Below are 72,089 nucleotides of genomic sequence, written 5' to 3' on the forward strand. Positions count from 1 at the left end.
TATCAGGGGTGTTTAAAGACCTTTCATAATGAACCGGTATGCGTTTATTACCTTAGAACGAGACCTTTTTATCTACATACACCAAGGTCCACTTACATGGAAGTCAACATTTTCTGGCGCCATTTTTCTACAGAAGCCCCTAACGGACAAATTTTTTATTAAGTTGTCTCCGACGATGACATGTTTGTCTGGTTGCGGCTACCGTAGCTTCTCTATGTGTTTCAAAAGCGAGGGGTGAGTAGTGGACTAAGCCATTGGTTGCAATTTGTGACCTCACCACTAGATGCCACTAAAATGTACACACTGCACCTTTAACTTCATGATTTTACTGTTATAATATTAAAATCAAATTTAGTGAAAGACTACCACTTCAATTGTTCTGAGTTGTCAGTTTTATCACTCATGTCACTTTATGATAGCTGTGAAACGTGAACATAATTTTGGAGGCACTTACACGACATTTGCAGTAAGAATTATATTTTTATGTTTTTTATTAAAAAAAACTACATACAAAATGAGTGTGTAACCATGTCAATATTAAGTCTTGTTCTTTAACAGTCTTGTTTCTCCTTTCTCAGGTAAACGTGTATGTGTATAATATACAATGCAGAATATCTATTTGGCCATGTCCTTAAACGTCTTGTGATCCCAAATAGCTTGAAACCCGCTAATCGCTGCTTGCAGCTATATTTAGGGGTTCAAGCCCGAAGGGCTGAAACCCTATTGTATTTGTATGGATTTTTATTAGGGGTTCAAGCACGAAGTGCTGAAACCCTATTGTAATTGCCAAGGTTTTTATTATTATTATTATTAGTTATTTTTATTCTGCCGTAAAACGGAACGTGCAGACCAAACCGTAAGGCCTAGAGACTTGAAACTTGGCCAAATGGTAGGACCCAATTTGGGGAGAGGTTGATAGAGTATCAACCCGATTGGCCCATAGGTGGCGCTATAGCGATAACAAACGCGTTGATGGTCATAACTTCCACAAATCTTATCCAAATGTCAAGTGTCTTATATCCCTGGATTCCTTGCGTCAAGGCGAACAAAACGTATATCTCCGATTTCATTTCCGTCATGAAAATTTTTTCGCTATTTTCGATTTTGTCAAAAAAAATAAAAACGAACTCGTCCTAGGTTTTTCGTCCGATCGGAACCGTTCCAGTGCCGTAATATTCCTTGGAGTGTGAATATCAAAAGTTATCAAAAAAAAGTTGAACTTTCGACTCGCCGTCGTCAAGCCACGCCCAAACGCCCCCAATGAGCGGAGCCTCTTGATCTTAAACGGCTATAACTTAGGAAGGGAAGGAGGTATCGACACCAAATTTGGTACACATATACAGGGGACTATTCTGAGGTCAGGTGCAAAAAATTGCGCCGCTTGACCACTAGTTGTCACTATAACACCACCTCAACTTTGAAGGGCTGTAACTACGGAAATATGGGACCGATCAACTTGACATTTGACAGGTGTGCTCCTGGTCTGGGGTACTATCTATGTTTAAAAGGAATTTTGCGTAACTCAAAAAACATGGCCGCCATCGGCCAATCAAGAAAAAGCAGCTATTAGACAGGGTTAACGGAGCCCGATCGAAATGAAACGCGGTGGGCCTGTTTGTCTCTTGGCCATGAAGGTCTGTGCAGAGTAAGAAAAAATTCGGACTCCGGAGGGCGCTATCACGTTTTTTCAGTGTTTAAGTGATTGTGTATTATGCAGTGTTTCAGATATCAACAAGATCCTCATATCATTTAATAGAGGTACTTAAAATGAACAACTTTTCCTCAAGCAGCACTTGTCTCAGTCGAATCGTTTGTTAGATATTCATCATTTTCTTTGAAACCTACTTTTGCGAACTAGTCCTAGGTTTTTTGACCGATCTGAACCGATCCAGTGCTGGAATAGTCCTTAGACACTGATTATCAATAACTATCAAAAAAAGTTGAACTTTGCACTCATTGTCGCAACACCACGGTCAAAAGTATGAAGAGGCGGTGCCACAAATACTACAATGGCTATCATTTATGATAGGAATGAGATATCAACACGAAACTTGGTACACATATGTATAGACCCAGGCCAAGGTCACATGCAAAAAATTGCAGAGATTGTCCACTAGGTGGCGCTATAACCTAAGAAAAAATAACGATAACTATAGCATATGTATACAACACATAAATATTTGTCTGACCTACTTTTTATTTTGCACATAACATCTGCTTTCAGAGTCTTATAAGGGTCTTTTAGGATAATTACATATCTTAGAAAACATGACGACCAACAGCCAGCCAGCATTAACCATGTACGAGTCCAGCGTAATGGTGTGCCATTACAACTAAACTGATGGGCCTGTTTGTCTTATGTTCTCAAGTGTCTTTGATGATTTTTGGCTCATCATTCCGGAAATATTTGCATCTAGAACAACGGGAGTTACGTTAACTGTGCCCTAGATCAATGGTTCTCAAAATTATTCCTGGAGGCCCACTGCTCTGCACATATACGAAAGTCTTCTATTTTAAACAAATCTACTTTAATCATCAGTAGAGATTTGTATGAACTGAACTGATTGTGTCAGATGAGAGAAACATACAAAATGTTCCGAGCATTGGGTCTTGAGAAACCAATGCGGTTCACTGAGTTGAAAGTACTGCTCTAGATGTTTATGTTTATATGAAAAACAATTTTATGAATTTGCTGTACTATCTGGGCAAATATCAATATGAAACATAAAATAAAATTTTGTCGTTGTATTACTGGATTTGATGTGATGTCACATAGTGAGGTGGGCACCATTTGTAACCTGTATTCTTTATTTCATTTGTAGCTGCTGTTATGTTCCTTTTGTCCATGGGTTTGCATCTGCATGAAAATTATTATAAGATTTAATGATTTGCAGTCATTTACCTCATTAAAACTAAAAGACTTGAGGTAATCAATTCAAGCATTTTGAAATGTGACATTTTCAAAATGGGCCAGACTAAGTATATCTAACTAATTAACTAGTAATGTGAAGCTTATGACAAAATATTAACAGTTTTATTAAGATCAGACAATATATGTCTTTCCAAGACTAGGGCTGGTTGAATAAACATACAGTAGCCATTAAGTAAAGACTGTGTTTTAAGGACTAGTCTGAAGAACTAGTAGTTAGTTAGGGCTAATCAGTCTTACTATTTGGATTTAAATATAATTTAAATAATTTAAATATTTTTTTCATATGATACTTAAAGCAGTTATGTTTAATCATGAAGACAAAAATGTATGACTAACTTTGAATACTAGTCTTAGAGATTCATGTTACTGACCATTGGTTTATGTGTAGTTACAGACTAAAATTAAGGCTTAAGTTTTAGTTATCTTACTTGAAAATAGCTTACACTGGCCTACCTTTAAATATATCTGGGCCATAGTTTTGTCTTAAGATGTACACCAGTAATGTTTTTTATAAGGTTTGTTTGTAAAAAGTACCTAAATGTTTTTACATAACTAATGGCTAGTCATGCATCAATTTAAACCTGTGGGAAACAACCCTATGAAGTTATAAAGCTTCAAATGTTGTCTTAGAATTCTTCAAATCCTAAAGATCACTTCACACTGGTCAGACAGACTCCAACAGACGCGTCTGTTGGAGTCTGTCTGACCAGTGTGAAACCCCTGTTGGAAGTTGTTGGATCAAAGTAAATGAGACTTTAGAATGTGGTTGTCTGTTGGTGTCTGTTGGAGTTGGTAGTTGTCTGACCAGTGTGAACTGGCCTTAAAGGTATGAAAAAGATTGCTGTAAATATGTGGATCCTTAAAGAACAATAATAGGCCAACATTAGAAATAATAACTAATAATCACACATAAAGAGAATAAATATTTGGTTATCAGTAGCTTTAGTATTCTAATCTATTTTCCATAACATAAACACGTCATGCTGTGTCTTATAAAGTTTTCAATAATTGTTTATAGAATTATTGCAATGAAATTGTAATGTTATGATACACTTGGTTATTTTAAATATAAATGTTTACTGAAAACTTACTCTAGCACAGCACGTGTGTGAACACAAGGCAAGGCAAGGCAAGGCAAGGCAAGTTTATTTGTATAGCACATTTCATACACAGAGGTCATTCAAAGTGCTTTACATAGAAATGAGAAAACAATATATAAAAGAGAAAAAAGAAAATTTAAAAATAATAGATACACAATAAAATCACAATAAAAAAAGATACATGAGAATTTTGAATAACAATTAAAGAAAATGAATGTGATTTTAATAAAAACAGTTTAAAATGTTAAACAGAATAAAACAGGAGTAATAGTGGCTTGAGTTAAAGGTGCAGTCAGTGTAAAGCAGCACAGTGCTCATTCAGTAAATGCAGAGTTAAACAGATGTGTTTTTAATCTAGATTTAAAAGTTAGTATTCTAATCTATTTTCTATTTTCTATTTACAAATAAGTGCTTAATAGCAAATCTGACTGACATTTGCTTAATGACATCATATTTGTTATTAACTCCATTTGATATAAACAACACATCTGGATCAGTTATGTATGGACATAGCCAGTTGTTAAATATAAAAAATGTACAGCTTTAGTACTATTTTTAGGCCTACTATAATATGACAGAGGCTGTCATCTGAAAAACTTGTATGTTTGCACATCATATCTATGTCAAAGAATATATATGTTCTATAAGAACAATTACTTTTGTTTAAAAAAATAGTCTAAAAGATTTAAACAAGCAACCATTTAGTAAGACCTAGATCTCTATGAATTAAAATGACTGTTTCAGATGAGAGAAACATACAAAATGTGCAGAGCATGTTTGTGTATATGTTCCTTTTGTCCATAAAGATATATTCGGTTTAATAACTTGCATACCTCACTTTATTTACCTAATGAAAACAGAAAGCCTTCATGGTACTCGATTAAAGGACATGAACATGAATCTGCTAAATGAAATGATATTTGTTATTGACACGATTTAATAACACCATCCACCATTCAGATAACGTATCTGGTTTTGTTTTATTAAATTGTTTCAGTTCTTACACTCAACAACAGTAAAGCCAGTGCAGTACAATTTTCTCTACACTGTATAATACAAATACAAAAACAACTTTGCAGAAGTATAGCTATCACACAGTCATTTTGAAAACGGCCCTGACGAACGGCCCCTAAAGCTTATGACAAAGCATACAAGTATTATTGAGATCTGGCAATATACTCAAATTCCTTATTGTGGTTTTTAGGTGCAATTTTCCGTTATGTCCACTAGATGGCTGTAGAGGATCAATCACTGGCTGACATTTGCACTCACAGAAAACCCAGAAGATGATTACTCTTTAACTAAGTCTACTATTAATAGAACTCTGTACACATTTAAAGGTGCAGTGTGTCATTTTTAGAAGGATCTCTTGACGAAAATGCAAAATTATATACAAAACTATATTATCAGGGGTGTATAAAGACCTTTCATAATGAACCGGTATGTGTTTATTACCTTAGAACGAGACCTTTTTATCTACATACACTGAGGGTCCCCTTACATAGAAGTCACCATTTTGTGCCGCCATTTTTCTAAAGAAGCCCTTAACGGACAAATTTTTTTACTAAGTTGTTTCCGACGATGACATGTTTGTCTGGTGGCGGCTACTGTAGCTTGTGTTTCAAAAGCGAGGGGTGAGCAGTGGACTAAGCCATTGGTTGCAATTCGTGACCTCACCACTAGGTGCCGCTAAAATGTACACACTGCACCTTTAACTTCATGATTTTACTGTTATAATATTAAAATCACATTAAGTGAAAGACTACCACTTCAATTGTTCTGAGTTATCAGTTTTAACACTCATGTCATTTTATGATAGCTGTGAAACGTGAACATAATTTTGGAGGCACTTACACAACATTTGCAGTAAGAATTATATATTTTTTTGTTTTTTATAAAAAAAAACTACATACCAAATGAGTGTATAACCATGTCAATATTAAGTCTTGTTCTTTAACAGTCTTGTTTCTCCTTTCTCAGGTAAACGTGTGTGTGTACAATATACAATGCAGAATATCTATATGGCCATGTCCTTAAACGTCTTGTGATCTAAATGGCTTGAACCCCGATAATCGCTGCTAGCAGCTATATTTCTTTTTATTATTTTTCTTCTGCCGTAAAACGGATCGTGCAGACCAAACCGTAAGGCCTAGAGACTTGAGACTTGGCCAAATGGTAGGACCCAATTTGGGGAGAGGTTGATAGAGTTTCAACCCGATTGGCCTATAGGTGGCGCTATAGCGATAACAAACGCGTTGATGCTCATAACTCCCAGAATTCTTGTCCAAATGTCAAGTGTCTTATATCCCTGGATTCCTTGCGTCAAGACGAACAAAACGTATATCTCCGATTTCATTTCCGTCATGAAAATTTTTTCGCTATTTTCGATTTTGTCGAAAAAAATTAAAACGAACTAGTCCTAGGTTTTTTGTCCGATCGGAACCGTTCCAGTGCTGTAATATTCCTTGGAGTGTGAATATGAAAAGTTATCAAAAAAAAGTTGAACTTTATACTCGTCGTCGTCAAGCCACGCCCAAACGCCCCCAATGGGCGGAGCCTCTTGGACTTCAATGGCTGTAACTTGGGATTGGAAAGAGGTATCGAAACCAAATTTGGTACACATATACAGCGGACTATTCTGGGGTCACGTGCAAAAAATTGCATCGCTTGACCACTAGTTGGCGCTATAACACTACTTCAACTTTGAAGAGCTGTAACTAGAGAAATATGGGACCGATCAACTTGAGATTTGGCACGGGTGCTCTTGGTCTAGGGTACTATCTGTGTGGGAAAGGAATTTCGCGTAGCTCAAAAAACATGGCCGCCATCGGCCAATCAAGAAAAAGCAGCTATTGGGCAGGGTTAACGGAGGCCGATCGAAACGAAACGTGGTGGACCTGTTTGTCTCTTGGCCATGAAGGTCTGTGCAGAGTAAGAAAAAATTCGGCCTCCGGGAGGCGCTATCACGTTTTTTCAATGTTTAAGTGATTGTGTATTATGCAGTGTTTCAGATATCAACAAGATCTTTATATCATTTAATAGAGCTACATTTAATGAACAACTTTTCCTCAAGAAGCACTTGTCTCAGTCGAATCGTTTGTTAGATATTCATAATTTTCTCTTAAACCTACTTTTGCGAACTAGTCCTAGGTTTTTTGACCGATCTGAACCAATCCAGTGCTGGAATATTCCTTAGACACTGAATATCAATAATTATCAAAAAAAAGTTGAACTTTGCACTCGTCGTCGCAACACTACGGTCAAAAGTACGAAGAGGCGGGGCCACAAATACTTAAATTGCTATCATTTATGATAGGAATGAGATATCAACATGAAACTTGGTACACATATGTATAGACCCAAGCTGAGGTCACATGCAAAAAATTGCAGAGATTGTCCATTAGGTGGCGCTATAACTTAAGAACAAATAACCATAACTATAGCATATGTATATGACACATAAATATTTGTCTGACCTACTTGTTATTTTGCACATTACATCTACTTTCAGGTTCTTATAATGGTCTATGAGGATAATTATTTATCTTTGAAAACATGCCACTCAACAGCCAACCAGTATTAACCATGTACGAGTCAAGCCTAATGGTGTGTGATTACAACTAAACTCATGGGACTGTTGGTCTTATGTTTCCAAGTGTCTGTGAGGATTTTTAGTTCATCTTTCTGAAAATCTTTGCATCTAACACAATGTGTGCAAAGTAAACAGTTCTCTAGATCAGTGGTTCTCAACACACCTGCTTCACATAATCAGCACAATAGTAGAGATCTCTATTAACTAAACTGATTGTGTCAGATGAGAGAAACATACAAAATGTGCAGAGCAGTGGTTCTCCAGAAACGGAGTAGAGAACCACTGCTCTATATGTTTATGTTTATATGAAAAAACTATTTTGTGAACTAATACTTGGTTTTTCACTCAACACCACTAAAGCCAATGCAATACAATTTCCTGTAGTCTGTGAGCAAATATGAATGCCAAATTGTTATCACCAATTGTACGTCTTATTCCTTTAGTTGTTTAGCTTTGAATTACAAAAACAACTTTTCAAAACTACTAGAATTTTTTCAGTCAACAACAATAAAATCAGCGCAGTACATTTTTCTGTCCTCTGTGTGTAAAGGTATATCAAATACAAAATGTAATGAATTTGAATACCTGCTTTTGTAAGCATAGATTTCATGTGATGTCACACATTGGTGTAGGTGCCATTTGTACGACTGAATTGCAGCATGTGTGTTTAAAGGAACTCATAAAGATATGGATTAAAGTTTTTCATTATCTCCATTTATTTACATCAGTAGCATTAGGATTCTATTCTACCTTCCATGACATAAACGTGTCCTGACATGATGTATAATACAAAGTTGTTACATTTTTATATGTTATTTTTCAAATATTGCACCAAAAACTTCATGTGATAATGCAATTGGTTATTATTCACATAAATGACCTGCTAGAACCCAACTAAAAAGCAGCACTTTATGAAAGTAACACAGACAAATGCTCACCAGCAAATCTGCTGCAAATCTACTAAATAACATGACATTTGTTATTGACATAATTTGATATTGAAAACATATCTGGATCAGTTATTTATTGGCCCAGCCTAAAATCACATGAAAATAATTGCAGAGCTATACCACTATTTGACAATTTAACATGACAGAGCCTAAAAATGTTTCTATTAAAATATGTAACTTTGCTTTATTGTTTCCAAATCCATAAATTAGTATTCTCTTACAATAACACAATAAAAGGATTATATGAAAAATATATACTCTCTGTGTGAAACACAGACCCTCATTAATATACTTAAGAGCATGCTTATCAGGATTTGAGTTAAAAATGTGTCTACCTTTATTTACTTTTAAATATTCAATACTAATTTTATGTTAAATTAATTGTAAAAGGAAAACAATAATTTTAGCCAACAGATGGCAGAAGGTCATCTTCTGCCATCTGCTGGCTAAAATTATTATTTAGTATTTAAAATGTATACTCAATGAAATTGTGTTCACAGGTTTCATCAATGGATGCATGATTTAACTTTATGAAGTCAGTATTATTATGTTAAAATAACATTTCGTCAATCATTCTGACGGTATCCGTTTTAACAGTCATGTGACATTCGAACATAGGATAAACATTTAAATAGGTTGATGAACTCTTAAAGGACACCAAGCATATGGAGATTGGTCATTTATTTCAAAGTCTTATTTCCTAACCCTGCCATTTCTGCTTCTGTGTGTAAATGCATGTATGTGTTTTAGCTTATTCTTCATCATTGCTGTGTTATAGATTAGCCATATGAGACCTATATCTCTATATCAGAACATCGTAGAGAAATTGTGGTGGGCTGTTTTGTCTCATGTTAACAATTTTTGAAACATTTTGTGTGACAAATCTTGCAACAGCATGCACCACATAATTTTCTCTTCAGAAAATTTACCTAATTGGTAACATGTTAGTATTTCATATTCTAAGTATATTTGATAACAATGCAGCAAATCTAAACAGGCATGCCCTTAAAGGTCTTAAAGGTTCATATAATGAGATTTTTTAAAGATGTAAAATAAATTGTTTGTGTACCCAGAGTGTGTATGTGAAGTGTTATCTCAAAATACTCCACAGATCATTTATTATAGCATGTTAAAATTGACACTTTGTAGGCCTGAGCAAAATTGTGCAGTTTTTGGGTGTTTCCTTTAAAATGCAAATGAGTGGATGAAATGCAAACACTGATCACAATGATGGTGGTTTGTTGTAATTGAAATTCAATTGTGCTCTCGATTATTTTATTTTTTATCTTTTTCATGTTTTCTAGGTTGATATAAGCACTGGGGACCCAATTATAGCACTTACACTTGGAAAAAGTCAGATTTTCACGCTATGACCCCTTTAAGGTCCCAGATCGCTTGAACCCCGCTAATCGCTGCTTGCAGCTATATTTATTATTATTATTAGTTATTATTATTCTGCCGTAAAACGGAACGTGCAGACCAAACCGTAAGGCCTAGAGACTTGAAACTTGGCCAAATGGTAGGACCCAATTTGGGGAGAAGTTGATAGAGTATCAACCCGATTGGCCCATAGGTGGCGCTATAGCGATAACAAACGCGTTGATGGTCATAACTTCCACAAATCTTATCCAAATGTCAAGTGTCTTATATCCCTGGATTCCTTGCGTCACGGCGAACAAAACGTATATCTCCGATTTCATTTCCGTCATGAAAATTTTTTCGCTATTTTCGATTTTGTCAAAAAAAAATAAAAACGAACTCGTCCTAGGTTTTTCGTCCGATCGGAACCGTTCCAGTGCCGTAATATTCCTTGGAGTGTGAATATCAAAAGTTATCAAAAAAAAGTTGAACTTTCGACTCGCCGTCGTCAAGCCACGCCCAAACGCCCCCAATGAGCGGAGCCTCTTGATCTTAAACGGCTATAACTTAGGAAGGGAAGGAGGTATCGACACCAAATTTGGTACACATATACAGGGGACTATTCTGAGGTCAGGTGCAAAAAATTGCGCCGCTTGACCACTAGTTGTCACTATAACACCACCTCAACTTTGAAGGGCTGTAACTACGGAAATATGGGACCGATCAACTTGACATTTGACAGGTGTGCTCCTGGTCTGGGGTACTATCTATGTTTAAAAGGAATTTTGCGTAACTCAAAAAACATGGCCGCCATCGGCCAATCAAGAAAAAGCAGCTATTAGACAGGGTTAACGGAGCCCGATCGAAATGAAACGCGGTGGGCCTGTTTGTCTCTTGGCCATGAAGGTCTGTGCAGAGTAAGAAAAAATTCGGACTCCGGAGGGCGCTATCACGTTTTTTCAGTGTTTAAGTGATTGTGTATTATGCAGTGTTTCAGATATCAACAAGATCCTCATATCATTTAATAGAGGTACTTAAAATGAACAACTTTTCCTCAAGCAGCACTTGTCTCAGTCGAATCGTTTGTTAGATATTCATCATTTTCTTTGAAACCTACTTTTGCGAACTAGTCCTAGGTTTTTTGACCGATCTGAACCGATCCAGTGCTGGAATAGTCCTTAGACACTGATTATCAATAACTATCAAAAAAAGTTGAACTTTGCACTCATTGTCGCAACACCATGGTCAAAAGTATGAAGAGGCGGTGCCACAAATACTACAATGGCTATCATTTATGATAGGAATGAGATATCAACACGAAACTTGGTACACATATGTATAGACCCAGGCCAAGGTCACATGCAAAAAATTGCAGAGATTGTCCACTAGGTGGCGCTATAACCTAAGAAAAAATAACGATAACTATAGCATATGTATACAACACATAAATATTTGTCTGACCTACTTTTTATTTTGCACATAACATCTGCTTTCAGATTCTTATAAGGGTCTTTTAGGATAATTACATATCTTAGAAAACATGACGACCAACAGCCAGCCAGCATTAACCATGTACGAGTCCAGCGTAATGGTGTGCCATTACAACTAAACTGATGGGCCTGTTTGTCTTATGTTCTCAAGTGTCTTTGATGATTTTTGGCTCATCATTCCGGAAATATTTGCATCTAGAACAACGGGAGTTACGTTAACTGTGCCCTAGATCAATGGTTCTCAAAATTATTCCTGGAGGCCCACTGCTCTGCACATATACGAAAGTCTTCTATTTTAAACAAATCTACTTTAATCATCAGTAGAGATTTGTATGAACTGAACTGATTGTGTCAGATGAGAGAAACATACAAAATGTTCCGAGCATTGGGTCTTGAGAAACCAATGCGGTTCACTGAGTTGAAAGTACTGCTCTAGATGTTTATGTTTATATGAAAAACAATTTTATGAATTTGCTGTACTATCTGGGCAAATATCAATATGAAACATAAAATAAAATTTTGTCGTTGTATTACTGGATTTGATGTGATGTCACATAGTGAGGTGGGCACCATTTGTAACCTGTATTCTTTATTTCATTTGTAGCTGCTGTTATGTTCCTTTTGTCCATGGGTTTGCATCTGCATGAAAATTATTATAAGATTTAATGATTTGCAGTCATTTACCTCATTAAAACTAAAAGACTTGAGGTAATCAATTCAAGCATTTTGAAATGTGACATTTTCAAAATGGGCCAGACTAAGTATATCTAACTAATTAACTAGTAATGTGAAGCTTATGACAAAATATTAACAGTTTTATTAAGATCAGACAATATATGTCTTTCCAAGACTAGGGCTGGTTGAATAAACATACAGTAGCCATTAAGTAAAGACTGTGTTTTAAGGACTAGTCTGAAGAACTAGTAGTTAGTTAGGGCTAATCAGTCTTACTATTTGGATTTAAATATAATTTAAATAATTTAAATATTTTTTTCATATGATACTTAAAGCAGTTATGTTTAATCATGAAGACAAAAATGTATGACTAACTTTGAATACTAGTCTTAGAGATTCATGTTACTGACCATTGGTTTATGTGTAGTTACAGACTAAAATTAAGGCTTAAGTTTTAGTTATCTTACTTGAAAGTAGCTTACACTGGCCTACCTTTAAATATATCTGGGCCATAGTTTTGTCTTAAGATGTACACCAGTAATGTTTTTTATAAGGTTTGTTTGTAAAAAGTACCTAAATGTTTTTACATAACTAATGGCTAGTCATGCATCAATTTAAACCTGTGGGAAACAACCCTATGAAGTTATAAAGCTTCAAATGTTGTCTTAGAATTCTTCAAATCCTAAAGGTCACTTCACACTGGTCAGACAGACTCCAACAGACGCGTCTGTTGGAGTCTGTCTGACCAGTGTGAAACCCCTGTTGGAAGTTGTTGGATCAAAGTAAATGAGACTTTAGAATGTGGTTGTCTGTTGGTGTCTGTTGGAGTTGGTAGTTGTCTGACCAGTGTGAACTGGCCTTAAAGGTATGAAAAAGATTGCTGTAAATATGTGGATCCTTAAAGAACAATAATAGGCCAACATTAGAAATAATAACTAATAATCACACATAAAGAGAATAAATATTTGGTTATCAGTAGCTTTAGTATTCTAATCTATTTTCCATAACATAAACACGTCATGCTGTGTCTTATAAAGTTTTCAATAATTGTTTATAGAATTATTGCAATGAAATTGTAATGTTATGATACACTTGGTTATTTTAAATATAAATGTTTACTGAAAACTTACTCTAGCACAGCACGTGTGTGAACACAAGGCAAGGCAAGGCAAGGCAAGTTTATTTGTATAGCACATTTCATACACAGAGGTCATTCAAAGTGCTTTACATAGAAATGAGAAAACAATATATAAAAGAGAAAAAAGAAAATTTAAAAATAATAGATACACAATAAAATCACAATAAAAAAAGATACATGAGAATTTTGAATAACAATTAAAGAAAATGAATGTGATGTTAATAAAAACAGTTTAAAATGTTAAACAGAATAAAACAGGAGTAATAGTGGCTTGAGTTAAAGGTGCAGTCAGTGTAAAGCAGCACAGTGCTCATTCAGTAAATGCAGAGTTAAACAGATGTGTTTTTAATCTAGATTTAAAAGTTAGTATTCTAATCTATTTTCTATTTTCTATTTACAAATAAGTGCTTAATAGCAAATCTGACTGACATTTGCTTAATGACATCATATTTGTTATTAACTCCATTTGATATAAACAACACATCTGGATCAGTTATGTATGGACATAGCCAGTTGTTAAATATAAAAAATGTACAGCTTTAGTACTATTTTTAGGCCTACTATAATATGACAGAGGCTGTCATCTGAAAAACTTGTATGTTTGCACATCATATCTATGTCAAAGAATATATATGTTCTATAAGAACAATTACTTTTGTTTAAAAAAATAGTCTAAAAGATTTAAACAAGCAACCATTTAGTAAGACCTAGATCTCTATGAATTAAAATGACTGTTTCAGATGAGAGAAACATACAAAATGTGCAGAGCATATTTGTGTATATGTTCCTTTTGTCCATAAAAATATATACGGTTTAATAACTTGCATACCTCACTTTATTTACCTAATGAAAACAGAAAGCCTTCATGGTACTCGATTAAAGGACATGAACATGAATCTGCTAAATGAAATGATATTTGTTATTGACACAATTTAATAACACCATCCACCATTCAGATAACGTATCTGGTTTTGTTTTATTAAATTGTTTCAGTTCTTACACTCAACAACAGTAAAGCCAGTGCAGTACAATTTTCTCTACACTGTATAATACAAATACAAAAACAACTTTGCAGAAGTATAGCTATCACACAGTCATTTTGAAAACGGCCCTGACGAACGGCCCCTAAAGCTTATGACAAAGCATACAAGTATTATTGAGATCTGGCAATATACTCAAATTCCTTATTGTGATTTTTAGGTGCAATTTTCCGTTATGTCCACTAGATGGCTGTAGAGGATCAATCACTGGCTGACATTTGCACTCACAGAAAACCCAGAAGATGATTACTCTTTAACTAAGTCTACTATTAATAGAACTCTGTACACATTTAAAGGTGCAGTGTGTAATTTTTAGAAGGATCTCTTGACGAAAATGCAAAATTATATACAAAACTATATTATCAGGGGTGTATAAAGACCTTTCATAATGAACCGGTATGTGTTTATTACCTTAGAACGAGACCTTTTTATCTACATACACTGAGGGTCCCCTTACATAGAAGTCACCATTTTGTGCCGCCATTTTTCTACAGAAGCCCTTAACGGACAAATTTTTTTACTAAGTTGTTTCCGACGATGACATGTTTGTCTGGTGGCGGCTACTGTAGCTTCTCTATGTGTTTCAAAAGCGAGGGGTGAGCAGTGGACTAAGCCATTGGTTGCAATTCGTGACCTCACCACTAGGTGCCGCTAAAATGTACACACTGCACCTTTAACTTCATGATTTTACTGTTATAATATTAAAATCACATTTAGTGAAAGACTACCACTTCAATTGTTCTGAGTTATCAGTTTTAACACTCATGTCATTTTATGATAGCTGTGAAACGTGAACATAATTTTGGAGGCACTTACACGACATTTGCAGTAAGAATTATATATTTTTTGTTTTTTATAAAAAAAAACTACATACCAAATGAGTGTATAACCATGTCAATATTAAGTCTTGTTCTTTAACAGTCTTGTTTCTCCTTTCTCAGGTAAACGTGTGTGTGTACAATATACGATGCAGAATATCTATATGGCCATGTCCTTAAACGTCTTGTGATCTAAATGGCTTGAACCCCGATAATCGCTGCTAGCAGCTATATTTAGGGTTTCGAGCACGAAGTGCTGAAAACCTATTGTATTTGTCTGTTTTATTATTATTATTATTAGGGGTTCAAGCCCGTAGGGCTGAAACCCTATTGTATTTGTATGGATTTTTATTATTATTCTAGTTATTATTTTTCTTCTGCCGTAGAACGGATCGTGCAGACCAAACCGTAAGGCCTAGAGACTTGAGACTTGGCCAAATGGTAGGACCCAATTTGGGGAGAGGTTGATAGAGTATCAACCCGATTGGCCTATAGGTGGCGCTATAGCGATAACAAACGCGTTGATGCTCATAACTCCCAGAATTCTTGTCCAAATGTCAAGTGTCTTATATCCCTGGATTCCTTGCGTCAAGACGAACAAAACGTATATCTCCGATTTCATTTCCGTCATGAATTTTTTTTCGCTATTTTCGATTTTGTCGAAAAAAATAAAAACGAACTAGTCCTAGGTTTTTTGTCCGATCGGAACCGTTCCAGTGCTGTAATATTCCTTGGAGTGTGAATATGAAAAGTTATCAAAAAAAAGTTGAACTTTATACTCGTCGTCGTCAAGCCACGCCCAAACGCCCCCAATGGGCGGAGCCTCTTGGACTTCAATGGCTGTAACTTGGGATTGGAAAGAGGTATCGAAACCAAATTTGGTACACATATACAGCGGACTATTCTGGGGTCACGTGCAAAAAATTGCATCGCTTGACCACTAGTTGGCGCTATAACACTACTTCAACTTTGAAGAGCTGTAACTAGAGAAATATGGGACCGATCAACTTGAGATTTGGCACGGGTGCTCTTGGTCTAGGGTACTATCTGTGTGGGAAAGGAATTTCGCGTAGCTCAAAAAACATGGCCGCCATCGGCCAATCAAGAAAAAGCAGCTATTGGGCAGGGTTAACGGAGGCCGATCGAAACGAAACGTGGTGGACCTGTTTGTCTCTTGGCCATGAAGGTCTGTGCAGAGTAAGAAAAAATTCGGCCTCCGGGAGGCGCTATCACGTTTTTTCAATGTTTAAGTGATTGTGTATTATGCAGTGTTTCAGATATCAACAAGATCTTTATATCATTTAATAGAGCTACATTTAATGAACAACTTTTCCTCAAGAAGCACTTGTCTCAGTCGAATCGTTTGTTAGATATTCATAATTTTCTCTTAAACCTACTTTTGCGAACTAGTCCTAGGTTTTTTGACCGATCTGAACCAATCCAGTGCTGGAATATTCCTTAGACACTGAATATCAATAATTATCGAAAAAAAGTTGAACTTTGCACTCGTCGTCGCAACACTACAGTCAAAAGTACGAAGAGGCGGGGCCACAAATACTTAAATTGCTATCATTTATGATAGGAATGAGATATCAACATGAAACTTGGTACACATATGTATAGACCCAAGCTGAGGTCACATGCAAAAAATTGCAGAGATTGTCCATTAGGTGGCGCTATAACTTAAGAACAAATAACCATAACTATAGCATATGTATATGACACATAAATATTTGTCTGACCTACTTGTTATTTTGCACATTACATCTACTTTCAGGTTTTTATAATGGTCTATGAGGATAATTATTTATCTTTGAAAACATGCCACTCAACAGCCAATCAGTATTAACCATGTACGAGTCAAGCCTAATGGTGTGTGATTACAACTAAACTCATGGGACTGTTGGTCTTATGTTTCCAAGTGTCTGTGAGGATTTTTAGTTCATCTTTCTGAAAATCTTTGCATCTAACACAATGTGTGCAAAGTAAACAGTTCTCTAGATCAGTGGTTCTCAACACACCTGCTTCACATAATCAGCACAATAGTAGAGATCTCTATTAACTAAACTGATTGTGTCAGATGAGAGAAACATACAAAATGTGCAGAGCAGTGGTTCTCCAGAAACGGAGTAGAGAACCACTGCTCTATATGTTTATGTTTATATGAAAAAACTATTTTGTGAACTAATACTTGGTTTTTCACTCAACACCACTAAAGCCAATGCAATACAATTTCCTGTAGTCTGTGAGCAAATATGAATGCCAAATTGTTATCACCAATTGTACGTCTTATTCCTTTAGTTGTTTAGCTTTGAATTACAAAAACAACTTTTCAAAACTACTAGAATTTTTTCAGTCAACAACAATAAAATCAGCGCAGTACATTTTTCTGTCCTCTGTGTGTAAAGGTATATCAAATACAAAATGTAATGAATTTGAATACCTGCTTTTGTAAGCATAGATTTCATGTGATGTCACACATTGGTGTAGGTGCCATTTGTACGACTGAATTGCAGCATGTGTGTTTAAAGGAACTCATAAAGATATGGATTAAAGTTTTTCATTATCTCCATTTATTTACATCAGTAGCATTAGGATTCTATTCTACCTTCCATGACATAAACGTGTCCTGACATGATGTATAATACAAAGTTGTTACATTTTTATATGTTATTTTTCAAATATTGCACCAAAAACTTCATGTGATAATGCAATTGGTTATTATTCACATAAATGACCTGCTAGAACCCAACTAAAAAGCAGCACTTTATGAAAGTAACACAGACAAATGCTCACCAGCAAATCTGCTGCAAATCTACTAAATAACATGACATTTGTTATTGACATAATTTGATATTGAAAACATATCTGGATCAGTTATTTATTGGCCCAGCCTAAAATCACATGAAAATAATTGCAGAGCTATACCACTATTTGACAATTTAACATGACAGAGCCTAAAAATGTTTCTATTAAAATATGTAACTTTGCTTTATTGTTTCCAAATCCATAAATTAGTATTCTCTTACAATAACACAATAAAAGGATTATATGAAAAATATATACTCTCTGTGTGAAACACAGACCCTCATTAATATACTTAAGAGCATGCTTATCAGGATTTGAGTTAAAAATGTGTCTACCTTTATTTACTTTTAAATATTCAATACTAATTTTATGTTAAATTAATTGTAAAAGGAAAACAATAATTTTAGCCAACAGATGGCAGAAGGTCATCTTCTGCCATCTGCTGGCTAAAATTATTATTTAGTATTTAAAATGTATACTCAATGAAATTGTGTTCACAGGTTTCATCAATGGATGCATGATTTAACTTTATGAAGTCAGTATTATTATGTTAAAATAACATTTCGTCAATCATTCTGACGGTATCCGTTTTAACAGTCATGTGACATTCGAACATAGGATAAACATTTAAATAGGTTGATGAACTCTTAAAGGACACCAAGCATATGGAGATTGGTCATTTATTTCAAAGTCTTATTTCCTAACCCTGCCATTTCTGCTTCTGTGTGTAAATGCATGTATGTGTTTTAGCTTATTCTTCATCATTGCTGTGTTATAGATTAGCCATATGAGACCTATATCTCTATATCAGAACATCGTAGAGAAATTGTGGTGGGCTGTTTTGTCTCATGTTAACAATTTTTGAAACATTTTGTGTGACAAATCTTGCAACAGCATGCACCACATAATTTTCTCTTCAGAAAATTTACCTAATTGGTAACATGTTAGTATTTCATATTCTAAGTATATTTGATAACAATGCAGCAAATCTAAACAGGCATGCCCTTAAAGGTCTTAAAGGTTCATATAATGAGATTTTTTAAAGATGTAAAATAAATTGTTTGTGTACCCAGAGTGTGTATGTGAAGTGTTATCTCAAAATACTCCACAGATCATTTATTATAGCATGTTAAAATTGACACTTTGTAGGCCTGAGCAAAATTGTGCAGTTTTTGGGTGTTTCCTTTAAAATGCAAATGAGTGGATGAAATGCAAACACTGATCACAATGATGGTGGTTTGTTGTAATTGAAATTCAATTGTGCTCTCGATTATTTTATTTTTTATCTTTTTCATGTTTTCTAGGTTGATATAAGCACTGGGGACCCAATTATAGCACTTACACTTGGAAAAAGTCAGATTTTCACGCTATGACCCCTTTAAGGTCCCAGATCGCTTGAACCCCGCTAATTGCTGCTTGCAGCTATATTTATTATTATTATTATTATTATTATTATTTTTCCGCCATAAAACGCGTCGCCCAGCACAAACCGTAAGTCGTAGAAACTTGCCACTTGGTCAACTGGTTGTATATTAGCAGGCTACTCAGATACAGTGAATCAGCCAAATCGGCCCATAGGTGGCGCTATAGCAATGCCCGACGCGTTGGGGCTCATAACTCCTAAACCGGACATCCTACACTCAAGTGTTTGGTATCATTGTAATCCCTGGCTCCAAACTTAAAAAATGTATATCTCCGATTTCATTTCCGTCATGAAAAATTTTCCGCTATTTTCGATTTTGTCGAAAAAAATAAAAACGAACTAGTCCTAGGTTTTTCGCCCGATCGGAATCATTCCAGTGCTAAAATGTTCCTTGGAGTTTGAATATCAATAATTATCAAAAAAAAGTTGAACTTTCGACTCACGGTCAACATGCCACGCCCACACGTCTGAATTGTGGGCAGGCACTAGAACATTATTGGCTATAACTGGGGACAGGAATGAAGTATCAACACGACACTTGGTACTTGTGATGAGAGTCATGGCCTGAGGTTTCATGCATCGTTTCGTCACAGCGCCACCTAGTGGTCATACGAATCGAATAATGCTTATAACTTAGGCTGAGTTTAACGTATTTTCATGCGACGTTTTTCCTTGGACTCCTGAATTGTTGCCGAGTCCAATGATACCAAGCATGCCAGGTTTTGCTTTACGGTTGGTTCTGCACAGGAAAATAGCACTTAAAAAACATGCGCGAATAACTCCGCGAGGGTTCATCCGATCGACTCGAAACAACCATAGGAAGAATATTGTATTACCTTCTGAACAAAAAGTTCTATTGGCATTATGTTAAAATTTCCATCAGAAATGGCCGAAAATTGCAAAAAACGAAAAATTTACTCCAAATTTTGTGTTTTTTACACATAAATGGTTATAACTCCGCAACGAAATGATTTTTTTTACCAGATTTGATACGCTGATGTCTGAGCAGAGTCTGAGGCAATACAAAAAAAATGGTATGCCTGCACCACTAGTTGGCCTCATAATTGAACAAAACCTTTGACGTTGAGCTAGCACAATGGTCATACAACAATTTTTTTTACTAAACTTAAGTGTATAGCCATGATACTAGGTAGATGTAACACATTCATGACGTTGCATGCACAAGTTTTTCATAGCGCCACCTAGTGGTTATTTGTTATTTTGACTTAAAAATACTGCAACCTTATATCTAAAATCATGAGTCATCGTGGATTATGCCTTTCATGGCTTTGAGTATAATCATTGGTGGATTGCAATTCACTCCCTAGCAACCAATCAGAATACCCTAGCAACCATTTAGCAAGAGCTGTATCTTTGTATCAGAACATCGTAGAGATATGGGGTTCGGCTCGTTTGACTTTTTTACACTATTTTAACATTTTGTGACCCAAGTTTTGCCACTGTAAGCACCACAAACATTTCCTTCAGTGTTCTATTTGTCAATGCTTCGTGAGAAGAGAGGGAGACATTTCACTGAATGATAGCACCTTTTTTGCTGATGACTTTGAACAGGTGTGTGAGGTAGCTTATTTTTTATAATTTATTTTGTACAATTCAGCAAAACTACACAGGCATGCCCTTAAAGGTCTTAAGGTCCCAAATCGCTTGAACCCGACTCAATGGCCTTGTAATTCAACTAAACACGGCCATTTCTGAATTGTATTTTACGGTATAAATCTGAAAAACTAATTCTCGTTAACAAATTATCAGAATGACTTAACATTAAGGATGTGACATGTTTGTCCTATAGGTGCACCTGTGTGTAAGCTACATAGTCTGTCTGAACCGTTTCTGACCATCTCTTACGTTTTTCTGGATGCGATGTGGTGTATCAGCCTGGTCGACGACATCTGACATGTTGTATGTGCTTTAATGCTCGAAACCCGGTAAACGCTGCTTGCAGCTTTAATTAGGGTTTCGAGCACGAAGTGCTGAAAACCTATTGTATTTGTCTGTTTTATTATTATTATTATTAGGGTTTCGAGCACGAAGTGCTGAAAACCTATTGTATTTGTCTGTTTTATTATTATTATTATTATTATTATTATTATTATTATTATTTTTCCGCCATAAAACGCGTCGCCCAGCACAAACCGTAAGTCGTAGAAACTTGCCACTTGGTCAACTGGTTGTATATTAGCAGGCTACTCAGATACAGTGAATCAGCCAAATCGGCCCATAGGTGGCGCTATAGCAATGCCCGACGCGTTGGGGCTCATAACTCCTAAACCGGACATCCTACACTCAAGTGTTTGGTATCATTGTAATCCCTGGCTCCAAATTTAAAAAATGTATATCTCCGATTTCATTTCCGGTATGCAAATTTTTTCGCTAATTTGCATAATATGCATTTCAAGCCAAACTGAACTAGTCCTAGGTTTTTCGCCCGATCGGAATCGTTCCAACGCAGGAGAAATCTGTGGAGTGAGTAGGTAAATAATTATCGAACAGAATGTGTAATTTCGCTTCAGTGTCACTAAGGGGCGCCAAAATTCAATACCGGAAGTAGACTATCTCCAGGAAAATGGCTATAACTCGTGAACTGTTAGAGATATCTTAACGCGGTTTGGTACACATGTGTATCAGCTCACTCCGGGGTCACAGGAAAAAATACGCGGATTTTGGCCACTAGGTGGCGCTATAATAAGCTTGAGGGTCGAAAATGGCTATCACTACACAACCGTAAGCCCGATACACTTCATATTTGGTATGGTGTGTCTTTGTGCAATGTACCATGAGGGTCTAGAAGGACATTGGCGTATCTGCTAAAACATGGCCGTCATCGGCCAATGAAGTGTGAGGGCTGATTTGACAGGGTTAACGAAGGTCGATCGGAACGACATTCACTATGCTTGTTCGTGTACTGCTCCAGAAGGTCTGTAAGAATTATGGTGTCATTTGGCCACTAGGGGGCGTAATACCGTATTTCGGTGCCTGTATCACGTGACGTTTGACATACACACACAAACATGACATCATATGATAGATCGGTTCATGACGAAAAACTTTGCCTCTTGAAGCGTTGCTGTCAATCAAACGGTTCGTTAGTTATTGGCGATAACGTTCAAACCTACTTTTGCGAACTAGTCCTAGGTTTCTCATCCGATCTGAACCTAACGAAAGCTGATTGATTCTGTGGAGTGGGAATATGAATAATTATCGAAAAAAAGTTGAAATTTGTATTCAAACACGCAAGGAGTGGCCAAAAACCGAACTGGGCGGAGCTTAAAACATTTAAACGGCCATAACTCGAGAGGCGTTTGAGATATCATCATGGGGCTTGAATCATATGTGTAGGCCATCGGTCTAAGGTCGTGATATAAAAAGCTCCCCGATTGGACACTAGATGGCGCTATAACGGGGAAAATAGCACTAAATACTGTGATTATGCAATGGTTGCAACTTTCACGCCTATAACTTTATCTGTGGTCAAGAGATTTTCATGGGAGTTAGTTTTTTAGCATCCTGAATTGTTTCCGAGTCCTACGATACCAAGCATGCCAGATTTCGCCTTACAGTTAGTTCTGCACAGGAAAATAGCGCTTAAAAAACACACGCGAATAACTCCGCGAGGGTTATTCCGATCGACTCGAAACGACCATAGGAAGAACATTGCATTACCTTCTGAACAAAAAAGTCTATTGGCGTTATGTTAAAATTTCCAATAGAAATGGCCGAAAATTGCAAAAAACGAAAAATTACCTCAAAATTTGTCGTTTTTTACACATAAATGGTTATATGGAGAGATTTCACTGAATGAGAGCCGTTTTTTTGCTGATAACTAATGTATTTAAGGTTGTATCTTCACCAAACGTATGCATAATGACATGGTACTTGGTAATTCTGATGGCAGTCAGGACCTGAGGGAGCCTTCAGTTTCGGAAGCATATTTTACACGCCTACAACTTTGGCTGCAGTCACCATATTTTTATGGGACTTTTTTCACAGGAGTCCTGAATTGTTGTAGAGTCCAACGATACCAAACATGCCCAGTTTTGCCTTATGCTTAGTCCTGGGGTTACTGTTCACTGTAGGTCCTTGCGGTCTGCTGCGCTGCTGTGTTTCTGTCTTATGTACACGTGTGCAGTCTGTTTGCACCATACCACGACTCAATGGCCTTGTAGTTCAACTAAACACGGCCATTTCTGAATTGTATGTTACATTATAAATCTGAAAAACTAATTCTAGTTAACAAATTATCCTCATAACGTCACATTAAGGACATCACATGTTTGTCTTGTAGGTGCACCTGTGTGTAAGCATACATAGTCTGTATGATCTTTTTTTGACCATCTCTTTCATTTTTCTGGAGCGAGGTGGTCTATCATTCATTGTGGCTGTGTTCGGGTGTAACTGCTCCGCCTGGTAAGCGACGTGTGAGGTTTTTGACGTTGCCTTAAAGCTCGAAACCCGGCAATTGCTGCTTGCAGCTATATTTATTAGGGTTTCGAGCACGAAGTGCTGAAAACCTATTGTATTTGTCTGTTTTATTATTATTATTATTATTATTTTTCCGCCATAAAACGCGTCGCCCAGCACAAACCGTAAGTCGTAGAAACTTGCCACTTGGTCAACTGGTTGTATATTAGCAGGCTACTCAGATACAGTGAACCAGCCAAATCGGCCCATAGGTGGCGCTATAGCAATGCCCGACGCGTTGGGGCTCATAACTCCTAAACCGGACATCCTACACTCAAGTGTTCGGTATCATTGTAATCCCTGGCTCCAAACTTAAAAAATGTATATCTCCGATTTCATTTCCGTCATGAAAAATTTTCCGGTATTTTCGATTTTGTCGAAAAAAATAAAAACGAACTAGTCCTAGGTTTTTCGCCCGATCGGAATCATTCCAGTGCTAAAATGTTCCTTGGAGTTTGAATATCAATAATTATCAAAAAAAAATTGAACTTTCGACTCACGGTCAACATGCCACGCCCACACGTCTGAATTGTGGGCAGGCACTAGAACATTATTGGCTATAACTGGGGACAGGAATGAAGTATCAACACGACACTTGGTACTTGTGATGAGAGTCATGGCCTGAGGTTTCATGCATCGTTTCGTCACAGCGCCACCTAGTGGTCATACGAATCGAATAATGCTTATAACTTAGGCTGAGTTTAATGTATTTTCATGCGACGTTTTTCCTTGGACTCCTGAATTGTTGCCGAGTCCAATGATACCAAGCATGCCAGGTTTTGCTTTACGGTTGGTTCTGCACAGGAAAATAGCACTTAAAAAACATGCGCGAATAACTCCGCGAGGGTTCATCCGATCGACTCGAAACAACCATAGGAAGAATATTGTATTACCTTCTGAACAAAAAGTTCTATTGGCATTATGTTAAAATTTCCATCAGAAATGGCCGAAAATTGCAAAAAACGAAAAATTTACTCCAAATTTTGTGTTTTTTACACATAAATGGTTATAACTCCGCAACGAAATGATATTTTTTTTACCAGATTTGATACGCTGATGTCTGAGCAGAGTCTGAGGCAATACAAAAAAAATGGTATGCCTGCACCACTAGTTGGCCTCATAATTGAACAAAACCTTTGACGTTGAGCTAGCACAATGGTCATACAACAGTTTTTTTCACTAAACTTAAGTGTATAGCCATGATACTAGCTAGATGTAACACATTCATGACGTTGCATGCACAAGTTTTTCATAGCGCCACCTAGTGGTTATTTGTTATTTTGACTTAAAAATACTGCAACCTTATATCTAAAATCATGAGTCATCGTGGATTATGCCTTTCATGGCTTTGAGTATAATCATTGGTGGATTGCAATTCACTCCCTAGCAACCAATCAGAATACTCTAGCAACCATTTAGCAAGAGCTGTATCTTTGTATCAGAACATCGTAGAGATATGGGGTTCAGCTCGTTTGACTTTTTTACACTATTTTAACATTTTGTGACCCAAGTTTTGCCACTGTAAGCACCACAAACATTTCCTTCAGTGTTCTATTTGTCAATGCTTCGTGAGAAGAGAGGGAGACATTTTACTGAATGATAGCACCTTTTTTGCTGATGACTTTGAACAGGTGTGTGAGGTAGCTTATTTTTTATAATTTATTTTGTACAATTCAGCAAAACTACACAGGCATGCCCTTAAAGGTCTTAAGGTCCCAAATCGCTTGAACCCGACTCAATGGCCTTGTAAACTCAACTAAACACGGCCATTTCTGAATTGTATTTTACGGTATAAATCTGAAAAACTAATTCTCGTTAACAAATTATCAGAATGACTTAACATTAAGGATGTGACATGTTTGTCCTATAGGTGCACCTGTGTGTAAGCTACATAGTCTGTCTGAACCGTTTCTGACCATCTCTTATGTTTTTCTGGATGCGATGTGGTGTATCAGCCTGGTCGACGACATCTGACATGTTGTATGTGCTTTAATGCTCGAAACCCGGTAAACGCTGCTTGCAGCTTTAATTATTATTATTATTATTATTTTTCCGCCATAAAACGCGTCGCCCAGCACAAACCGTAAGTCGTAGAAACTTGCCACTTGGTCAACTGGTTGTATATTAGCAGGCTACTCAGATACAGTGAATCAGCCAAATCGGCCCATAGGTGGCGCTATAGCAATGCCCGACGCGTTGGGGCTCATAACTCCTAAACCGGACATCCTACACTCAAGTGTTTGGTATCATTGTAATCCTTGGCTCCAAACTTAAAAAATGTATATCTCCGATTTCATTTCCGGTATGCAAATTTTTTCGCTAATTTGCATAATATGCATTTCAAGCCAAACTGAACTAGTCCTAGGTTTTTCGCCCGATCGGAATCGTTCCAACGCAGGAGAAATCTGTGGAGTGAGTAGGTAAATAATTATCGAACAGAATGTGTAATTTCGCTTCAGTGTCACTAAGGGGCGCCAAAATTCAATACCGGAAGTAGACTATCTCCAGGAAAATGGCTATAACTCGTGAACGGTTAGAGATATCTTAACGCGGTTTGGTACACATGTGTATCAGCTCACTCCGGGGTCACAGGAAAAAATACGCGGATTTTGGCCACTAGGTGGCGCTATAATAAGCTTGAGGGTCGAAAATGGCTATCACTACACAACCGTAAGCCCGATACACTTCATATTTGGTATGGTGTGTCTTTGTGCAATGTACCATGAGGGTCTAGAAGGACATTGGCGTATCTGCAAAAACATGGCCGTCATCGGCCAATGAAGTGTGAGGGCTGATTTGACAGGGTTAACGAAGGTCGATCGGAATGACACTCACTGTGCTTGTTTGTGTACTGCTCTAGAAGGTCTGTAAGAATTATGGTGTCATTTGGCCACTAGGGGGCGTAATACCGTATGTCGGTGCCTGTATCACGTGACGTTTGACATACATACACAAACATGACATCATATGATAGATCGGTTCATGACGAAAAACTTTGCCTCTTAAAGCGTTGTTGTCAATCAAACGGTTCGTTAGTTATTGGCGATAACGTTCAAACCTACTTTTGCGAACTAGTCCTAGGTTTTTCATCCGATCTGAACCTAACGAAAGCTGATTGATTCTGTGGAGTGGGAATATGAATAATTATCGAAAAAAAGTTGAAATTTGTATTCAAACACGCAAGGAGTGGCCAAAAATCGAACTGGGCGGAGCTTAAAACATTTAAACGGCCATAACTCGAGAGGCGTTTGAGATATCATCATGGGGCTTGAATCATATGTGTAGGCCATCGGTCTAAGGTCGTGATATAAAAAGCTCCCCGATTGGACACTAGATGGCGCTATAACGGGTAAAATAGCACTAAATACTGTGATTATGCAATGGTTGCAACTTTCACGCCTATAACTTTATCTGTGGTCAAGAGATTTTCATGGGAGTTATTTTTTTAGCATCCTGAATTGTTTCCGAGTCCTACGATACCAAGCATGCCAGATTTCGCCTTACAGTTAGTTCTGCACAGGAAAATAGCGCTTAAAAAATACGCGCGAATAACTCCGCGAGGGTTATTCCGATCGACTCGAAACGACCATAGGAAGAACATTGCATTACCTTCTGAACAAAAAAGTCTATTGGCGTTATGTTAAAATTTCTATCAGAAATGGCAGAAAATTGCAAAAAACGAAAAATTACCTCAAAATTTTGTGTTTTTTACACATAGATGGTTATACCTCCGCAACGAAATGACATTTTTTCACCAGATTTGATACGCTGATGGCTGAGCAGAGTCTGAGGCAATACCCAAAAAATAATATGCCTGCACCACTCGTTGGCCTCATAATTGAACAAAACCTTTGACATTGAGCGAGCCCAATGGTCTTACAACTGTTTTTTTCACTAAACTAAAGTGTTCAGCCATGCTACTAGCTAGATGTAACAAAGTCATGACCTGACGTTGCATGCACAATTTTGTCGTAGCGCCACCCTGTGGTTATTTGTTATTTTCACTTAAAAGTGAGTAGAGAGCAGAGAAATTTCACCGAATGAGAGCTGTTTTTTTGCTGATAGCTAATGTATTTAAGGTGTATCTTCGCCAAACGTATGCGTAATGACACAGTACTTGGTTATTCTGATGGCAGTCAGGACCTGAGGGAGCCTGCAGTTTTGTTGCGCCAACACCTAGTGGTCGGAAGCATATTTTAGAAACGTAAATCTTTGGCTGCAGTCACCGTATTTTCATGGGACTTTTTTCACAGGAGTCCTGAATTGTTGCAGAGTCCAACGATACCAAACATGCCAGGTTTTGCCTTATGCTTAGTCCTGGAGTTATCAGAACACAATTAAGGAGGACATTAAATAAGTCAAGTATTATCTTTCCAGCTGTGTTTGCTGTCCACTGTAGGTCCTTGCGGTTTGCTGCGCTGCTGTGTGTGTGTTTTATGTGCACGTCTGCAGTCTGTTTACACCATTGCACCATACCACGACTCAATGGCCTTGTAGTTCAACTAAACACGGCCATTTCTGAATTGTATGTTACGGTATAAATCTGAAAAACTAATTCTCGTTAACAAATTATCTGAATGACTTAACATTAAGGACGTGACATATTTGTCCTATAGGTGCACCTGTGTGTAAGCATACATAGTCTGTATGAACCGTTTCTGACCATCTCTTTCGTTTTTCTGCATGCGATGTGATGTATCAGCCTGGTCAACGACGTCTGACGTCTCTGACGTGCTTTAATGCTCGAAACCCGGTAAATGCTGCTTGCAGCTTTAATTATTATTATTATTATTATTATTATTTTTCCGCCATAAAACGCGTCGCCCAGCACAAACCGTAAGTCGTAGAAACTTGCCACTTGGTCAACTGGTTGTATATTAGCAGGCTACTCAGATACAGTGAATCAGCCAAATCGGCCCATAGGTGGCGCTATAGCAATGCCCCACGCGTTGGGGCTCATAACTCCTAAACCGGACATCCTACACTCAAGTGTTTGGTATCATTGTAATCCCTGGCTCCAAACTTAAAAAATGTATATCTCCGATTTCATTTCCGGTATGCAAATTTTTTCGCTAATTTGCATAATATGCATTTCAAGCCAAAATGAACTAGTCCTAGGTTTTTCGCCCGATCGGAATCGTTCCAACGCAGGAGAAATCTGTGGAGTGAGTAGGTAAATAATTATCGAACAGAATGTGTAATTTCGCTTCAGTGTCACTAAGGGGCGCCAAAAATCAATACCGGAAGTAGACTATCTCCAGGAAAATGGCTATAACTCGTGAACGGTTAGAGATATCTTAACGCGGTTTGGTACACGTGTGTATCAGCTCACTCCGGGGTCACAGGAAAAAATACGCGGATTTTGGCCACTAGGTGGCGCTATAATAAGCTTGAGGGTCGAAAATGGCTATCACTACACAACCGTAAGCCCGATACACTTCATATTTGGTATGATGTGTCTTTGTGCAATGTACCATGAGGGTCTAGAAGGACATTGGAGTATCTCCAAAAACATGGCCGTCATCGGCCAATGAAGGTTGAGGACTGATTTGACAGGGTTAACGAAGGTCGATCGGAACGACACTCACTGTGCTTGTTCGTGTACTGCTCCATAAGGTCTGTAAGAATTATGGTGTCATTTGGCCACTAGGGGGCGAAATACCGTATTTCGGTGCCTGTATCACGTGACGTTTGACATACATACACAAACATGACATCATATGATAGATCGGCTCATGACGAAAAACTTTGCCTCGCGAAGCATTGCTGTCAATCAAACGGTTCGTTAGTTATTGGCGATAACGTTCAAACCTACTTTTGCGAACTAGTCCTAGGTTTTTCATCCGATTTGAACCTAACGAAAGCTGATTGATTCTGTGGAGTGTGAATATGAATAATTATCAAAAAAAAGTTGAAATTTGTATTCATACACGCAAGGAGTGGCCAAAAACCGAACTGGGCGGAGCTTAGAACATTTAAACGGCCATAACTTGAGAGGGGTTTGAGATATCATCATGGGGCTTGAATAATATGTGTAGGCCATCGGTCTAAGGTCGTGATATAAAAAGCTCGCCGATCGGAAACTAGATGGCGCTATAACGGGGAAAATGGCACGAAATACTGTGATTATGCAATAGTTACAACTTTTACGCCTATAACTTTATCTGTGGTCAAGAGATTTTCATGGGAGTTGTTTTTTTAGCATCCTGAATTGTTGCCGAGTCCAACGATACCAAGCATGCCAGGTTTCGCCTTACAATTAGTTCTGCACAGGAAAATAGCGCTTAAAAAACACGCGTGAATAACTCCGCGAGGGTTATTCTGATCGATTCGAAACGACCATAGGAAGAACATTGCATTACCTTCTGAACAAAAAAGTCTATTGGCATTATGTTAAAATTTTCATCAGAAATGGCCGAAAATTTCAAAAAACGAAAAATTACCTCAAAATTTGTCGTTTTTTACACATAAATGGTTATACCTCCGCAACGAAATGACTTTTTTCACCAGATTTGGTACGCTGATGTTTGAGAAGAATATGGGGTAATACAAAAAAAATGGTATGCCTGCAGTTGGCCTCATAATTGAACAAAACCTTTGAGGTTGATCGAGCCCTATGGTCTTACAACTGTTTTTTACTAAACTAAAGTGTGCAGCCATGATACTAGCTAGATGTAACAAAGTCATGACCTGACGTTGCATGCACAATTTTGTCATAGCGCCATCCTGTGGTTATTTGTTATTTTCACTTAAAAGTGAGTAGAGAGCGGAGTGATTTTACTGAATGAGAACCGTTTTTTGCTGATAACTAATGTATTTAAGGTTGTATCTTCGCCAAACGTATGCATAATGACACGGTACTTGGTAATTCTGATGGCAGTCAGGGCCTGAGGGAGCCTGCAGTTTCGTTGCACCGCCACCTAGTGGTCGGACGCATATTTTACACGCCTAGAACTTTGGCTGCAGTTACCGTATTTTCATGGGACTTTTTTCACAGGAGTCCTGAATTGTTGCAGAGTCCAACGATACCAAACATGCCAGGTTTTGCCTTATGCTTAGTCCTGGAGTTATCAGAACACAATCAAGGAGGACATTAAATAAGTCAAGCATTATCTTTCCAGCTGTGGAAACCAGGACAACATATCACAGCCTCCGGTCACATCAGAACAACAGGACTCCTCACTAGATATGTCATTCCTCTCTCCAGCATCTCCGCTTTTGACCTTCTCTGGAAAAATGGAGGAACTGGTTTATGCTGGAACTAAACTATCCCACTCTATTGCTGCGAGCCCCCAGCTTTCAACCAGAAAACGGCAAGCCCCACAACCACCAAAGCCAGTGGGCCCAGTTCCCCCTCCTCGCCCTATGAGAGCTCTTCGGTCTCAGACACATCGCCAAGACACACACCCTCCTCCATCTACTGTAGGTGAACCAAAAACAACTGATAATGGCTCTCAGTGATGTGTGTCGAGTTCCTGCTATGAAAATACTAATACTTTTATCAAATGTTTACAAAAGCAGGAACTCAGTGTGCCTATATCTTTCTCTATTTCTGTTTTAGTACATGATAGAAAGTGTAAGGCTAGATCAAATCGTGTGGCAAATCAATCTAATCTGCTGCCTGTGACTTGTCAAACTAAGATCTCTGTTAGGGAAAAAAATTGTACTGTTAAGTTAGCACTTTTAAATATCTGTTCACTTAAAAACAAATCACTTCTAGTCAGCGACTTAATAGCCACAAACAACCTGGATTTTATGTTTCTAAATGAAACATGGCTAGAAGAAAGCTACAGTGCAACAGTCCTTAATGAAACAGCCCCTCCTAACTTTACTTTTTTGAGTTTCTGCAGAACTGCTAGGAGAGGTGGAGGTCTAGCTGCTCTTTTTAAAGATGTCTATCAATGTAAGCAAGTGTCATTTGGAAATTACCCGTCTTTTGAACATCTAGGTATTGTGTTGAAAGGTACCCCACGCATTCTACTGATCATTATTTACAGGCCCCCAAAATACTCTCCAGCATTTGTTGAGGACTTTACAGAACTGTTATCAATGATTTCCTCAGAGTTTGACTGTTTTGCTATTGCTGGAGATTTTAACATTCACATAGATAAGCCAGAAAGCATTATGACAAAAGATGTCACAGCTGTTTTAAATACTTTTGATCTGACTCAACATGTACATGGACCCACACACAATCGTGGACACACTCTAGATTTAATTATCAGTAAGGGTGTAAACATTTCATCAATTGTTATTAAGGATGTGGCACTGTCTGATCATTTCTGTATTTTCTTTGATATATTAATCTCTCCTACTATTGAAACTAGATCTGTGTCTGTCAAAAAGAGATCCTTAAATGAGAACACCAGTGTGCTATTTATGAAGGCTATATCTTTAACACCAAGCATATCTGCAGACTCTGTTGATTTTCTCCTTGATTCCTTTAATTCGAAAGTTAAGAGTGCAATCGATGATATTGCTCCTGTAAAAGTCATGAAGAAGAATGGCAGGCAAAAATCACCTTGGAGAAACTCAACAGCGGTGCGGAATATGAAGAGACAATGCAGAAAAGCTGAGCGCATGTGGCGGAAGACAAAACTTGTAGTCCATTATAATATCTATAAAGACAGCCTTCGTGCTTTCAGTGTGGAACTAGGCAAAGCTAGACAGACTTTCTTTTCAAATATTATAAACAAAAACATAAATAACACACGCACTCTTTTTGCTACTATAGAGAGACTAACAACCCCCCCAAGTCACATTCCAAGTGAAATGCTCTCAGACAGCAAATGTAGTGAGTTTGCTAACTTCTTCTCTGAGAAAATCAATAATATCAGAAAGGTGATCAGCACATCCTTGAGCTGCGCCGGGGTCAGACAAATCAGACCACAACATCAGAAAGTAGTTACGATGTCTGATTTCGAAGCAGTTGATGGTAAAATTTTGGAAGAAACAGTACAGCATCTTAAAACATCAACCTGCGCCCTTGACACACTCCCAACATCTTTTTTCAAAAGTGTCTTTAACTGTTTAGAAGCAGATCTCCTAAAAGTGGTAAATTCATCACTTATCTCTGGGACTTTTCCAAAGTCCCTGAAAACTGCAGTTATTAAGCCCCTCCTGAAAAAGAGCAACCTAGATAACACTGTATTGAGCAACTACAGACCAATCTCAAATCTTCCTTTCATAGGCAAGATCATTGAAAAAGTTGTTTTCAATCAGCTGAACAAATTCTTAATTTCTAATGATTACTTTGACATTTTTCAATCTGGTTTTCGACCACACCACAGTACAGAGACAGCACTCATAAAGATAATAAATGATATTCGCCTCAATACAGACACAGGCAAACTATCAGTGCTGGTGCTACTCGACCTCAGTGCTGCTTTTGACACTGTCGATCACAACATACTTCTTGACCGGCTGGAAAACTGGGTCGGGCTTTCTGGGATGGTCCTAAAATGGTTCAGGTCATACTTAGAAGGGAGAGGTTATTATGTAAGTATAGGTGGCCATAAATCTGAGTGGACATCCATGACATGCGGAGTCCCGCAAGGCTCAATTCTAGCGCCACTCCTGTTCAACCTGTATATGCTCCCACTAAGCCAAATAATGAGAGAGAACCAAATTGCCTACCACAGTTATGCAGACGACACTCAGATCTACTTAGCTCTATCCCCTAATGACTACAGCCCCATTGACTCCCTGTGCAAATGCATTGATGAAGTTAACAGTTGGATGTGCCAAAACTTTCTTCAGTTAAACAAAGAGAAAACTGAAGTCATTGCGTTTGGAAACAAAGATGAAGTGCTCAAGGTGAATGCATACCTTGAAGCTAGGGGTCAAACAACTAAAAATCAAGTCAGGAATCTTGGTGTGATTCTGGAGTCTGACCTTAGTTTCAGTAGTCATGTCAAAGCAATAACTAAATCAGCATACTATCATCTCAAAAATATCGCAAGAATTAGATGCTTTGTTTCCAGACAAGACTTGGAGAAACTTGTGCATGCTTTCATCACCAGCAGGGTGGATTATTGTAATGGCCTCCTCACTGGCCTCCCCAAAAAGACCATTAGACAGCTTCAGCTCATTCAGAACGCTGCTGCCAGGATTCTGAGCAGAACCAGAAAATATGAACATATCACACCAGTCCTCAGGTCTCTACACTGGCTACCAGTTACATTTAGGATTGATTTTAAAGTATTATTAATGGTATATAAATCACTCAGTGGACTAGGACCTCAATACATTGCTGATATGCTCATTGAATATAAACCCATCAGATCACTCAGATCATTAGGATCACATCAGCTAGAAATACCAAGGGTTCACTCAAAGCAAGGAGAGTCAGCTTTTAGCTATTATGCCAGTCGCAGCTGGAACCAGCTTCCAGAAGAGATCAGATGTGCTCCAACAGTAGTCACATTCAAATCCAGACTCAAAACACATCTGTTTAGCTATGCATTTACTGAATGAGCACTATGCTGCGTCCGAACTGATTGCACTATATTATATATGCACTATTTTAATTATTTTTCTCTTGATTTTATTCTTAATTTTTAACTGTTTTATACTTTTATTCCTGTTTTATTCTTTTTCACACATTTAAACAGTTTTTATTAAAATCACATTTATTTTCTTTTAATTGATATTTTAAATTCATGTATCTTTGATTTTTGTTTTCTCATTTCTATGTAAAGCACTTTGAATGACCTTTGTGTATGAAATGTGCTATACAAATAAACTTGCCTTGCCTTGCCTTGCCTTTGCTGTCCACTGTAGGTCCTTGCGGTTTGTTGCGTTGCTGTGTGTGTGCCTTATGTGCACGTCTGCAGTCTGTTTACACCATTGCACCATACCACGACTCAATGGCCTTGTAGTTCAACTAAACACTGCCATTTCTGAATTGTATGTTACGGTATAAATCTGAAAAACTTATTCTCGTTAACAAATTATCGGAATGACTTAACATTAAGGATGTGACCTATTTGTCCTATAGGTGCACCTGTGTGTAAGCATACATAGTCTTTAGGAACCGTTTCTGACCATCTCTTTCGTTTTTCTGGATGCGATGTGGTGTATCAGCCTGGTCGACGACGTCTGACGTCTCTGATGTGCTTTAATGCTCGAAACCCGGTAAATGCTGCTTGCAGCTTTAATTAATTATTATTATTTTGCCGTAAAACGGAACGTGCAGCCCAAACCGTAAGGCCTAGAGACTTGAAACTTGGCCAAATGGTAGGACCCAATTTGGGGAGAGGTTGATAGAGTATCAACCCGATTGGCCTATAGGTGGCGCTATAGCGATAACAAACGCGTTGATGCTCATAACTCCCAGAATTCTTGTCCAAATGTCAAGTGTCTTATATCCCTGGAATCCTTGCGTCAAGACGAACAAAACGTATATCTCCGATTTCATTTCCGTCATGAAATTTTTTTCGCTATTTTCGATTTTGTCGAAAAAAATAAAAACGAACTAATCCTAGGTTTTTTGTCCGATCGGAACCGTTCCAGTGCTGTAATATTCCTTGGAGTGTGAATATCAAAAGTTATCAAAAAATTTTTGAACTTTCGACTCACCGTCGTAAAGCCACGCCCAAACGCCCCCAATGGGCGGAGCCTCTTGGACTTAAATAGCTATAACTTGGGATTGGAAAGAGGTATCGACACCAAATTTGGTACACATATACAGGGGACTATTCTGGGGTCACCTGCAAAAAATTGCGCCGCTTGACCACTAGTTGGCGCTATAACACCACCTCAACTTTGAAGGTCTGTAACTATAGAAATATGCGACCGATCAACTTGACCTTTGGCACCGGTGCTCCTGGTCTAGGGTACTATCTATGTCTGAAAGGAATTTCGCGTAGCTCAAAAAACATGGCCGCTATCGGCCAATCAAGAAAAAGCAGGTATTAGACAGGGTTAACGAAGGCCGATCAAAACGAAACGCGGTGGGCCTGTTTGTCTCTTGGCCATGAAGGTCTGTGCAGAGTAAGAAAAAATTCGGCCTCCGGGAGGCGCTATCACGTTTTTTCAGTGTTTAAGTGATTGTGTATTATGCAGTGTTTCAGATATCAACAAGATCCTCATATCATTTAATAGAGGTACTTATAATGAACAACTTTCCCTCAAGAAGCATTTGTCTCAGTCGAATCGTTTGTTAGATATTCATAATTTTCTTATAAACCTACTTTTGCGAACTAGTCCTAGGTTTTTTGACCGATCTGAACCAATCAAGTGCTAGAATATTCCTTAGACACTGAATATCAATAATTATCAAAAAAAAGTTGAATTTTGCACTCGTGGTCGCAACACCATGATCAAAAGTACGAAGAGGCGGTGCCACAAATACTTAAATGGCTATCATTTATGATAGGAATGAGATATCAACACGAAATTTGGTACACATATGTATAGACCTAGGCCGAGGTCACATGCAAAAAATTGCAGAGATTGTCCACTAGGTGGCGCTATAACCTAAGAACAAAGAACGATGACTATAGCATATGTATACGACACATAAATATTTGTCTGACCTACTTGTTATTTTGCACTTAACATCTGCTTTCAGATTCTTATAAGGGTCTATTAGGATAATTACATATCTTAGAAAACATGCCGACCAACAGCCAGCCAGCATTAAGCATGTACGAGTCCAGCGTAATGGTCTGCGATTACAACTAAACTGATGGGCCTGTTTGTATTATGTTCTCAAGTGTCTGTGAGGATTTTTGGCTCATCATTCCGAAAATATTTGCATCTAGAACAACGGGTGTTACGTTAACTGTCCCCTAGATCAGTGGTTCTCAAAACTATTCCTGGATGCCCACTGCTCTGCACATATACAAAAGTCTTCTATTTTAAACAAATCCACTTTAATCATCAGTAGAGATTTGTATGAACTGAACTGATTGTGTCAGATGAGAGAATCATACAAAATGTGCCGAGCATTGGTCTCGAGAAACCACTGTGGTTCACTGAGTTGAAAGTACTGCTCTAGATGTTTATGTTTATATGAAAAGCAATTTTGTGAATTTGCTGTACTATCTGGGCAAATATCAATATGAAACATAAAATAAGCTTTTGTATTCAAAGATTTGATGTGATGTCACATAGTGATGTGGGCACCATTTGTAACCTGTATTCGTTATTTAATTTGTAGCTGCTGTTATGTTCCTTTTGTCCATGGGTTTGCATCTGCATGAAAATTATTATAAGATTCAATGATTTGCAGTCATTTGCCTCATTAAAACTAAAAGACTTGAGGTAATCAATTCAAGCATTTTGAAATGTGGCATTTTCAAAATGGGCCAGACTAAGTATATCTAACTAATTAACTAGTAATCTGGGCATAGCCAGTGGTTAAATATAAAAATATGCAGAGCTTTAGTGCTATTTTTAGGCCTACTATAATATGACAGAGGCTGTCATCTGAAATACTTGTACGTTTGCACATAATATCTATGTCAAAGAATATATATATGTTCTAGAAAAACAATTACTTTTGTTAAAAAATAGTCTAATACATTTAAACAAGCAAACATTTAGTAAGACCTACAGAATAGATCTCTATGAACTAAAATGACTGTTTCAGATGAGAGAAACATACAAAATGTGCAGAGCATGTTTGTGTATATGTTCCTTTTGTCCATAAAAATATATACGGTTTAATAACTTGCATACCTCACTTTATTTACCTAATTAAAACAGAAAGCCTTTATGGTACTCGATTAAGGGACATGAACATGAATCTGCTAAATGAAATGATATTTGTTATTGACACGATTTAATAACACCATCCACCATTCAGATAACGTATCAGGTTGTTTTATTAAATTGTTTCAGTTTTTACACTCAACAACATTAAAGCCAGTGCAGTACAATTTTCTCTACACTGTATAAATTAATTTATATATATTTATATATATCAAATACAAAAACAACTTTGAAAAAGTATAGCTATCACACAGTCATTTTGAAAATGGCCCTGACGAACGGCCCCTAAAGTTTATGACAAAGCATACAATGTATTATTGAGATCAGGCAATATACTCAAATTCCTTATTGTGGTTTTTAGGTGCAATTTTCCGTTATGTCCACTAGATGGCAGAAGAGGATCAATCACTGGCTGACATTTGAACTCACAGAAAACACAGAAGATGATTACTCTTTAACTAATTCTACTATTAATAGAAATCTGTTCACATTTAAAGGTGCAGTGTGTAATTTTTAGAAGGATCTCTTGACAGAAATGCAAAATGATATACAAAACTATATTATCAGGGGTGTATAAAGACCTTTCATAATGAACCGGTATGCGTTTATTACCTTAGAACGAGACCTTTTTATCTACATACACCAAGGTCCACTTACATGGAAGTCAACATTTTCTGGCGCCATTTTTCTACAGAAGCCCCTAACGGACAAATTTTTTATTAAGTTGTCTCCGACGATGACATGTTTGTCTGGTTGCGGCTACCGTAGCTTCTCTATGTGTTTCAAAAGCGAGGGGTGAGTAGTGGACTAAGCCATTGGTTGCAATTTGTGACCTCACCACTAGATGCCACTAAAATGTACACACTGCACCTTTAACTTCATGATTTTACTGTTATAATATTAAAATCAAATTTAGTGAAAGACTACCACTTCAATTGTTCTGAGTTGTCAGTTTTATCACTCATGTCACTTTATGATAGCTGTGAAACGTGAACATAATTTTGGAGGCACTTACACGACATTTGCAGTAAGAATTATATTTTTATGTTTTTTATTAAAAAAAACTACATACAAAATGAGTGTGTAACCATGTCAATATTAAGTCTTGTTCTTTAACAGTCTTGTTTCTCCTTTCTCAGGTAAACGTGTATGTGTATAATATACAATGCAGAATATCTATTTGGCCATGTCCTTAAACGTCTTGTGATCCCAAATAGCTTGAACCCCGCTAATCGCTGCTTGCAGCTATATTTATTATTATTATTATTATTAGTTATTATTATTCTGCCGTAAAACGGAACGTGCAGACCAAACCGTAAGGCCTAGAGACTTGAAACTTGGCCAAATGGTAGGACCCAATTTGGGGAGAGGTTGATAGAGTATCAACCCGATTGGCCCATAGGTGGCGCTATAGCGATAACAAACGCGTTGATGGTCATAACTTCCACAAATCTTATCCAAATGTCAAGTGTCTTATATCCCTGGATTCCTTGCGTCAAGGCGAACAAAACGTATATCTCCGATTTCATTTCCGTCATGAAAATTTTTTCGCTATTTTCGATTTTGTCAAAAAAAAATAAAAACGAACTCGTCCTAGGTTTTTCATCCGATCGGAACCGTTCCAGTGCCATAATATTCCTTGGAGTGTGATTATCAAAAGTTATCAAAAAAAATGTGAACTTTCGACTCACCGTCGTCAAGCCACGCCCAAACGCCCCCAATGGGCGGAGCCTCTTGGAATTAAATGGCTATAACTTAGGAATGGAAGGAGGTATTGACACCAAATTTGGTACACATATACAGGGGACTATTCTGAGGTCAGGTGCGAAAAATTGCGCCGCTTGACAACTAGCTGGCGCTATAACACCACCTCAAATTTGAAGGGCTGTAACTACAGAAATATGGGACCGATCAACTTGACATTTGGCACGTGTGCTCCTGGTCTGGGGTACTATCTATGTTTAAAAGGAATTTTGCGTAACTCAAAAAACATGGCCGCCATCGGCCAATCAAGAAAAAGCAGCTATTAGACAGGGTTAACGGAGGCCGATCGAAATGAAACGCGGTGGGCCTGTTTGTCTCTTGGCCATGAAGGTCTGTACAGAGTAAGAAAAAATTCGGCCTCTGGGGGGCGCTATCACGTTTTTTCAGTGCTTAAGTGATTGTGTATTATGCAGTGTTTCAGATATCAACAAGATCCTCATATCATTTAATAGAGGTACTTATAATGAACAACTTTTCCTCAAGCAGCACTTGTCTCAGTCGAATCGTTTGTTAGATATTCATCATTTTCTTTTAAACCTACTTTTGCGAACTAGTCCTAGGTTTTTTGACCGATCTGAACCGATTCAGTGCTGGAATATTCCTTAGATACTGAATATCAATAACTATCAAAAAAAAGTTGAACTTTGCAGTCATCGTCGCAACACTACGGTCAAAAGTACGAAGAGGCGGTGCCACAAATACTACAATGGCTATCATTTATGATAGGAATGAGATATTAACACGAAACTTGGTACACATATGTATAGACCTAGGCCGAGGTCACATGCAAAAAATTGCAGAGATTGTCCACTAGGTGGCGCTATAACCTAAGAACAAAAACGATGACTATCGCATATGTATACAACACATAAATATTTGTCTGACCTACTTGTTATTTTGCACATAACATCTGCTTTCAGATTCTTATAAGGGTCTTTTAGGATAATTACATATCTTAGAAAACATTGCCGACCAACAGCCAGCCAGCATTAACCATGTACGAGTCCAGCGTAATGGTGTGCGATTACAACTAAACTGATGGGCCTGTTTGTCTTATGTTCTCAAGTGTCTTTGATGATTTTTGGCTCATCATTCCGGAAATATTTGCATCTAGAACAACGGGAGTTACGTTAACTGTGCCCTAGATCAATGGTTCTCAAAATGATTCCTGGAGGCCCACTGCTCTGCACATATACGAAAGTCTTCTATTTTAAACAAATCTACTTTAATCATCAGTAGAGATTTGTATGAACTGAACTGATTGTGTCAGATGAGAGAAACATACAAAATGTGCCGAGCATTGGGTCTCGAGAAACCACTGCAGTTCACTGAGTTGAAAGTACTGCTCTAGATGTTTATGTTTATATGAAAAACAATTTTATGAATTTGCTGTACTATCTGGGCAAATATCAATATGAAACATAAAATAAACTTTTGCCGTTGTATTACTGGATTTGATGTGATGTCACATAGTGAGGTGGGCACCATTTGTAACCTGTATTCTTTATTTCATTTGTAGCTGCTGTTATGTTCCTTTTGTCCATGGGTTTGCATCTGCATGAAAATTATTATAAGATTTAATGATTTGCAGTCATTTACCTCATTAAAACTAAAAGACTTGAGGTAATCAATTCAAGCATTTTGAAATGTGACATTTTCAAAATGGGCCAGACTAAGTATATCTAACTAATTAACTAGTAATGTGAAGCTTATGACAAAATATTAACAGTTTTATTAAGATCAGACAATATATGTCTTTCCAAGACTAGGGCTGGTTGAATAAACATACAGTAGCCATTAAGTTAAGACTGTGTTTTAAGGACTAGTCTGAAGAACTAGTAGTTAGTTAGGGCTAATCAATCTTACTATTTGGATTTAAATATAATTAAAATAATTTAAATATTTTTTCACATGATACTTAAAGCAGTTATGTTCAATCATGAAGACAAAAATGTATAACTAACTTTGAATACTAGTCTTAGAGATTAATGTTACTGACCATTGGTTTAAGTGTAGTTACAGACTAAAATTAAGGCTTAAGTTTTAGTTATCTTACTTGAAAATAGCTTACACTGGCCTACCTTTAAATATATCTGGGCCATAGTTTTGTCATTAGATGTACACCAGTAATGTTTTTTATAAGGTTTGTTTGTAAAAAGTACCTAAATGTTTTTACATAACTAATGGCTAGTCATGCATCAATTTAAACCTGTGGGAAACAACCCTATGAAGTTATAAAGCTTCAAATGTTCTCTTAGAATTCTTCAAATCCTAAAGGCCACTTCACACTGGTCAGACAGACTCCAACAGACGCGTCTGTTGGAGTCGGTCTGACCAGTGTGAAACCCCTGTTGGAAGTTGTTGGATCAAAGTAAATGACACTTTAGAATGTGGTTGTCTGTTGGTGTCTGTTGGTGTCTGTTGGTGTCTGTTGGAGTTGGTAGTTGTCTGACCAGTGTGAACTGGCCTTAAAGGTATGAACAAGATTGCTGTAAATATGTGGATCCTTAAAGAACAATAATAGGCCAACATTAGAAATAATAACTAATAATCACACATAAAGAGAATATATATTTGGTTATCAGTAGCTTTAGTATTCTAATCTATTTTCCATGACATAAACACGTCATGCTGTGTCTTATAAAGTTTTTAATAATTGTTTATAGAATTATTGCAATGAAATTGTAATGTTATGATACAATTGGTTATTTTAAATGTAAATGATTTACTGAAAACTTACTCTAGCACAGCACATGTGTGAACACAAGGCAAGGCAAGGCAAAGCAAGTTTATTTGAATAGCACATTTCATACACAGAGGTCATTCAAAGTGCTTTACATAGAAATTAGAAAACAATATATAAAAGAGAAAAAAGAAAATGTAAAAATAATAGATACACAATAAAATCACAATAAAAAAAGATACATGAGAATTTAGAATAACAATTAAAGAAAATGAATGTGATTTTAATAAAAACTGTTTAAAATGTTAAAAAGAATAAAACAGGAGTAAAAGTGGCTTGAGTTAAAGGTGCAGTCAGTGTAAAGCAGCACAGTGCTCATTCAGTAAATGCAGAGTTAAACAGATGTGTTTTTAATCTAGATTTAAAAGTTAGTATTCTAATCTATTTTCTATTTTCTATTTACAAATAAGTGCTTAATAGCAAATCTGACTGACATTTGCTTAATGACATCATATTTGTTATTAACTCCATTTGATATAAACAACACATCTGGATCAGTTATGTATGGACATAGCCAGTTGTTAAATATAAAAAAATGTACAGCTTTAGTACTATTTTTAGGCCTACTATAATATGACAGAGGCTGTCATCTGAAATACTTGTATGTTTGCACATAATATCTATGTCAAAGAATATATATGTTCTATAAGAACAATTACTTTTGTTTAAAAAAATAGTCTAAAAGATTTAAACAAGCAACCATTTAGTAAGACCTAGATCTCTATGAATTAAAATGACTGTTACAGATGAGAGAAACATACAAAATGTGCAGAGCATGTTTGTGTATATGTTCCTTTTGACCATAAAGATATATACGGTTTAATAACTTGCATACCTCACTTTATTTACCTAATTAAAACAGAAAGCCTTCATGGTACTCGATTAAAGGACATGAACATGAATCTACTAAATGAAATGATATTTGTTATTGACACAATTTAATAACACCATCCACCATTCAGATAACGTATCTGGTTTTGTTTTATTAAATTGTTTCAGTTCTTACACTCAACAACAGTAAAGCCAGTGCAGTACAATTTTCTCTACACTGTATAATACAAATACAAAAACAACTTTGCAGAAGTATAGCTATCACACAGTCATTTTGAAAACGGCCCTGACAAACGGCCCCTAAAGCTTATGACAAAGCATACAAGTATTATTGAGATCAGGCAATATACTCAAATTCCTTATTGTGGTTTTTAGGTGCAATTTTCCGTTATGTCCACTAGATGGCTGAAGAGGATCAATCACTGGCTGACATTTGCACTCACAGAAAACACAGAAGATGATTACTCTTTAACTAAGTCTACTATTAATAGAACTCTGTACACATTTAAAGGTGCAGTGTGTAATTTTTAGAAGGATCTCTTGACGGAAATGCAAAATGATATACAAAACTATATTATCAGGGGTGTATAAAGACCTTTCATAATGAACCGGTATGTGTTTATTACCTTAGAACGAGACCTTTTTATCTACATACACTGAGGGTCCCCTTACATAGAAGTCACCATTTTTCTACAGAAGCCCTTAACGGACACATTTTTTTACTAAGTTGTCTCCGACGATGACATGTTTGTCTGGTGGCGGCTACTGTAGCATAGAGATGTGTTTCAAAAGCGAGGGGTGAGCAGTGGACTAAGCCATTGGTTGCAATTCGTGACCTCACCACTAGGTGCCGCTAAAATGTACACACTGCACCTTTAACTTCATGATTTTACTGTTATAATATTAAAATCACATTTATTGAAAGACTACCTTTTCAATTGTTCTGAGTTATCAGTTTTAACACTCATGTCATTTTATGATAGCTGTGAAACGTGAACATAATTTTGGAGGCACTTACACGACATTTGCAGTAAGAATTATATATTTTTGGTTTTTTATAAAAAAAAAACTACATACCAAATGAGTGTATAACCATGTCAATATTAAGTCTTGTTCTTTAACAGTCTTGTTTCTCCTTTCTCAGGTAAACGTGTGTGTGTACAATATACAATGCAGAATATCTATATGGCCATGTCCTTAAACGTCTTGTGATCTAAATGGCTTGAACCCCGATAATCGCTGCTAGCAGCTATATTTAGGGTTTCGAGCACGAAGTGCTGAAAACCTATTGTATTTGTCTGTTTTATTATTATTATTATTATTATTATTATTTTTCCGCCATAAAACGCGTCGCCCAGCACAAACCGTAAGTCGTAGAAACTTGCCACTTGGTCAACTGGTTGTATATTAGCAGGCTACTCAGATACAGTGAATCAGCCAAATCGGCCCATAGGTGGCGCTATAGCAATGCCCGACGCGTTGGGGCTCATAACTCCTAAACCGGACATCCTACACTCAAGTGTTTGGTATCATTGTAATCCCTGGCTCCAAACTTAAAAAATGTATATCTCCGATTTCATTTCCGTCATGAAAAATTTTCCGCTATTTTCGATTTTGTCGAAAAAAATAAAAACGAACTAGTCCTAGGTTTTTCGCCCGATCGGAATCATTCCAGTGCTAAAATGTTCCTTGGAGTTTGAATATCAATAATTATCAAAAAAAAGTTGAACTTTCGACTCACGGTCAACATGCCACGCCCACACGTCTGAATTGTGGGCAGGCACTAGAACATTATTGGCTATAACTGGGGACAGGAATGAAGTATCAACACGACACTTGGTACTTGTGATGAGAGTCATGGCCTGAGGTTTCATGCATCGTTTCGTCACAGCGCCACCTAGTGGTCATACGAATCGAATAATGCTTATAACTTAGGCTGAGTTTAACGTATTTTCATGCGACGTTTTTCCTTGGACTCCTGAATTGTTGCCGAGTCCAATGATACCAAGCATGCCAGGTTTTGCTTTACGGTTGGTTCTGCACAGGAAAATAGCACTTAAAAAACATGCGCGAATAACTCCGCGAGGGTTCATCCGATCGACTCGAAACGACCATAGGAAGAATATTGTATTACCTTCTGAACAAAAAGTTCTATTGGCATTATGTTAAAATTTCCATCAGAAATGGCCGAAAATTGCAAAAAACGAAAAATTTACTCCAAATTTTGTGTTTTTTACACATAAATGGTTATAACTCCGCAACGAAATGATATTTTTTTACCAGATTTGATACGCTGATGTCTGAGCAGAGTCTGAGGCAATACAAAAAAAATGGTATGCCTGCACCACTAGTTGGCCTTATAATTGAACAAAACCTTTGACGTTGAGCTAGCACAATGGTCATACAACAGTTTTTTTCACTAAACTTAAGTGTATAGCCATGATACTAGCTAGATGTAACACATTCATGACGTTGCATGCACAAGTTTTTCATAGCGCCACCTAGTGGTTATTTGTTATTTTGACTTAAAAATACTGCAACCTTATATCTAAAATCATGAGTCATCGTGGATTATGCCTTTCATGGCTTTGAGTATAACCATTGGTGGATTGCAATTCACTCCCAACCAATCAGAATACCCTAGCAACCATTTAGCAAGAGCTGTATCTTTGTATCAGAACATCGTAGAGATATGGGGTTCGGCTCGTTTGACTTTTTTACACTATTTTAACATTTTGTGACCCAAGTTTTGCCACTGTAAGCACCACAAACATTTCATTCAGTGTTCTATTTGTCAATGCTTCGTGAGAAGAGAGGGAGACATTTCACTGAATGATAGCACCTTTTTTGCTGATGACTTTGAACAGGTGTGTGAGGTAGCTTATTTTTTATAATTTATTTTGTACAATTCAGCAAAACTACACAGGCATGCCCTTAAAGGTCTTAAGGTCCCAAATCGCTTGAACCCGACTCAATGGCCTTGTAATTCAACTAAACACGGCCATTTCTGAATTGTATTTTACGGTATAAATCTGAAAAACTAATTCTCGTTAACAAATTATCAGATTGACTTAACATTAAGAATGTGACATGTTTGTCCTATAGGTGCACCTGTGTGTAAGCTACATAGTCTGTCTGAACCGTTTCTGACCATCTCTTACGTTTTTCTGGATGCGATGTGGTGTATCAGCCTGGTCGACGACATCTGACATGTTGTATGTGCTTTAATGCTCGAAACCCGGTAAACGCTGCTTGCAGCTTTAATTATTATTATTATTATTATTTTTCCGCCATAAAACGCGTCGCCCAGCACAAACCGTAAGTCGTAGAAACTTGCCACTTGGTCAACTGGTTGTATATTAGCAGGCTACTCAGATACAGTGAATCAGCCAAATCGGCCCATAGGTGGCGCTATAGCAATGCCCGACGCGTTGGGGCTCATAACTCCTAAACCGGACATCCTACACTCAAGTGTTTGGTATCATTGTAATCCCTGGCTCCAAACTTAAAAAATGTATATCTCCGATTTCATTTCCGGTATGCAAATTTTTTCGCTAATTTGCATAATATGCATTTCAAGCCAAAATGAACTAGTCCTAGGTTTTTCGCCCGATCGGAATCGTTCCAACGCAGGAGAAATCTGTGGAGTGAGTAGGTAAATAATTATCGAACAGAATGTGTAATTTCGCTTCAGTGTCACTAAGGGGCGCCAAAATTCAATACCGGAAGTAGACTATCTCCAGGAAAATGGCTATAACTCGTGAACGGTTAGAGATATCTTAACGCGGTTTGGTACACATGTGTATCAGCTCACTCCCGGGTCACAGGACAAAATACGCGGATTTTGGCCACTAGGTGGCGCTATAATAAGCTTGAGGTCGAAAATGGCTATCACTACACAACCGTAAGCCCGATACACTTCATATTTGGTATGGTGTGTCTTTGTGCAATGTACCATGAGGGTCTAGAAGGACATTGGCGTATCTGCAAAAACATGGCCGTCATCGGCCAATGAAGTGTGAGGGCTGATTTGACAGGGTTAACGAAGGTCGATCGGAACGACATTCACTGTGCTTGTTCGTGTACTGCTCCAGAAGGTCTGTAAGAATTATGGTGTCATTTCGCCACTAGGGGGCGTAATACCGTATTTCGGTGCCTTTATCACGTGACGTTTGACATACACACACAAACATGACATCATATGATAGATCGGTTCATGACGAAAAACTTTGCCTCTTGAAGCGTTGCTGTCAATCAAACGGTTCGTTAGTTATTGGCGATAACGTTCAAACCTACTTTTGCGAACTAGTCCTAGGTTTTTCATCCGATCTGAACCTAACGAAAGCTGATTGATTCTGTGGAGTGGGAATATGAATAATTATCGAAAAAAAGTTGAAATTTGTATTCAAACACGCAAGGAGTGGCCAAAAACCGAACTGGGCGGAGCTTAAAACATTTAAACGGCCATAACTCGAGAGGCGTTTGAGATATCATCATGGGGCTTGAATCATATGTGTAGGCCATCGGTCTAAGGTCGTGATATGAAAAGCTCGCCGATTGGACACTAGATGGCGCTATAACGGGGAAAATAGCACTAAATACTGTGATTATGCAATGGTTGCAACTTTCACGCCTATAACTTTATCTGTGGTCAAGAGATTTTCATGGGAGTTATTTTTTTAGCATCCTGAATTGTTTCTGAGTCCTACGATACTAAGCATGCCAGATTTCGCCTTACAGTTAGTTCTGCACAGGAAAATAGCGCTTAAAAAACACACGCGAATAACTCCGCGAGGGTTATTCCGATCGACTCGAAACGACCATAGGAAGAACATTGCATTACCTTCTGAACAAAAAAGTCTATTGGCGTTATGTTAAAATTTCCATCAGAAATGGCCGAAAATTGCAAAAAACGAAATTACCTCAAAATTTGTCGTTTTTTACACATAAATTGTTATATGGAGAGATTTCACTGAATGAGAGCCGTTTTTTTGCTGATAACTAATGTATTTAAGGTTGTATCTTCACCAAACGTATGCATAATGACATGGTACTTGGTAATTCTGATGGCAGTCAGGACCTGAGGGAGCCTTCAGTTTCGGAAGCATATTTTACACGCCTACAACTTTGGCTGCAGTCACCATATTTTTATGGGACTTTTTTCACAGGAGTCCTGAATTGTTGTAGAGTCCAACGATACCAAACATGCCCAGTTTTGCCTTATGCTTAGTCCTGGGGTTACTGTTCACTGTAGGTCCTTGCGGTCTGCTGCGCTGCTGTGTTTCTGTCTTATGTACACGTGTGCAGTCTGTTTGCACCATTGCACCATACCACGACTCGATGGCCTTGTAGTTCAACTAAACACGGCCATTTCTGAATTGTATGTTACATTATAAATCTGAAAAACTAATTCTAGTTAACAAATTATCCTCATAACGTCACATTAAGGACATCACATGTTTGTCTTGTAGGTGCACCTGTGTGTAAGCATACATAGTCTGTATGATCTTTTTTTGACCATCTCTTTCATTTTTCTGGAGCGAGGTGGTCTATCATTCATTGTGGCTGTGTTCTGGTGTAACTGCTCCGCCTGGTAAGCGACGTGTGAGGTTTTTGACGTTGCCTTAAAGCTTGAAACCCGGCAATTGCTGCTTGCAGCTATATTTAGGGTTTCGAGCACGAAGTGCTGAAAACCTATTGTATTTGTCTGTTTTATTAGGGGTTCAAGCCCGAAGGGCTGAAACCCTATTGTATTTGTATGGATTTTTATTCTTTTTATTATTTTTCTTCTGCCGTAAAACGGATCGTGCAGACCAAACCGTAAGGCCTAGAGACTTGAAACTTGGCCAAAGGGTAGGACCCAATTTGGGGAGAGGTTGATAGAGTATCAACCCAATTGGCCTATAGGTGGCGCTATAGCGATAACAAACGCGTTGATGATCATAACTCCCACAAATCTTGTCCAAATGTCAAGTGTCTTATATCCCTGGATTCCTTGCGTCAAGACGAACAAAACGTATATCTCCGATTTCATTTCCGTCATGAAAATTTTTTCGCTATTTTCGATTTTGTCGAAAAAAATAAAAACGAACTAGTCCTAGGTTTTTTGTCCGATCGGAACCGTTCCAGTGCTGTAATATTCCTTGGAGTGTGAATATGAAAAGTTATCAAAAAAAAGTTGAACTTTATACTCGTCGTCGTCAAGCCACGCCCAAACGCCCCCAATGGGCGGAGCCTCTTGGACTTCAATGGCTGTAACTTGGGATTGGAAAGAGGTATCGAAACCAAATTTGGTACACATATACAGCGGACTATTCTGGGGTCACGTGCAAAAAATTGCATCGCTTGACCACTAGTTGGCGCTATAACACTACTTCAACTTTGAAGAGCTGTAACTAGAGAAATATGGGACCGATCAACTTGAGATTTGGCACGGGTGCTCTTGGTCTAGGGTACTATCTGTGTGGGAAAGGAATTTCGCGTAGCTCAAAAAACATGGCCGCCATCGGCCAATCAAGAAAAAGCAGCTATTGGGCAGGGTTAACGGAGGCCGATCGAAACGAAACGTGGTGGACCTGTTTGTCTCTTGGCCATGAAGGTCTGTGCAGAGTAAGAAAAAATTCGGCCTCCGGGAGGCGCTATCACGTTTTTTCAATGTTTAAGTGATTGTGTATTATGCAGTGTTTCAGATATCAACAAGATCTTTATATCATTTAATAGAGCTACATTTAATGAACAACTTTTCCTCAAGAAGCACTTGTCTCAGTCGAATCGTTTGTTAGATATTCATAATTTTCTCTTAAACCTACTTTTGCGAACTAGTCCTAGGTTTTTTGACCGATCTGAACCAATCCAGTGCTGGAATATTCCTTAGACACTGAATATCAATAATTATCAAAAAAAAGTTGAACTTTGCACTCGTCGTCGCAACACTACGGTCAAAAGTACGAAGAGGCGGGGCCACAAATACTTAAATTGCTATCATTTATGATAGGAATGAGATATCAACATGAAACTTGGTACACATATGTATAGACCCAAGCTGAGGTCACATGCAAAAAATTGCAGAGATTGTCCATTAGGTGGCGCTATAACTTAAGAACAAATAACCATAACTATAGCATATGTATATGACACATAAATATTTGTCTGACCTACTTGTTATTTTGCACATTACATCTACTTTCAGGTTCTTATAATGGTCTATGAGGATAATTATTTATCTTTGAAAACATGCCACTCAACAGCCAACCAGTATTAACCATGTACGAGTCAAGCCTAATGGTGTGTGATTACAACTAAACTCATGGGACTGTTGGTCTTATGTTTCCAAGTGTCTGTGAGGATTTTTAGTTCATCTTTCTGAAAATCTTTGCATCTAACACAATGTGTGCAAAGTAAACAGTTCTCTAGATCAGTGGTTCTCAACACACCTGCTTCACATAATCAGCACAATAGTAGAGATCTCTATTAACTAAACTGATTGTGTCAGATGAGAGAAACATACAAAATGTGCAGAGCAGTGGTTCTCCAGAAACGGAGTAGAGAACCACTGCTCTATATGTTTATGTTTATATGAAAAAACTATTTTGTGAACTAATACTTGGTTTTTCACTCAACACCACTAAAGCCAATGCAATACAATTTCCTGTAGTCTGTGAGCAAATATGAATGCCAAATTGTTATCACCAATTGTACGTCTTATTCCTTTAGTTGTTTAGCTTTGAATTACAAAAACAACTTTTCAAAACTACTAGAATTTTTTCAGTCAACAACAATAAAATCAGCGCAGTACATTTTTCTGTCCTCTGTGTGTAAAGGTATATCAAATACAAAATGTAATGAATTTGAATACCTGCTTTTGTAAGCATAGATTTCATGTGATGTCACACATTGGTGTAGGTGCCATTTGTACGACTGAATTGCAGCATGTGTGTTTAAAGGAACTCATAAAGATATGGATTAAAGTTTTTCATTATCTCCATTTATTTACATCAGTAGCATTAGGATTCTATTCTACCTTCCATGACATAAACGTGTCCTGACATGATGTATAATACAAAGTTGTTACATTTTTATATGTTATTTTTCAAATATTGCACCAAAAACTTCATGTGATAATGCAATTGGTTATTATTCACATAAATGACCTGCTAGAACCCAACTAAAAAGCAGCACTTTATGAAAGTAACACAGACAAATGCTCACCAGCAAATCTGCTGCAAATCTACTAAATAACATGACATTTGTTATTGACATAATTTGATATTGAAAACATATCTGGATCAGTTATTTATTGGCCCAGCCTAAAATCACATGAAAATAATTGCAGAGCTATACCACTATTTGACAATTTAACATGACAGAGCCTAAAAATGTTTCTATTAAAATATGTAACTTTGCTTTATTGTTTCCAAATCCATAAATTAGTATTCTCTTACAATAACACAATAAAAGGATTATATGAAAAATATATACTCTCTGTGTGAAACACAGACCCTCATTAATATACTTAAGAGCATGCTTATCAGGATTTGAGTTAAAAATGTGTCTACCTTTATTTACTTTTAAATATTCAATACTAATTTTATGTTAAATTAATTGTAAAAGGAAAACAATAATTTTAGCCAACAGATGGCAGAAGGTCATCTTCTGCCATCTGCTGGCTAAAATTATTATTTAGTATTTAAAATGTATACTCAATGAAATTGTGTTCACAGGTTTCATCAATGGATGCATGATTTAACTTTATGAAGTCAGTATTATTATGTTAAAATAACATTTCGTCAATCATTCTGACGGTATCCGTTTTAACAGTCATGTGACATTCGAACATAGGATAAACATTTAAATAGGTTGATGAACTCTTAAAGGACACCAAGCATATGGAGATTGGTCATTTATTTCAAAGTCTTATTTCCTAACCCTGCCATTTCTGCTTCTGTGTGTAAATGCATGTATGTGTTTTAGCTTATTCTTCATCATTGCTGTGTTATAGATTAGCCATATGAGACCTATATCTCTATATCAGAACATCGTAGAGAAATTGTGGTGGGCTGTTTTGTCTCATGTTAACAATTTTTGAAACATTTTGTGTGACAAATCTTGCAACAGCATGCACCACATAATTTTCTCTTCAGAAAATTTACCTAATTGGTAACATGTTAGTATTTCATATTCTAAGTATATTTGATAACAATGCAGCAAATCTAAACAGGCATGCCCTTAAAGGTCTTAAAGGTTCATATAATGAGATTTTTTAAAGATGTAAAATAAATTGTTTGTGTACCCAGAGTGTGTATGTGAAGTGTTATCTCAAAATACTCCACAGATCATTTATTATAGCATGTTAAAATTGACACTTTGTAGGCCTGAGCAAAATTGTGCAGTTTTTGGGTGTTTCCTTTAAAATGCAAATGAGTGGATGAAATGCAAACACTGATCACAATGATGGTGGTTTGTTGTAATTGAAATTCAATTGTGCTCTCGATTATTTTATTTTTTATCTTTTTCATGTTTTCTAGGTTGATATAAGCACTGGGGACCCAATTATAGCACTTACACTTGGAAAAAGTCAGATTTTCACGCTATGACCCCTTTAAGGTCCCAGATCGCTTGAACCCCGCTAATCGCTGCTTGCAGCTATATTTAGGGTTTCGAGCACGAAGTGCTGAAAACCTATTGTATTTGTCTGTTTTATTATTATTATTATTATTATTATTATTATTATTATTTTTCCGCCATAAAACGCGTCGCCCAGCACAAACCGTAAGTCGTAGAAACTTGCCACTTGGTCAACTGGTTGTATATTAGCAGGCTACTCAGATACAGTGAATCAGCCAAATCGGCCCATAGGTGGCGCTACAGCAATGCCTGACGCGTTGGGGCTCATAACTCCTAAACCGGACATCCTACACTCAAGTGTTTGGTATCATTGTAATCCCTGGCTCCAAACTTAAAAAATGTATATCTCCGATTTCATTTCCGGTATGCAAATTTTTTCGCTAATTTGCATAATATGCATTTCAAGCCAAAATGAACTAGTCCTAGGTTTTTCGCCCGATCGGAATCGTTCCAACGCAGGAGAAATCTGTGGAGTGAGTAGGTAAATAATTATCGAATAGAATGTGTAATTTCGCTTCAGTGTCACTAAGGGGCGCCAAAATTCAATACCGGAAGTAGACTATCTCCAGGAAAATGGCTATAACTCGTGAACGGTTAGAGATATCTTAACGCGGTTTGGTACACATGTGTATCAGCTCACTCCCGGGTCACAGGAAAAAATACGCGGATTTTGGCCACTAGGTGGCGCTATAATAAGCTTGAGGTCGAAAATGGCTATCACTACACAACCGTAAGCCCGATACACTTCATATTTGGTATGGTGTGTCTTTGTGCAATGTACCATGAGGGTCTAGAAGGACATTGGCGTATCTGCAAAAACATGGCCGTCATCGGCCAATGAAGTGTGAGGGCTGATTTGACAGGGTTAACGAAGGTCGATCGGAACGACACTCACTGTGCTTGTTCGTGTACTGCTCCAGAAGGTCTGTAAGAATTATGGTGTCATTTCGCCACTAGGGGGCGTAATACCGTATTTCGGTGCCTGTATCACGTGACGTTTGACATACACACACAAACATGACATCATATGATAGATCGGTTCATGACGAAAAACTTTGCCTCTTGAAGCGTTGCTGTCAATCAAACGGTTCGTTAGTTATTGGCGATAACGTTCAAATCTACTTTTGCGAACTAGTCCTAGGTTTTTCATCCGATCTGAACCTAACGAAAGCTGATTGATTCTGTGGAGTGAGAATATGAATAATTATCGAAAAAAAGTTGAAATTTGTATTCAAACACGGAAGGAGTGGCCAAAAACCGAACTGGGCGGAGCTTAAAACATTTAAACGGCCATAACTCGAGAGGCGTTTGAGATATCATGATGGGGCTTGAATCATATGTGTAGGCCATAGGTCTAAGGTCGTGATATAAAAAGCTCGCCGATTGGACACTAGATGGCGCTATAACGGGGAAAATAGCACTAAATACTGTGATTATGCAATGGTTGCAACTTTCACGCCTATAACTTTATCTGTGGTCAAGAGATTTTCATGGGAGTTATTTTTTTAGCATCCTGAATTGTTTCCGAGTCCTACGATACCAAGCATGCCAGGTATCGCCTTACGGTTAGTTCTGCACAGCAAAAATAGCACTTACAAAACATGCACGAATAACTCTGCGAGGATTATTCCGATCGACTTTAAACGACCATAGGAAGAACATTGCATTACCTTCTAAACAAAAAAGTCTGTGGCGTTATGTTAAAATTTCTATCAGAAATGGCAGATAATTGCAAAAAACGAAAAATTACCTCAAAATTTTGTGTTTTTTACACATAGATGGTTATACCTCCGCAACGAAATGACATTTTTTCCCCAGATTTGATACGTTGATGGCTGAGCAGAGTCTGAGGCAATACCCAAAAAATAATATGCCTGCACCACTCGTTGGCCTCATAATTGAACAAAACCTTTGACATTGAGCGAGCCCAATAGTCTTACAACTGTTTTTTTCACTAAACTAAAGTGTTCAGCCATGATACTAGCTAGATGTAACAAAGTCATGACCTGACGTTGCATGCACAATTTTGTCGTAGCGCCACCCTGTGGTTATTTGTTATTTTCACTTAAAAGTGAGTAGAGAGCAGAGAAATTTCACTGAATGAGAGCTGTTTTTTTGCTGATAGCTAATGTATTTAAGGTGTATCTTCGCCAAACGTATGCGTAATGACACAGTACTTGGTTATTCTGATGGCAGTCAGGACCTGAGGGAGCCTGCAGTTTTGTTGCACCAACACCTAGTGGTCGGAAGCATATTTTAGAAACGTAAATCTTTGGCTGCAGTCACCGTATTTTCATGGGACTTTTTTCACAGGAGTCCTGAATTGTTGCAGAGTCCAACGATACCAAACATGCCAGGTTTTGCCTTATGCTTAGTCCTGGAGTTATCAGAACACAATTAAGGAGGACATTAAATAAGTCAAGTATTATCTTTCCAGCTGTGTTTGCTGTCCACTGTAGGTCCTTGCGGTTTGCTGCGCTGCTGTGTGTGTGCCTTATGTGCACGTCTGCAGTCTGTTTACACCATTGCACCATACCACGACTCAATGGCCTTGTAGTTCAACTAAACACGGCCATTTCTGAATTGTATGTTACGGTATAAATCTGAAAAACTAATTCTCGTTAACAAATTATCTGAATGACTTAACATTAAGGACGTGACATATTTGTCCTATAGGTGCACCTGTGTGTAAGCATACATAGTCTGTATGAACCGTTTCTGACCATCTCTTTCGTTTTTCTGCATGCGATGTGATGTATCAGCCTGGTCGACGACGTCTGACGTGCTTTAATGCTCGAAACCCGGTAAATGCTGCTTGCAGCTTTAATTAGGGTTTCGAGCACGAAGTGCTGAAAACCTATTGTATTTGTCTGTTTTATTATTATTATTATTATTATTATTATTATTATTATTATTTTTCCGCCATAAAACGCGTCGCCCAGCACAAACCGTAAGTCGTAGAAACTTGCCACTTGGTCAACTGGTTGTATATTAGCAGGCTACTCAGATACAGTGAATCAGCCAAATCTGCCCATAGGTGGCGCTATAGCAATGCCCGACGCGTTGGGGCTCATAACTCCTAAAGCGGACATCCTACACTCAAGTGTTTGGTATCATTGTAATCCCTGGCTCCAAACTTAAAAAATGTATATCTCCGATTTCATTTCCTGTATGCAAATTTTTTCGCTAATTTGCATAATATGCATTTCAAGCCAAACTGAACTAGTCCTAGGTTTTTCACCCGATCGGAATCGTTCCAACGCAGGAGAAATCTGTGGAGTGAGTAGGTAAATAATTATCGAACAGAATGTGTAATTTCGCTTCAGTGTCACTAAGGGGCGCCAAAATTCAATACCGGAAGTAGACTATCTCCAGGAAAATGGCTATAACTCGTGAACGGTTAGAGATATCTTAACGCGGTTTGGTACACATGTGTATCAGCTCACTCCGGGGTCACAGGAAAAAATACGCGGATTTTGGCCACTAGGTGGCGCTATAATAAGCTTGAGGGTCGAAAATGGCTATCACTACAAAACCGTAAGCCCGATACACTTCATATTTGGTATGGTGTGTCTTTGTGCAATGTACCATGAGGGTCTAGAAGGACATTGGCGTATCTGCAAAAACATGGCCGTCATCGGCCAATGAAGTGTGAGGGCTGATTTGACAGGGTTAACGAAGGTCGATCGGAACGACACTCACTGTGCTTGTTCGTGTACTGCTCCAGAAGGTCTGTAAGAATTATGGTGTCATTTCGCCACTAGGGGGCGTAATACCGTATTTCGGTGCCTGTATCACGTGACGTTTGACATACACACACAAACATGACATCATATGATAGATCGGTTCATGACGAAAAACTTTGCCTCTTGAAGCGTTGCTGTCAATCAAACGGTTCGTTAGTTATTGGCGATAACGTTCAAACCTACTTTTGCGAACTAGTCCTAGGTTTTTCATCCGATCTGAACCTAACGAAAGCTGATTGATTCTGTGGAGTGGGAATATGAATAATTATTGGAAAAAAGTTGAAATTTGTATTCAAACACGCAAGGAGTGGCCAAAAACCGAACTGGGCGGAGCTTTAAACATTTAAAGGCCATAACTCGAGAGGCGTTTGAGATATCATCATGGGGCTTGAATCATATATGTAGGCCATCGGTCTAAGGTCGTGATATAAAAAGCTCACCGATTGGACACTAGATGGCGCTATAACGGGGAAAATAGCACTAAATACTGTGATTATGCAATGGTTGCAACTTTCACGCCTATAACTTTATCTGTGGTCAAGAGATTTTCATGGGAGTTATTTTTTTAGCATCCTGAATTGTTTCCGAGTCCTACGATACCAAGCATGCCAGGTTTCGCCTTACGGTTAGTTCTGCACAGCAAAAATAGCACTTACAAAACATGCGCGAATAACTCTGCGAGGATTATTCCGATCGACTTTAAACGACCATAGGAAGAACATTGCATTACCTTCTGAACAAAAAAGTCTATTGGCGTTATGTTAAAATTTCTATCAGAAATGGCAGAAAATTGCAAAAAAACGAAAAATTACCTCAAAATTTTGTGTTTTTTACACATAAATGGTTATAACTCCGCAACGAAATGACATTTTTTCACCAGATTTGATACGCTGATGGCTGAGCAGAGTCTGAGGCAATACCCAAAAAATAATATGCCTGCACCACTCGTTGGCCTCATAATTGAACAAAACCTTTGACATTGAGCGAGCCCAATGGTCTTACAACTGTTTTTTTCACTAAACTAAAGTGTTCAGCCATGATACTAGCTAGATGTAACAAAGTCATGACCTGACGTTGCATGCACAATTTTGTCGTAGCGCCACCCTGTGGGTATTTGTTATTTTCACTTAAAAGTGAGTAGAGAGCAGAGAAATTTCACTGAATGAGAGCTGTTTTTTGCTGATATCTAATGTATTTAAGGTTGTATCTTCGCCAAACGTATGCGTAATGACACAGTACTTGGTAATTCTGATGGCAGTCAGGACCTGAGGGAGCCTGCAGTTTTGTTGCACCAACACCTAGTGGTCGGAAGCATATTTTAGAAACCTAAATCTTTGGCTGCAGTCACCGTATTTTCATTGGACTTTTTTCACAGGAGTCCTGAATTGTTGCAGAGTCCAACGATACCAAACATGCCAGGTTTTGCCTTATGCTTAGTCCTGGAGTTATCAGAACACAATTAAGGAGGACATTAAATAAGTCAAGCATTATCTTTCCAGCTGTGTTTGCTGTCCACTGTAGGTCCTTGCGGTTTGCTGCGCTGCTGTGTGTGTGCCTTATGTGCACGTCTGCAGTCTGTTTACACCATTGCACCATACCACGACTCAATGGCCTTGTAGTTCAACTAAACACGGCCATTTCTGAATTGTATGTTACGGTATAAATCTGAAAAACTAATTCTCGTTAACAAATTATCTGAATGACTTAACATTAAGGACGTGACATATTTGTCCTATAGGTGCACCTGTGTGTAAGCATACATAGTCTGTATGAACCATTTCTGACCATCTCTTTCGTTTTTCTGCATGCAATGTGGTGTATCAGCCTGGTCGACGACGTCTGACGTCTCTGACGTGCTTTAATGCTCGAAACCCGGTAAATGCTGCTTGCAGCTTTAATTATTATTATTATTATTATTATTATTATTTTTCCGCCATAAAACGCGTTGCCCAGCACAAACCGTAAGTCGTAGAAACCTGCCACTTGGTCAACTGGTTGTATATTAGCAGGCTACTCAGATACAGTGAATCAGCCAAATCGGCCCATAGGTGGCGCTATAGCAATGCCCCACGCGTTGGGGCTCATAACTCCTAAACCGGACATCCTACACTCAAGTGTTTGGTATCATTGTAATCCCTGGCTCCAAACTTAAAAAATGTATATCTCCGATTTCATTTCCGGTATGCAAATTTTTTCGCTAATTTGCATAATATGCATTTCAAGCCAAACTGAACTAGTCCTAGGTTTTTCGCCCGATCGGAATCGTTCCAACGCAGGAGAAATCTGTGGAGTGAGTAGGTAAATAATTATCGAACAGAATGTGTAATTTCGCTTCAGTGTCACTAAGGGGCGCCAAAATTCAATACCGGAAGTAGACTATCTCCAGGAAAATGGCTATAACTCGTGAACGGTTAGAGATATCTTAACGCGGTTTGGTACACGTGTGTATCAGCTCACTCCGGGGTCACAGGAAAAAATACGCGGATTTTGGCCACTAGGTGGCGCTATAATAAGCTTGAGGGTCGAAAATGGCTATCACTACACAACCGTAAGCCCGATACACTTCATATTTGGTATGATGTGTCTTTGTGCAATGTACCATGAGGGTCTAGAAGGACATTGGCGTATCTGCAAAAACATGGCCGTCATCGGCCAATGAAGTGTGAGGGCTGATTTGACAGGGTTAACGAAGGTCGATCGGAACGACACTCACTGTGCTTGTTCGTGTACTGCTCCATAAGGTCTGTAAGAATTATGGTGTCATTTGGCCACTAGGGGGCGAAATACCGTATTTCGGTGCCTGTATCACGTGACGTTTGACATACATACACAAACATGACATCATATGATAGATCGGTTCATGACGAAAAACTTTGCCTCTTGAAGCGTTGCTGTCAATCAAACGGTTCGTTAGTTATTGGCGATAACGTTCAAACCTACTTTTGCGAACTAGTCCTAGGTTTTTCATCCGATTTGAACCTAACGAAAGCTGATTGATTCTGTGGAGTGGGAATATGAATAATTATCGAAAAAAAGTTGAAATTTGTATTCAAACACGCAAGGAGTGGCCAAAAACCGAACTGGGCGGAGCTTAAAACATTTAAACGGCCATAACTCGAGAGGCGTTTGAGATATCATCATGGGGCTTGAATCATATGTGTAGGCCATCGGTCTAAGGTCGTGATATAAAAAGCTTGCTGATCGGACAATAGGTGGCGCTATACCGGGAAAGATGGCATTAAATACTGTGATTATCCAACGGTTACACTTTATAAGCCTATAACTCTATCTGTGATCAACGAATTTCCATGGGAGTTGCTTTTGTATGATCCTGAACTGTTTTCGAATCCTACGATACCAAGCATGCCAGGTTTCGAATTACGGTTCGATCAGAACTACGTTTTCCCACATAAAAAACAATCACTAATAGCTTCGTAACCGTAACTCCTATCGATTCGAAAACACCATAGGAAGAACAATGCAATAGCTTCTGAACAAAAAAGTATATTGGCGTTATATTAAAATTTCCATCAGAAATGGCCGAAAATTGTGAAAAACCAAAATAGTCCTATAGGTGCACGTGTGTTTAAGCATACATAGTCTGTATGAACCGTTTCTGACCATCTCTTTCGTTTTTGTGTGATGCTGGATCAGCCTAATCGACGACGTGTGACGTCTTTGACGTGCCTTAATGCTCGAAACCCGGTAAATGCTGCTTGCAGCTTTATTAGGGTTTCGAGCACGAAGTGCTGAAAACCTATTGTATTTGTCTGTTTTATTATTATTAGGGTTTCGAGCACGAAGTGCTGAAAACCTATTGTATTTGTCTGTTTTATTATTATTATTATTAGGGGTTCAAGCCCGAAGGGCTGAAACCCTATTGTATTTGTACTGATTTTTATTAGGGGTTCAAGCCCGAAGGGCTGAAACCCTATTGTATTTGTATGGATTTTTATTCTTTTTATTATTTTTCTTCTGCCGTAAAACGGATCGTGCAGACCAAACCGTAAGGCCTAGAGACTTGAGACTTGGCCAAATGGTAGGACCCAATTTGGGGAGAGGTTGATAGAGTTTCAACCCGATTGGCCTATAGGTGGCGCTATAGCGATAACAAACGCGTTGATGCTCATAACTCCCAGAATTCTTGTCCAAATGTCAAGTGTCTTATATCCCTGGATTCCTTGCGTCAAGACGAACAAAACGTATATCTCCGATTTCATTTCCGTCATGAAATTTTTTTCGCTATTTTCGATTTTGTCGAAAAAAATAAAAACGAACTAGTCCTAGGTTTTTTGTCCGATCGGAACCGTTCCAGTGCTGTAATATTCCTTGGAGTGTGAATATGAAAAGTTATCAAAAAAAAGTTGAACTTTATACTCGTCGTCGTCAAGCCACGCCCAAACGCCCCCAATGGGCGGAGCCTCTTGGACTTCAATGGCTGTAACTTGGGATTGGAAAGAGGTATCGAAACCAAATTTGGTACACATATACAGCGGACTATTCTGGGGTCACGTGCAAAAAATTGCATCGCTTGACCACTAGTTGGCGCTATAACACTACTTCAACTTTGAAGAGCTGTAACTAGAGAAATATGGGACCGATCAACTTGAGATTTGGCACGGGTGCTCTTGGTCTAGGGTACTATCTGTGTGGGAAAGGAATTTCGCGTAGCTCAAAAAACATGGCCGCCATCGGCCAATCAAGAAAAAGCAGCTATTGGGCAGGGTTAACGGAGGCCGATCGAAACGAAACGTGGTGGACCTGTTTGTCTCTTGGCCATGAAGGTCTGTGCAGAGTAAGAAAAAATTCGGCCTCCGGGAGGCGCTATCACGTTTTTTCAATGTTTAAGTGATTGTGTATTATGCAGTGTTTCAGATATCAACAAGATCTTTATATCATTTAATAGAGCTACATTTAATGAACAACTTTTCCTCAAGAAGCACTTGTCTCAGTCGAATCGTTTGTTAGATATTCATAATTTTCTCTTAAACCTACTTTTGCGAACTAGTCCTAGGTTTTTTGACCGATCTGAACCAATCCAGTGCTGGAATATTCCTTAGACACTGAATATCAATAATTATCAAAAAAAAGTTGAACTTTGCACTCGTCGTCGCAACACTACGGTCAAAAGTACGAAGAGGCGGGGCCACAAATACTTAAATTGCTATCATTTATGATAGGAATGAGATATCAACATGAAACTTGGTACACATATGTATAGACCCAAGCTGAGGTCACATGCAAAAAATTGCAGAGATTGTCCATTAGGTGGCGCTATAACTTAAGAACAAATAACCATAACTATAGCATATGTATATGACACATAAATATTTGTCTGACCTACTTGTTATTTTGCACATTACATCTACTTTCAGGTTCTTATAATGGTCTATGAGGATAATTATTTATCTTTGAAAACATGCCACTCAACAGCCAACCAGTATTAACCATGTACGAGTCAAGCCTAATGGTGTGTGATTACAACTAAACTCATGGGACTGTTGGTCTTATGTTTCCAAGTGTCTGTGAGGATTTTTAGTTCATCTTTCTGAAAATCTTTGCATCTAACACAATGTGTGCAAAGTAAACAGTTCTCTAGATCAGTGGTTCTCAACACACCTGCTTCACATAATCAGCACAATAGTAGAGATCTCTATTAACTAAACTGATTGTGTCAGATGAGAGAAACATACAAAATGTGCAGAGCAGTGGTTCTCCAGAAACGGAGTAGAGAACCACTGCTCTATATGTTTATGTTTATATGAAAAAACTATTTTGTGAACTAATACTTGGTTTTTCACTCAACACCACTAAAGCCAATGCAATACAATTTCCTGTAGTCTGTGAGCAAATATGAATGCCAAATTGTTATCACCAATTGTACGTCTTATTCCTTTAGTTGTTTAGCTTTGAATTACAAAAACAACTTTTCAAAACTACTAGAATTTTTTCAGTCAACAACAATAAAATCAGCGCAGTACATTTTTCTGTCCTCTGTGTGTAAAGGTATATCAAATACAAAATGTAATGAATTTGAATACCTGCTTTTGTAAGCATAGATTTCATGTGATGTCACACATTGGTGTAGGTGCCATTTGTACGACTGAATTGCAGCATGTGTGTTTAAAGGAACTCATAAAGATATGGATTAAAGTTTTTCATTATCTCCATTTATTTACATCAGTAGCATTAGGATTCTATTCTACCTTCCATGACATAAACGTGTCCTGACATGATGTATAATACAAAGTTGTTACATTTTTATATGTTATTTTTCAAATATTGCACCAAAAACTTCATGTGATAATGCAATTGGTTATTATTCACATAAATGACCTGCTAGAACCCGACTAAAAAGCAGCACTTTATGAAAGTAACACAGACAAATGCTCACCAAAAAATCTGCTGCAAATCTACTAAATAACATGACATTTGTTATTGACATAATTTGATATTGAAAACATATCTGGATCAGTTATTTATTGGCCCAGCCTAAAATCACATGAAAATAATTGCAGAGCTATACCACTATTTGACAATTTAACATGACAGAGCCTAAAAATGTTTCTATTAAAATATGTAACTTTGCTTTATTGTTTCCAAATCCATAAATTAGTATTCTCTTACAATAACACAATAAAAGGATTATATGAAAAATATATACTCTCTGTGTGAAACACAGACCCTCATTAATATACTTAAGAGCATGCTTATCAGGATTTGAGTTAAAAATGTGTCTACCTTTATTTACTTTTAAATATTCAATACTAATTTTATGTTAAATTAATTGTAAAAGGAAAACAATAATTTTAGCCAACAGATGGCAGAAGGTCATCTTCTGCCATCTGCTGGCTAAAATTATTATTTAGTATTTAAAATGTATACTCAATGAAATTGTGTTCACAGGTTTCATCAATGGATGCATGATTTAACTTTATGAAGTCAGTATTATTATGTTAAAATAACATTTCGTCAATCATTCTGACGGTATCCGTTTTAACAGTCATGTGACATTCGAACATAGGATAAACATTTAAATAGGTTGATGAACTCTTAAAGGACACCAAGCATATGGAGATTGGTCATTTATTTCAAAGTCTTATTTCCTAACCCTGCCATTTCTGCTTCTGTGTGTAAATGCATGTATGTGTTTTAGCTTATTCTTCATCATTGCTGTGTTATAGATTAGCCATATGAGACCTATATCTCTATATCAGAACATCGTAGAGAAATTGTGGTGGGCTGTTTTGTCTCATGTTAACAATTTTTGAAACATTTTGTGTGACAAATCTTGCAACAGCATGCACCACATAATTTTCTCTTCAGAAAATTTACCTAATTGGTAACATGTTAGTATTTCATATTCTAAGTATATTTGATAACAATGCAGCAAATCTAAACAGGCATGCCCTTAAAGGTCTTAAAGGTTCATATAATGAGATTTTTTAAAGATGTAAAATAAATTGTTTGTGTACCCAGAGTGTGTATGTGAAGTGTTATCTCAAAATACTCCACAGATCATTTATTATAGCATGTTAAAATTGACACTTTGTAGGCCTGAGCAAAATTGTGCAGTTTTTGGGTGTTTCCTTTAAAATGCAAATGAGTGGATGAAATGCAAACACTGATCACAATGATGGTGGTTTGTTGTAATTGAAATTCAATTGTGCTCTCGATTATTTTATTTTTTATCTTTTTCATGTTTTCTAGGTTGATATAAGCACTGGGGACCCAATTATAGCACTTACACTTGGAAAAAGTCAGATTTTCACGCTATGACCCCTTTAAGGTCCCAGATCGCTTGAACCCCGCTAATCGCTGCTTGCAGCTATATTTAGGGGTTCAAGCCCGTAGGGCTGAAACCCTATTGTAATTGTTAAGATTTTTATTTATTATTATTATTTTGCCGTAAAACGGAACGTGCAGACCAAACCGTAAGGCCTAGAGACTTGAAACTTGGTCAAATGGTAGGACCCAATTTGGGGAGAGGTTGATAGAGTATCAACCCGATTGGCCTATAGGTGGCGCTATAGCAATAACAAACGCGTTGATGATCATAACTCCCACAAATCTTGTCCAAATGTCAAGTGTCTTATATCACTGGAATCATTGCGTCAAGTCGAACAAAACGTATATCTCCGATTTCATTTCCGCCATGGAAAATTTTTCGCTATTTTCGATTTTGTCGAAAAAAATAAAAACGAACTAGTCCTAGGTTTTTCGTCCGATCGGAACCGTTCCAGTGCTGTAATATTCCTTGGAGTGTGAATATGAAAAGTTATCAAAAAAAAGTGGAACTTTAGACTCGCCGTCGTCAAGCCACGCCCAAACGCCCCCAATGGGCGGAGCCTCTTGGACTTAAATGGCTATAACTTGGGATTGGAAAGAGGTATCAACACCAAATTTGGTACACATATATAATGGACTATTCTGGGGTCACGAAACAAAAATTGCGCCGCTTGACCACTAGCTGGCGCTATAAGACCACCTCAACTTTGAAGGTCTGTAACTACAGAAATGTGCGACCGATCAACTTGACATTTGGCACCGGTGCTCCTGGTCTACGGTACTATCTATGTGTAAAAGGAATTTCGCTTGGATCAAAAAACATGGCCGCCATCGGCCAATCAAGGAAAAGCAGCTGTTAGACAGGGTTAACGGAGGCCGATCGAAACGAAACGCGGTGGTCCTGTTTGTCTCTTGGCCATGAAGGTCTGTGCAGAGTAAGAAAAAATTCGGCCTCCGGGAGGCGCTATCACGTTTTTTCAATGTTTAAGTGATTGTGTATTATGCAGTGTTTCAGATAGCAACAAGATCTTCATATCATTAAATAGAGGTACTTACAATGAACAACTTTTCCTCAAGAAGCACTTGTCTCAGTCGAATCGTTTGTTAGATATTCATCATTTTCTTTTAAACCTACTTTTGCGAACTAGTCCTAGGTTTTTTGACCGATCTGAACCAATCCAGTGCTGGAATATTCCTTAGACACTGAATATCAATAATTATCAAAAAAAAGTTGAACTTTGCACTCGTCGTCGCAACACCACGGTTAAAAGTACGAAGAGGTGGTGCCACAAATACTTAAATGGCTATCATTTATGATAGGAATCAGATATCAACACGAAACTTGGTACACATATGCATAGACCCCCGCCAAGGTCACATGTAAAAAATTGCAGAGATTGTCCACTAGGTGGCGCTATAACATAAGAACAAGGAATGATGACTAAAGCATATGTATACGACACATAAATATTTGTCCGATCTATTTGTTATTTTGCACATAACATCTGCTTTCAGATTCTTATAAGGGTCTATTAGGATAATTACATATCTTAGAAAACATGCGACCAACAGCCAGCCAGCATTTACCATGTACGAGTCAAGCGTAATGGTGTGCGATTACAACTAAACTGATGGGCCTGTTTGTTTTATGTTCTCAAGTGTCTGTAAGGATTTTTAGCTCATCATTCCGGAAATATTTACATCAAGAACAATGGGTGTCACCTTAACTGTCCCCTAGATCAGTGGTTCTCAATGTTATTCCTATGTATATTGTTGTATGTGAGTATCTTATTGTCCAACATTGCGATTTCTGCTTGCTTTTATAAATGTGTGTGTGTGTGTGTGTGTGTGTGTGTGTGTGTGTGTGTGTGTGTTTTAGGTAATGTACACATGCTGGTTGTATCAGGGCTACAACAACTTAGGATGCCCAAAAAGAGGGCTAAACAATTAGCAACATACTGTGCCGTGTCTGCCGCCATATATGTTAAAGTCAATGCCATTTATATCCATAGCAACTGCAAAAAATTGCAGAGATTGTCCACTAGGTGGCGCCATAACATGAGAAAAATGAACAATGTCTATAGCATATGTGAATGATATATACTTAGAGGTCTGACCTAATTGTTATTTGCATATAAAATCTACTTTCAGGTTCATCTGTCTGACAATGTGTGCGAAGTAAAACTTCTCTAGATCAGTGGTTCTCAACACACCTGCTTCAAATAATTAACACAATAGTAGAGATCTCTTTTAACTAAACTGATTGTGTCAGATGAGAGAAACATTCAAAATGTGCAGAGCAGTGGTCCTCCAGAAACGGAGTAGAGAACCACTGCTCTAGATGTTTATGTTTATATGAAAAAACTATTTTGTTAACTAATACTTGGTTTTTCACTCAACAACAGTAAAGCCAATGCAGTACATTTTCCTGTAGTCTGTGAGCCAATATAAATGCCAAATTGTGATCACCAATTGTAAGTCTTATTCCTTTAGTTGTTTAAGTTTGAATTACAAAAACAATTTTTCAAAACAACTTCTAGGGTTTTCAGTCAACAACAATAAAATCAGTGTAGTAAATTTTTTCTGTCCTCTGTGTGTAAAGATATATCAAGTACAAAATGTAATGAATTTGCATATCTGCTGTTGTATGCATAGATTGTCACGGTGATCCATGTCATGTTTTGTGTCTGTTCTATATTGTCATCACCTGGACACTTGTTAATTATCACATCATTCATTCCACCTGTGTGTAATTAGTCTTTGTGTATTTATACCAGTGTTTGTGTCACACTCATTGCCGGATCATTCTGTCACGACTGGGTTGGAGAGACAGGACGCAAACGCAAGGTTCCAAATAAATAACATTTAATGATCAAACACGAGGGATAACACAGTGAACACAGGAACATCCAATACAGGGAACAGACGGGGTAGCAATGACAATGATCCAGCAGTGAGCAAACAGAAGACAGAGGTATATATACACACAGACTAAATGACAAACAGGTGTGATGAGGAAGGTAATTAATCAATGAATGTCCAGGTGATAACAATCGGAACAGAGACAAGACATGACACGGATTAACCGTGACATAGATTACATGTGATGTCACACAGTGGTGTGGGTGCCATTTGTACGACTGATTTGCAGCATGCATGTTTAAAGGAAATCATAAAGATATGGATTAAAGTTTTCCATTATCTCCAAAACTCTGAGCATCACCAGAAATGAATTGCTGCTATCAAGAGGATATATGTCTGGCTGTATTTACATCAGCAGCATTAGGATTCTATTCTACCTTCCATGACATAAACGTGTCCTGACATGATGTATAATACAAAGTAGTTACATTTTTATACGTTCTTTTTAAAATATTGCACCCAAAACTTCATGTAATAATGCAATTGGTTATTATTCACATACACGACCTGCTAGAACCCAACTAAATAGTTGCACTTTATGAAAGTGAACACAGACAAATGCTCACCAGCAAATATGCTGCAAATCTACTAAATGACATGACATTTGTTATTGACAAAATTTGATATTGAAAACATATCTGGATAAGTTATTTATTGGCCCAGCCTAAAATCACATGCCAATAATTGCAGAGCTATACCACTATTTGACAATTTAAAGGCGGAGTACACAATGTTTGAAAGCCAATGTTGATATTTGAAATCACCTAAACAAACACGCCCCTACCCCAATAGAATCTAGACCTTCTGTTGATAGACCCACCCCACACATACGCAACCCGGCAAGGATGTCGTTTAGTAGACACGCTTCTTACTTCTGATTGGCTATAAGTGTGTTTTGGTAGTCGGCCCGTCTCCTTTTCCAAAGCATATTTCAAACATCGTGGACTCCGCCTTTAACATGACAGAGCCTAAAAATGTTTCTATTAAAATATGTAACATTGCTTTATTGTTTCCAAATCCAAAAATCAGTATTCTCTTATATACTCTCTGAGCGAAACAGAGACCCTCATTAACATAATTAAGAGCATGCTTATTAGGATTTGAGTTTAAAATGTGTCTATCTTTTTTCCTTTACAATATTCACTACTAATTTTATGTTAAATTAATTGTAAAATTATTATTTATTATTCAAAAATCTATACTCAATGAAATTGTGTTCACATGTTTCATCAATGGATACATGATTTAACTTTATGAAGTCATTTATTATTATGTTAAATAAACATTTCGTCAATCATTCTGACGGTATCTGTTTTACAGTCATGTGACTGTGTCTTATTTCCTAACTCTGCCATTTCTGCTTCTGTGTGTAAATGCATGTATGTGTGTTAGCTTATTCTTCATCATTGCTGTGTTATAGGTTAGCCCTGTGAGACTTATATCTCTATATCAGAACATCGTAGAGAAATTGTGGTGGGCTGTTTTGTCTCATGTTAACAATTTTTGAAACATTTTGTGTGACAAATCTTGCAACAGCATGCACCACATAATTTTCTCTTCAGAAAATTTACCTAATTGGTAACATGTTAGTATTTCATATTCTAAGTATATTTGATAACAATGCAGCAAATCTAAACAGGCATGGCCTTAAAGGTCTTAAAGGGTCATATAATGAGATTTTTTAAAGATGTAAAATAAATTGTTTGTGTACCCAGAGTGTGTATGTGAAGTGTTATCTCAAAATACTCCACAGATCATTTATTATAGCATGTTAAAATTGACACTTTGTAGGCCTGAGCAAAATTGTGCAGTTTTTGGGTGTTTCCTTTAAAATGCAAATGAGTGGATGAAATGCAAACACTGATCACAATGGTGGTGGTTTGTTGTAATTGAAATTCAATTGTGCTCTCGATTATTTTATTTTTTATCTTTTTCATGTTTTCTAGGTTGATATAAGCACTGGGGACCCAATTATAGCACTTACACATGGAAAAAGTCAGATTTTCACGCTATGACCCCTTTAAGGTCCCAGATCGCTTGAACCCCGCTAATCGCTGCTTGCAGCTATATTTAGGGGTTCAAGCCCGTAGGGCTGAAACCCTATTGTATTTGTATGGATTTTTATTATTCTAGTTATTATTTTTCTTCTGCCGTAGAACGGATCGTGCAGAACAAACCGTAAGGCCTAGAGACTTGAGACTTGGCCAAATGGTAGGACCCAATTTGGGGAGAGGTTGATAGAGTATCAACCCGATTGGCCTATAGGTGGCGCTATAGCGATAACAAACGCGTTGATGCTCATAACTCCCAGAATTCTTGTCCAAATGTCAAGTGTCTTATATCTCTGGATTCCTTGCGTCAAGACGAACAAAACGTATATCTCCGATTTCATTTCCGTCATGAAATTTTTTTCGCTATTTTCGATTTTGTCGAAAAAAATAAAAACGAACTAGTCCTAGGTTTTTTGTCCGATCGGAACCGTTCCAGTGCTGTAATATCCCTTGGAGTGTGAATATGAAAAGTTATCAAAAAAAAGTTGAACTTTATACTCGTCGTCGTCAAGCCACGCCCAAACGCCCCCAATGGGCGGAGCCTCTTGGACTTCAATGGCTGTAACTTGGGATTGGAAAGAGGTATCGAAACCAAATTTGGTACACATATACAGCGGACTATTCTGGGGTCACGTGCAAAAAATTGCATCGCTTGACCACTAGTTGGCGCTATAACACTACTTCAACTTTGAAGAGCTGTAACTAGAGAAATATGGGACCGATCAACTTGAGATTTGGCACGGGTGCTCTTGGTCTAGGGTACTATCTGTGTGGGAAAGGAATTTCGCGTAGCTCAAAAAACATGGCCGCCATCGGCCAATCAAGAAAAAGCAGCTATTGGGCAGGGTTAACGGAGGCCGACCGAAACGAAACGTGGTGGACCTGTTTGTCTCTTGGCCATGAAGGTCTGTGCAGAGTAAGAAAAAATTCGGCCTCCGGGAGGCGCTATCACGTTTTTTCAATGTTTAAGTGATTGTGTATTATGCAGTGTTTCAGATATCAACAAGATCTTTATATCATTTAATAGAGCTACATTTAATGAACAACTTTTCCTCAAGAAGCACTTGTCTCAGTCGAATCGTTTGTTAGATATTCATAATTTTCTCTTAAACCTACTTTTGCGAACTAGTCCTAGGTTTTTTGACCGATCTGAACCAATCCAGTGCTGGAATATTCCTTAGACACTGAATATCAATAATTATCAAAAAAAAGTTGAACTTTGCACTCGTCGTCGCAACACTACGGTCAAAAGTACGAAGAGGCGGGGCCACAAATACTTAAATTGCTATCATTTATGATAGGAATGAGATATCAACATGAAACTTGGTACACATATGTATAGACCCAAGCTGAGGTCACATGCAAAAAATTGCAGAGATTGTCCATTAGGTGGCGCTATAACTTAAGAACAAATAACCATAACTATAGCATATGTATATGACACATAAATATTTGTCTGACCTACTTGTTATTTTGCACATTACATCTACTTTCAGGTTCTTATAATGGTCTATGAGGATAATTATTTATCTTTGAAAACATGCCACTCAACAGCCAACCAGTATTAACCATGTACGAGTCAAGCCTAATGGTGTGTGATTACAACTAAACTCATGGGACTGTTGGTCTTATGTTTCCAAGTGTCTGTGAGGATTTTTAGTTCATCTTTCTGAAAATCTTTGCATCTAACACAATGTGTGCAAAGTAAACAGTTCTCTAGATCAGTGGTTCTCAACACACCTGCTTCAAATAATCAGCACAATAGTAGAGATCTCTATTAACTAAACTGATTGTGTCAGATGAGAGAAACTTACAAAATGTGTAGAGCAGTGGTTCTCCAGAAACGGAGTAGAGAACCACTGCTCTATATGTTTATGTTTATATGAAAAAACTATTTTGTGAACTAATACTTGGTTTTCACTCAACACCACTAAAGCCAATGCAATACAATTTCCTGTAGTCTGTGAGCAAATATGAATGCCAAATTGTTATCACCAATTGTACGTCTTATTCCTTTAGTTGTTTAACTTTGAATTACAAAGACAACTTTTCAAAACTACTAGAATTTTTTCAGTCAACAACAATAAAATCAGCGCAGTACATTTTTCTGTCCTCTGTGTGTAAAGGTATATCAAATACAAAATGTAATGAATTTGAATACCTGCTTTTGTAAGCATAGATTTCATGTGATGTCACACATTGGTGTAGGTGCCATTTGTACGACTGAATTGCAGCACGTGTGTTTAAAGGAACTCATAAAGATATGGATTAAAGTTTTTCATTATCTCCATTTATTTACATCAGTAGCATTAGGATTCTATTCTACCTTCCATGACATAAACGTGTCCTGACATGATGTATAATACAAAGTTGTTACATTTTTATATGTTATTTTTCAAATATTGCACCAAAAACTTCATGTGATAATGCAATTGGTTATTATTCACATAAATGACCTGCTAGAACCCAACTAAATAGCAGCACTTTATGAAAGTAACACAGACAAATGCTCACCAGCAAATCTGCTGCAAATCTACTAAATAACATGACATTTGTTATTGACATAATTTGATATTGAAAACATATCTGGATCAGTTATTTATTGGCCCAGCCTAAAATCACATGAAAATAATTGCAGAGCTATACCACTATTTGACAATTTAACATGACAGAGCCTAAAAATGTTTCTATTAAAATATGTAACTTTGCTTTATTGTTTCCAAATCCATAAATTAGTATTCTCTTACAATAACACAATAAAATGATTATATGAAAAATATGTACTCTCTGTGTGAAACACAGACCCTCATTAATATACTTAAGAGCATGCTTATCAGGATTTGAGTTAAAAATGTCTCTACCTTTATTTACTTTTAAATATTCAATACTAATTTTATGTTAAATTAATTGTAAAAGGAAAACAATAATTTTAGCCAGCAGATGGCAGAAGGTCATCTTCTGCCCTCTGCTGGCTAAAATTATTATTATTATTTAAAATGTATACTCAATGAAATTGTGTTCACAGGTTTCATCAATGGATGCATGATTTAACTTTATGAAGTCAGTATTATTATGTTAAAATAACATTTCGTCAATC

This window comes from Paramisgurnus dabryanus, chromosome 7 (genome assembly GCF_030506205.2).
Source record: "Paramisgurnus dabryanus chromosome 7, PD_genome_1.1, whole genome shotgun sequence".
NCBI lineage: Eukaryota > Metazoa > Chordata > Actinopteri > Cypriniformes > Cobitidae > Paramisgurnus > Paramisgurnus dabryanus.